We start from the raw sequence: 67258 nt of genomic DNA on the forward strand, positions 1-67258 counted from the left end.
TTCCGATTGCAAGAATCCACCCTCCGAAATACAAAACCTCAAGATGTTTCAATTAATATGCCTTACAAATGCAAAACTTTTTGACCGTAACTGATAAAATGCAAAATAATAACCAATTATTTAAAAAAAATTAACAATGAATTTTTTTCGGATACATGATTTTGCAAAAAACGCAAAAAAAGTGAATTCATTAGTGAAACCTTATTTTCCAAAATGTGTCTACCTTCCATATACTAACGATCAAAAGTCCAAATACGTCGATAAAAAGTACGTTTATTAAAAGGAAATAATGCATTTTAGTGTCTTTCCTCGTAACGTAAAATAAAGTTTGCCTTAATTGTATATTTAAGATTAGGATCTCAAATCTTTAAGATTGACTTCTAGTAAATTCGATCATTTTATCAAAAGTTATTCAGGTTGTTCTCTTTTTTTTAAGACACTAATTGTGTTAGAAAATAATTAACGTTTTCTCCTGATTAAAAAAAATGTCAATAAATTTCATCATAAAATTTCACAGTCATTTGAATGATGAATAACTCTTTCTCTTAGATCTAAAAAAGTGCCAATTAGAAAAATATATTGCTTGGAAACAAGCCTTGTTTGAAAGATTTTACTTCTAACTAAGAAAAAAAAGTTTCATGATAAATATATTTTTCACTTGTTCTAACCTACATTAACACAAAATAATGAAAAATATGTTTAATAAAATAGACAATTTCTGATCTTGCTAAACCACTTCATGTGGGTGAAATATTTCGTAGGTCAGCAATATCTAAAAGATGTTCGTCAAAAATACATGCAAGTCAAAATAAAATAAGGAAGTTAAATTAGAAAAATAACTTAATTTATTGTTAAATATGGATATTTTTCTGAATATATATCATGATATCAAAATTCCGATATCAACCTGCACCAACTTCTGCAGGCGAACTACACTTTAAATCATTGTGTTACTTTTGTCAAGTATAATATTTAGAATATGAATATTATTATTCCTCTTTATTCAATGTGAAGCTTTGAACTTTGTCATTTTTACTTACAAAGTGTAAAAAGCCTTAAATATTAATATGCATTACAGTTTAAAAACGTTTTGACCATAATTGCATAAACTATATAATAGCAACCTGCTATTAAAAAGTTTTTTAACAAAGAATTTTCTTCGAATACAAAAACGTCAAAAAGTAAATTTAGCATTAAAAATTAGCTTCCTGTCAAAAATAATAGAATCTTATTTTCCAGATTGTGTCTACTTCCCATATATTGAGGGCAAAAAGCTCGTCGATAAAAAGTTCGTTTATTGAAAGAAAGTAATGCATTTTTGTGTATTCCTTCGTAACGTAAAATATAGTCTGCCCTTATTGTATATTTAAGATTAGGGTCTCAAATCTTTAAGATTGACTTCCACTAAAGTGTAAATCCGATCATTTAATCAAAAGTTATTCAGTTTTTTCCCTTTCTTGACATGAATACTATTAGGAAATAGTTAACGTTTTTTATTTTTTTAGAAAATAGTCTTATATTGTGGTTACTAAAAAGTATGTTAGATTATGGAATCATATTTGTATTAAAGTATAAAACCCAAAATATGTAGTTCAAATTTTTTTCATTCATTATTCGAAAAATAACTGATTTTGTAAGTTAAAGACATTTCAATGATGAATCACTGTTTCTTTTGGATCTAAATAAGTGCAAATTTGAAAAAAAATATTGCTTAGAAGTGAGCCGTGTTTGAAAGATTTTTCCTTTAGAAAAAAAAGATACCAGTGTCTCATGGTAAACATATTTTCCTCTCATTTTGGCCTAAATTAACACAAAAAGATGAAAGAAGTATGAAAAATATTTTGAATAAAATTCTCTTCATCAAAAGCATAACTTCTGACCCACATCTTGCTGAGCCACTTCATTTGGGCGAAGTATTCCTTAAGTCAGCAGTACTTAAAATGTATTCTCTACAAGGGTTCGATAGATAATATTAATTATTTTTATCCAGCTATAATTTATTTAATGTTTCGGACGATAATTGGAAATAAATTATATAAAAGTCTCATGATCAAAGAAATAAAAAATTAAAGAAATAATCATGATATATTAAATTTAAAAAAAAGATATGCATTTATAAGTATTTCTCAGCTTTTCAAGTCAAAAGAAAATTTTTAAATGCTCAATTATGTTTCTACATCATGAACTAATTTAATCATCTACATCATCTTAATTTAAAATATTTCAATTCATTAAATATATTCAAATTGTTCTAAATGTACCTGTTTTCGTCAGAATATTGTATATTTGATTTCTTAAAAAAAAAAATCCCAATTTCTGCAAACAATTCACCAAAATTTCTAAATAAATAAGAGCTCCGTATCGTAAAATAAAATTTATAAAGAATATAATTTTATACAAGCACTCTAAATTTGAAGTTAATTGCTGATACGTGAAATTGTGAAGTTTGACGATTTGAGAAATCTAACTTTTCAGAAATTGAGGACATGAGGTTTGAATATTATGCTATGTCAAAATAATGCAAATAAGTATAATTAGAAAAATAAAGTGATACATTATCAGAAAGTGATATTTTTCTAAATGTATATCACGATATTAAAATTCAGATATCAACCTGCAATAACTTCTGCTGGCCAACTACACTTTAAATCATTTGTCAAGTATAATAGTATTTAGAATATGAATATTATTATTCTGTTTATTCAATGTGAAATAATTTTGATTCAAATAAAATCTGAAACTATTAAATATGTAGGATAAAATATTGAAAACAATTCATTTGAGTTTTAAGAACACTTACATTATCGCTTTCCAATTGGAATTAGTTTGTTTTGAAAGGGATTCAACGTCATATGAAAGGGTTACCAAAAATTCAAAAATTTACGCCAAATCAAGAAAAATTAGTACCTGAAAAAGTTTTACTCTTATTTAATAACTAATAAAAATAAATAATGAATAGATTTTGTTGTAAATTTAACCGCTACAATTGTGATAGAACTTCTGCGTATTTCCTCACTGGTGTCAATTAAACTTACAATTTTAATAAAAAAGATAGGAAATTTTTTTATATTTTTTTATTTACTTTTTATTAAAATTTAGATCATTGCGATTTATATTATGTGTTAGAATATAACTCAATTTGTAAGTGAAAATGCGATATCTCATATCATTATTATTCTTCCTTATTATTCTTTCATCCATTTTATTTTATTTAATAATCGGCGTTGAATAGATAATCCATTCGTGGCATTCAATGCTTCTAATTTTATTCAGAACGAAGGAAAAAAAAGTTATTATCACAACCGGCTTTCGTGGAAGACTTCCGATATCAGTAATCAGCGTAGTTATGAAGAAAATCAAAGAAAACTTCCATGGTTCGCCCGACGGCAAGAGATGTACAACATTTGCAATGATAAAGAATTTTGTTGTCGAACATTAGATATAATTCTATTTCTGGGGGTTAGGGAAAAATTATAAATCTAGAACAATTTATTGCTGAAAATAAATATTAAATATGATAAAGTTTGAAATGTGTCAATTAAAATTTATTCCTCTTAAAAATATCTTTTGTGAAAGCAAAACGGAATAGAATAAAGAATATTTTTGAGTTTTATCAATTTTATCTTCTTTATTTTAAAAAAAAATCGGACATTAAGAATGAAATTTTTGAAAAAAAAATCACCGGATAAACTAAAGATCTGAAGTTAAAGACATTTTAAATCTTCATAACTTTTACACGAAAGAAAATAAATTGTCACTTAAAACGATGTTCGAAAAATTAAAACGTCGATTTGAATTTTTTTTCTTTTCAAATACCAACGTTGAATAGAAAACTAAAAAGAATACAGCGGATTTTCGATTTTAATGATAAATTCTGTATCCTTTTAAATTTAAACACACTATCGAAAATTAGGAACCTTTCGGATAAAACAATTTCTCGTCAATGAGAAGCTATTTCTGTAGAACCACCTTGTAACGGTGTTACATAGAGAAGAAAACCACGAAAACTTTCACAGCCAGACAAATGATTTGTGAAACATATCCTGACTGGTAGAAAATTGAAATTATGAAACTAACGAATAACAAAACACCACTTTCTGAAGAAAATTCAATTCATATTTACCGCTTAATAGTTTAAATACAAGCATGAATAAACTCAAAATATATTTAAATGTTCTTCGTTTTAAGTCATAAAACTTATACACACCTATAAGGTTTTAACAATTTTATAGGTGCGTTTTTTCGCATAAATAGAAAGATTTTAAGAATTTGATTGAGAGTGTGTTTCTTGTTTACGGAATTCAATTAAGTACTTATTAAATGTTTCAAAAAGTTTCTGGTCTTTGCAAAAAGCACACTGTAAAAAATTGCTATAATATTTGCAGCTACTTTCCATGTTTTTTTGTTCTTACAGTACTACTGTAGTAAATGAAATAACTTTTTCTTTAAAATCGATTGTTTTCATCACGCGTGCCCCAGATAACCATCAGTGTCAACTGAAAAGTTTTGCCGCCATTTGAAAAAGAAAAAAAAACGATATTAGATGTATTTAGCTCGTGTCTTTTTTTTCCTTCTTTTTTTTACATACTATTAAGTAAATTTTATGTTGTTTGCTTTAAAAGATTTAGGACGAAAGTAAAATTAACAATCCAACTCCTCATCAAACTATGGGACCATATTTCTCAGATTGCAGCAATCCCCTTTATTTTGAGGGTCAAGAATCCGTAGAGAAATCATTTAAACTAACTAATTAAGGTCACAATATGCCTTGAACCATTAAGTCCTAGAATTTAAAAATACGATCATTAAATCAAAAGTTATTCAAGGTGTTTCGCTTGTTTATCTTTTTGGTTTCTGTACATTACTTTAGTTCTACTATAACCTTTCACAAAATTCTCAAAAATATATTTAAAAACGTGTAAAACCGATAAATTTAAATAAAATCTTACACACTAGTGCACATCAACTTGTTTCTTCTGCATGGATTTCCACACGAAAAATGCTTCCTCACCATTTTCGTTGGAGCGTTTTGTTTAACCCTTTATAAAGTCGTGGTAAGTATACTTACCACCAATTTTTTAAGTCTATGGTGAACTTTTTTACCACTTTAAATTTAAGTTTCCATTTGTTAATAACTTCAGCTTTCTTGAAGTGAGTTTGAATAAAATTGGCAAACATTAGTTAGTTTAAGAAAACGTATACAATTTATAAAATGCATTATTCCTTTTGAAGATTGTAGCATTTATGAAATTCATTTTATAAATAAAGAAAAATAAAATTCAATAAGTTCCTAATAGGTCGTGTTAAATATACTTACCATCAAAAAAAGGGCATTTTTATAAACTAAATTAGTTTTCTTTTTATTATATCAATTACTATTCTTATAACAATTTCAATTCCAAAAATACTTTAATTCAACTTTGCTAGAAATAAATGGCCCATTAAAGGGTTAAAATACTTCTATCAAAACAGGAAGGAGTACGATCTGGGAGAGATATGATTTGTAGATAAATATTTTATATAATAAAAAATATGTATCTACTTTTACAATAGAAAGCTCCCTAATCAGTGCTCGGTGGTTGTTTTAAAGTTGACAGTTCGGTCCGGCGGGAGTGTTTTCTAACGATGAATTTGGTGTGGATTGGCTTAGAACGGCAAAAATTGTCTTAATTCTCCTAACACTGTTTTGAACCGCGTTGTCTCAGTGGTTAAGGCTGTCATTGAGAAAAGTTGGGGTTCGATTCCCAGTGGAGGTTTGAAGCCCACCCAGCTTCAGATCGATGGGTACCAGCTGGTCTGGAAAGTAAAAGTGGTCCGTGCGTAGTTTATATGACGCTGCGACCACCGGTCTAAGAAGTTCAAAGAACGATATATTTAGAAGATAGTAGAAAACATAGCATAAAATTAAAAAAAATAAGCATTTGACAATATTTGAATTATCGGTGGTTTTAAGTAATGCAGTTGAGGAAATAATTCCCCCCACAAGGTTATGAAAAAAATCCAATTCGAATGTGGTTAAGATCTCAAAAGTATTTGATAAATGGCTCAAAAGTTTGATTTAAGGGGACACTTCAGGTTCAAAATGATTTTTTTAAAATATCAACCAATTTTAATGAAAATTTCATAGATTGTGAATAAAGCATTTAGAAAGATATTCCCAAAATTTGAAGCAAAAATATTAATTTGTTGAAAAGTTATAATTTTTTTAATAATTTATCCGCAAGTTAAATTACTAAATGTTCCAATATTTCAAAATGTTTCCTGCGCATGAGTTTTTATCGTAGCTGTATGAAACTCATTTATATTACAGTTTGAGTAAGTATAAATAAAATTGGATATGTTTGAACAACTTAGCACTTAATTTTAAACATATAAAAAATTAAAATATCATAGTCTTTATATAATTTTTAAAAATTGAAACTTGAATAACAATTTAAAGTAATTTTAAAAATATTCAGTGAGTATTCAGCTTTTATTTATATCACATTGGTTACGGAACATTAGGCCAATCATATATATGAGAAAAAAATAAAGATTTATTCAAAACTCATGCGCAAGGAACTTTTCGAAGTTTGAATATTATCGTAAAAAACAACATTGAGAAAAAACAGTTTAACTATAAAAACAGACAGTTTACATAACCTTGTTTACAAATCTTGAAATGCTTATAACTTTGCAAAAAATGACTGAAATTGAAAAATTTTTCTTTTAAATTGTAGCTAGATATAACTATTATTTTTTGAAACAAAAATTGAAAAAAGTATAATTTGGCCGATTTTTGGGTTTTTCATCGTGAAGTGTCCCCTTAAAAAGTAATTGAAATTGTTAGCTACTAATAACCAATTTTAAAATTATTATTCTCAAAAAGATAATAAAAATCAATTTAATTGCATAAAAATGTTTTTAAATATAATGACAAAAACAAATGTAATGATGAAAACAATTTTCGGAATGGTGACCATCTCAAAACTTTTTCTAACTGATTCAATTTTATTATTTTTGAATTCCTATTTATTTTTACATAATACATAGCCAGATTTTTCAACAAAAAATAAGCATCTTATAAGTACCTTTAAGCACTCAAAAAATATTTTTAATCACTTTCCAAAAAAATAATAATAATTAGGATCTGTACAGTAATAAAAATTATTTTTTTCCCATCGTTTAAAGTTCTTTATTTTATAATCATAAAATCTAAAAACATTTTCAAAAACTTTACATAATCATGATAAAAACAACTAGTTTCTGATAAATATTGCAAAGAAAACTGTTAAAATCCTAGAATTTTTTTGTAATTTATTACGACAATCTACATGACAAAGAAAAAATCTCTTTTCAAAAGGTAGAAAATTAAACACTTTTTACGAACCCCGAATAAAAAAAAGCACATTTAAGGGCTTTTAAAAAACGTAAATCAAAAATAAGCACCTTTAAGTACTTTTTAAAAACGCTATGCACCATGTAATAGGACCCTTAATGTCAAAAAATGAAGCTTAGAAACTAATAAAATATTATTTTTAATAATTTTACATGACGCTACATAAGTGAGATTTATAATTAAAGCGCCAGTATAATTTAATATTTGAATTCTAAATTATGCAATTCGAATTCAAATTGTTTGATAAGGAAACATAATTCTTTTCGTCATTAGTTTTACTACCCATTACTTACTTAATTATTACAATAAAAAATGGGCAAGAAAAAAGTACTAGTGTGGGGTAGATTTGTGAAAACTAATATGGAAAAAAAGCGATGTATGGAAGGAAGAAAACTTTTTGTATACACACGCAATTCCAGATATGAACACGAATATCTTTTAATTTATATCCCACAGTTCTTTTCTTCAATATCTTTTAATTTATTAAAATCTTATATTTAAAGATCTTTTAATTGATTTAAAGTTTACTTATAATTACTTATGATTCATTAAAAGTTTACATAACATTAGAGAATAATAAAGTATTATAAATATAGAAAACCATATTAAATATCCACATCCAAATTACATGATTTCCTATATAGTAAAAAAGTAAACTTCAAGAGTGATTAATTTCACATTTTATTTTTATTACATTGTATCACAGTTTATTTAAAAAACAAACATATAAGTATATGATATTTTAAATGTAAAATTTATTTTTAAAACTGTTCTTTGAAAACTAAAATGTCAGTATTTCTTATGACATTTCTTCAACTTTATGCAACAGTTTCGTTACAGTTCCATCCCAATGAGTCTTTACAGCAGTACTGAAAGAAAATAATATGAGCTTTAAAATATTTTTCAATAATAATAAACAGGTTTCTTTTCTTTCAAAAAATCAATGCTTGAAATTAAGATAAACAGATGTCAAATTAAGGAAGAAATCAAAAGTTAAAATAATACTCCAAAATCCAACAATAAATGCTTTATTGCTAAATCAAAGCATTTCTGCAACAACTTATTGTGGGTTAATGGGTGGTGGAGGTCCCTTAATTTTGTGACCAACAGCATAATGATTTCAGTGTGGTAAGCATTACACACAACTTTTGCCTTTCAATCCTATACAAGCTTTTAACCATCAATCAGCAACTGTGTGTGGGTCTGTCACCGTCTTTCATAATTATAGATCAGTTTGTTTGATCACTCAGACATTGTTGTAAATTTCAGATAATATAAATTAAGACAGATGGATTTAATCATGAAGCTTAAAAAAAATTATTATGTTTCATCAAAAATATTATCCCGATGAATTTGTACAAATTAAAGCAAATTGTAAAAATATTCTGAGAAAGATTAGCTAAAATATATAGTTAATTTACATGTTAACTTTTTAAAACTTTAATACTGATCACAAAAATGATGATAAATTGAAATGGAGAATTAAAAACAGTTAACTATGCTGTATTAAACAAGATAGTCCCCAAAACCACTTGACACTTGGTTTATGATGAAATTTAATGCATAATAATCTGAATTGGCCATACCGAGTTAAATTTAACTATTACATATTCAAAATAGGGAAAAATCACAATGCTATAAGTAATATCTGCCACAAAAAAGTAATAATAAATAAATAACAAGAAAAAGGAAGAGAGATCAATGCAGTATTCTGGTGTTGTGATACCTGAGTAAGTATAAAAATGGGTGTAACAATCAGTATACAAATGAGCTACAGTATGTGTAAAAAATCACATCATAAACCGAAAATGCTCACCAGGTTTTGAGGCAGTATAGTGATAGGTCACAGCATATAAATCAACTTAAATTTTGATTGGTTTGAAATTAGCTCCTAAATAATACGGTAACAATAATATCAATTTTAAATGATCAAAAAATTGGCAATACCTGAATATTTTGAAAGCTTAAGGTCATACAAAAAAAAATTCAATTATGAACAACAATGGGTTGAAATAAATGAACTTCTAATCAGGGTGTAAGATTATTTATATGGGGGAACAAACATCTAGGAAATGAAAATAATTCACAAAAATAATTTTCTCAGTAAAATAAAGATATGTAAAATAAATTCTTTCTCTCAAATAGCTTGACTAAAATTCAATTAGACTTATTTGTTGCCTCAAAATAAGATTTTTCATGAAATATTTAAATAAAAATCAAGTTTAAAGGTCTTACTTTTAAACTTTAAAAGTCATAAGATTTGCACACTAAGGCAGAATGCAGTTTTTGAATTGATAGAGCATCTAACTATTGCTATTGATTGAACATCAAACTCAAGTTAAAATCTTACATTATTGCATACATAAAATAACAAAGTTAAACAGTTCTAGAAACTATGTCTGACAAACACATAGGTAAAAAGAACTTGGATATTTAAGAAACTGTATTTATCTTAACATAATAAAACCCTAGATAGAGTTGATTTTAAAATAAAAATATCTAATTGTGTCTTAACTAACATTAAATAGATATTTAAATAATTATAAAAATAATGCAGATTAATCCCAAATACTTCTACCAGAACTTTACCTTTAGATACCTAAATTATTTTAAAATGATTTAGTTTCATTAATTAGTAAAGAAGGTTTGTCAGAAGATATAAAGCTAGTATAAACATTTTTAACATAATATTATGGCAAAAATTTTGTTCTGCATCACTTTGTGATTAAGTGATGATGCTATACAATAGTGACAAATTTGTAACTGTTAGTTAGAGAATGCATTATGATGCAATATATAATGCAAAAAAGGTATAAAAAATTCATATTTACAGTTAATAAAATATAAAACAATTTAATTTAATATTATAAAAATCTACTAAAGTTGTGAATTATATTTTAATTCAACTTAAACTAGATTTTGAAAAAAATACAATAACAATAATGAAAATTTTAACATCGCTGATCATCAATATTACATTGACATTATGTAACATTAAGTAAATACCACAAATAGTGACAGTAAAGAATGTTAGACATGATTAAGGTCATAACTCTATTTCAATATAGTCAGTAAATAAAATAATTTTTAAAAAAAGAGGTTATTCATTCACACAATATTTTATTTAAATTAAAACTTAGATGTAATGACATAATTTTAAAAGCTTCTTGTATTTGCTGAAAAATAAGCAAATACATTTTTGTGAGAGGAGTTACCTAAATGCCTCTTTTAGTTTAAAAATAAAAATAGATTTTAAAGAAATAAAATAATAATACTCTGTAAATAAAACTAAAATTATAAGTATTACATTTTCTATATATTTGTAACATTTCTTGAATTACAGAATTTATATTCTTAGGGCACATTATATAGGCTTTTTGAGAGATTTTTCAAAGCTATTTTTCAATTTTTTAAGGCTAACTGAAATCAAGACATTATACAAAATTCAGTTGAAAGAGTTGCATGTTTTGTAAACTTAGATTCAATAATTTTACATACACTCAATATATAATTAAGGATCCAGTTCTAATAAGTTAACACAAGGAATTTTTCAAGTAATATGAAGGAAAAAGAAATCTGAGGCTTGACGTTTCATTAAATGAAAAATTTTGTTTTTATAATTATGTAATTTGTATTTAGTAGGGGTCATATAATAATGTTTTTCACTTATAGACCATATAACAAAGAATTCATTGTAAGAATGTAAAAGCACATGAATTTCTTAATTATATTTTAATGATATGTGAATTTTTATGAGGGGAAAATGGGCTTTTTTCATTCACACCTTTTCAAAGTGTTTTAATTAGTGCCTTTTGATTTTATTTAATCTCTTTTCCTCATTAAAAAAGTTTTCATACTTTTCTTTCAATTGCATATTTAAAAGGTATTACATTTCATTGAGTAAAGTTTCACTTCTGTTTCCTATCCCCAAACTTAGAGTCAGATAATTAAAAGAACTTTTCAAGAAAGCACTAAACATGTTAATTATTTATTGTGAAAACTTGGTTGTTAATGTTAAGTTTGCTAGAAATGTTTATTGCAGTTTCTAATAAATTTTTCACATTTGTATAAGTCATTAGAAAAGCGCTCCCCTGGTTTATTTTTGGTTATCCTCTGTTACAATTAATATTAGCAGATTGAGCAGTAACACCCACATATTAAATCACATAGGAATGAATAATTGTATGATTTCATTATTCATTCTGTATAAGTGAAACATTATAAATTTTTGACTATAGATTCAAGAATTTTGAACCCAAATCAGCTTAAAAGTAAAAATACTTGTATTGCACAACAGTGCTGTTCCCATCTTGCTTTTATTTTATCATTGATCAAAATTTTAATACTATTTCTTAAAGGAAAAAAAACACATTATATGTTTCTATAACATAACTATGTCAACTCAAAATATTATTTTTCCATGTCTTGTAACTTACATACTTCTCTCTACTGTGCCACTAATTGTTTCCTTCTTTTAATGATAGGGATAAAACTGTGATTATTAGAGAGTTACAAATTTATTATCATAAATTAATGATTTTTTTAAAAGAAAATAATTTTGAAGAAAAATAAAATTTGAGAAGTAATATTTAAAAAAAATTAAATAAATTATTTATATAATACATATTTTTAATCAAAACACTAAAATCAATGTATCAGAAATATCTGTAATAAGCATAGGTGACCAGTTTGGTTTTTATAAGGAACTTGTCATTTTGCTGTTCCTCACTACATGGTCTGGTGTTGTGGTAATATAATATTTCAACTATAATTCAATAATTTATAGAACAAAACTTCAAATAAGCCTTTATGGATTGTGTGCCCGGTCAGAACATTATATCCAAGGCATGCACACATTTCAGTTATATCATTTTATTTCAATTAGTCAATAATATATAAATAAAAATTTCAAATAGACCTTAGTGGTCTTCATGAATTGTGCATCAGATTTTTTACTGTGCCCAAAGCACACATAACAAAGCTTGAATTCATAGAATATAGCAAAGAGGATGTTTGGAGCTTTTAAAATCTAATTTAAAAAAATTTATTACTTGTTATTTTTAAGCAATTACAGCAAAAAGTATATAAATCATAGCATCCTTCAAGTAGGTAACAAATCAAAGTAAAGAGGAAAGATATTTATAATCAAATTTTAAGTTCAACACAATAACAATAAGCAAATTAATAAAAACAACTACATATAATTCCTTGCATAAAATTAACATGATATTATTTGCAATGAAATTAGAATAAAATCAAAATTATTTTTAAAAGAAATAAATACATATATTTTTTATTGTTTAGTTCTTGTAAAGTAAATCTTTTTAAGTAACTTTTTATGTTAGTCTCAATCATTTTTTTTTCTTTTGAGTAAAAGAATAATTGATTAAATAATGTAAAGACTAACAGAATAAATAATATTGATTTCATTTCATTAGAAAACTGCAAATGTAATTTAAAAGCCACTTTAAAGCACTAGTTTTTATGTATGGTTTAAAAATTTCTTTGATATAATTTTATTCTTTGATGTAATAGTCATAAAATAAGCTACTTGTCCTGATATGAAAATATTTAAATCTTCTATTAATTACAAAATGTCAATCATTAGAAACTGACTATGCAGCTTTGTTATTAATTACAATAGTTGCTATAAACTTGGATAGAGAAAGAAGGAATTTAGTGCAACAAAAGAGAGAGATCTATGTAGATTATATATGAATGTGCTCAGTTATCTGAATTGTTTTCCATATGCAATAACAGAACAATGCATTTCCATGAACAAACAATTCAATTTACAACAAAGGAAACCAATAAAATTCTTTCTACTTATTTTAATACTAATGTAATGAAAGTTGCAGCATGAGATGCGATGATATATAATGAGAAATAATAAGAATAAGATGTATAAGAAATAATAATGAGAAACAATAAGCTAGTTCTAATACTAGATCTGGTAGGAATAGTTTATCCTCATTAAGAGTGAGACAAACACGAATTTTTTAAAAATATAAGTTTATGAAAAATTTGTCGCGCGACCATGGTGAACACTTCAAATTATATCTAGGACATGATATATGACACATTTGAAATAACGAATGTGATGCAAGTGTTCCATAAAGAAATTTTAAATTGTCTTTGCAAATAAATAGTTTTATAGCAAAAAGATAAATTTAATATTTAAGCGGTTTTTACTTTCATATGTCATTCTGGTACCATAACAGTTACTGCTCTTCCATTATCATTGGAGAGTAAAAAACTAAAAATTATCTTTGTTTATCGAACTCAAACAATTAAATTCTGTGTCAAGACATTGAAACAAATGCCCATTGAACGGGAGTATGGGGCCATGCTCCCAAGACATTAAAAAAAAAAATTAAGAGTCTAACAACTGCAGAGCAATCACCCCTCTAAACAAAGCATCTTAAATCCTACCAAACATTTTAATGTTAAAGGCTATAACCATATATTGCATAAGCCATCGAAAATTATCAATGTGGATTAAAAAGAGAAAGATCAAGACCATATCCACACAATCATACAAATCTGGGGAAAAAACAAAAGAAATTAATATTTATACATACCATATATTTTTTGACTTTAAGACAGCATATGATGGCATAGAAAGAACAAAATTATATTGTGCACTACTCGATTTAGAAATATCCATGAAACTTGAGAAATCTTACAAAGACGACTCTTAATAGAGTTAAATGCAAAGGAAAACTATGCAAAGTAAAACCTATACAAATATCTATAAGAGTGAGATTCCATGTCATTGGAAAAAGTTATTAAAGACTCAGTATAACAGTTTAAATATTAGAATAATTGATTAAATATAGCAAACAAATGTTAATATGGATTAAGAAATCACTTTAAATTAAAACACTTAAGAATAAATTAAAGACTTATCAATATAAAACTTCAGTAAACCAAATAATTATGTGTGAAAGCGCATTCTGGACCATGAACAAAACAAAGGAAAACAAGTTCTAAGAGAAAAGAAAATATTTGGCGCTGTCAAAAAATTATGTCCGGAGAGTAATAACCAAATATTGTGAAAACTAAAAAGGTATATCAATTAAGATGACTCGGACATATCTACAGATACAATGATTTAAACCCAAAGAAAAAAATGGCAAACAGGTAAACCAATCATGAGGTGGCTTGATATAGTTGAGAAAATGGCAGATAAAATTGGGATCAACCATTGAAAAACTGTAACAGTAGATCATTCCCAATGAAAGAAACTTAAGTCTTGGCCTGCAATAGGCTGTAAAAATGCAGAAAAAGAAAGAACTGTTTTTTTTTAATAGTCCTATTTTTAAGATGTTAAAAAAGGTTAGAAATAATAAATCAATAAGGTTAATAATTTTCCTTAGAAAAAAACAATTAAAGTGAAATATGCAAATTTTTTCAACAGGTAAAATAAAATTTAGTTAATAAGTAATAAGTTAATGAAAATGAATATTATTTAAAATTATACAGATATTAATGTTTAAAAGGGTCCAGTAATAGACATTTCAGCATGGTCAACATCTATTTTGAAAGAATTTATCCAACAAATAATAAAATATACTGAAGGGGACAGTGACATTTTTTCTGGTCTGAATTAAGAAAAAAACTAGTTATTTCATCAAACAAATTTAAAGAGTGTATCAAAGAGTACTTCACGAAAATCAAAATTAATTTTAACACAATATTTTCTATTTAAAAAAAATTCATAATTCATATTTATTGCTAATAAATGAGAAACTTTCTCATGAATCAGTCATACTTTCCGTTTCAGAAACAAAAGATTGAATGTAACATTTTTAATACTATTTTTTGTATAAAAATAATAATGTTGATTAAAGATTAAAAGAAATACAAAGAAACTTTTTCATTACTGACAGCATATTTCGTTTAGCAGAAGAAAAAAAAATATTACTTTTCACATAGCTGAAACAGCAAGTATGCAAAAATGATGATGGAGTAGCGGCTGTGGGTTCCACTCCTTACGTTTCTGTCACTAAATGAAAAGAAAACAATTAAGGACAGTGAAAAATACACAAAATTAGCATTCTATTTCTGATAACTATGAACTACAATTACTATGAACTAAAAACTACATAAAAAAAATGCATGGAGACAATTTCTTAACATAAAAAAATGGTTACAAGGAAAAAAACACTTTTTATAGAAAAGAAATTAGGTAAAAAGGTTTTTATATAACTTATTGATATATTCAGCTATCTGTAGAAAAACTAACTAGTGAATTAACATTAAAATAATGAAATTTAAACCTCTTTTAGAAAAAATTCTGTTCTACATTTTATATATTATAGAGTAACAAGTATAGGAAAACTTTTATTACAATCATGATTTAAGTAAAAGTGTAAAAACAATAAAAACCTATAAGCAGAAGCCTTAAAGTTTGTTTTAACATGGTTTACATAAACATGACATAACCCCTTAAACATAACCCCTTAAACATGGTTTACATATTAAAAAATATTAGTCAAGATAAGAGTTTTAAGTAGGGGTGCACAACCTATGTCCTGCTGGCCATATGCGGCTCGTGGGAACTTCTAATCGTAGTAGAAATTTCTTTTATTAAATTATTTAATTTAAATTTATATTACTCTATAAAATACGTATTTTTTTTCTTTTTGTTTTCGCACTTTCATTCTGCAAGCTTCCTTTTGGTTAGAATACATATAACATCTCGCAATATATATATATATATATATATAAAAATTAATTATTGTGAAAAATGGAAAAAGTTTTTTTTTAAAAATATATCAGTGTTTTTAGTTTTAAATAAATTCAAATAATTAAAAGTATTTAATTTTCTGCTAATATGTTATTAAGTTTACTTGTAAAAATATCTGGTGCTTAGAACACTAATGTTTGGATAAAAATCATTGCGCACCCCTAGTTTTAAGAATAAAATAGAATCAAGTTTTTCTTAAAATACACAATGAGGTGGCAGTTAAACGTTTTTAGAAACCTCGGTTATTAAGTTATAATTTATAAGAAAATTTTTTAATTTGTTTATTATAGTTCGTTTTTATAAGCTACAATTCAAACGATCTACAATTTAATCCTTTTTATAAGGGACTATTAATTACAAATCAAAGGTGCAGAAAACGACCAATGAGAGTTAACCTAAAATATTTTGGAAATGTATGAAAATTAATACATTTGTAATACATTTAAAACATTTAATTTAAAAAATTATTCAAAATATTTATGCAAAAATATTTACGGTGCAAAGTAAAGAATAAATAAATGCATTAACATGTTTATAATATTTGGAAATTTTGGTTTTCATGTATCTCGGAGAAAACAATAAATATTCAACAGCTGTTACAGATTGTAGCTGTTACACATGTCTGAAAATTCCTGTGAATACAAAAAGCTCCTGATTGGTTTAAAGATTTTCAGGCCTTCTGCAAATATTTGCTCTAATTGTTTGTGTTCACTCTTCATTGGTATTATATTGCACTTCTACGACTACTTTTTGATTCAACTATATTACAAATTTCAATATATTTATCAACTGTTGCATAAACATCAAACCTGTTGCTTGAGGTGTTTTACTCAAACTGTAACATAATTCACTTTTTTTTTTCATTATTAGCATCACCATTCCAGAGATACTGTTCTGCTTCTCAAAACAAATTAATTTCAATATTATGGTTAAATGTTGGTAGAAATTCTAAACAATAAGAAAAGGAATCTGCTAGTTTCAAAAATCATCTAAATGGGTATTTTAAACATTATACAAATAGAATTTGTGACAGAATTGTTAAAACAATACAATATATGTGAGGAAAGAAAAAATGTAGAAATGATGGATCTAGGTTTGACTATATTTAATAATAACTTAATTTATAACCATATTTGCCCATGCAATGAATGAATTGTAAACTTGAAACATTAATATATATCAACAGTGATATATAATTTGATTTATTATGGGCTAAATAGTGTTATATTCATATTATATTACAGTAAAATATACCTTTAAGAAAAGTTACGCAACTATTAACCCTGTAAAAGCTTACTATTGAATATCACTAGAAAAAAAATTTATGTATAAATAGTATATTATACTCATTACATAATTTCATTAATCATGTATGCTGGCCTGGTGGCCGAGCGGTTAGCGTGCTTGACTGCGAAGCCATAGGCTGCAGGTTCGAATCCCGCTCTGGGCATGGATGTTTCTCTCTCTCTTTGTGCTGTCCTCTGTTGTGTGTGTGTATGATGTGTGAATGTGGCCCACCCTATAAGCGGGTTGTGGCAGTGTGGCGTGGGCAATGTTGCTCGCCTCCGTGACTTTGGTTCACAGGTGCCCACTGGGTAACGCGAAATGAGCAACAATTCTGGCATAGTATAGGCAAGAATTCAAATTCAATGCCTGCCATTGGAGAAAAAAAAAATTAATCATGTATAAATATTATGCCAGTTTAAGAAGAAATTAGGAACAATGAATAAATATAAATATTTTGTTACATTCTGTAGAAATACCACAAAAAGCTACAACAGCTACTTTTCATGTTTTGAATTTGAACAATGAGGACAATAATATTAGGAATATGATCCATACACAAATAAGGAAAAATTAATTAATGAGCTTCATATTAAAAAAAGTTGTTTCATTTTAGTACACTTAACATATTAATTTAAAACCAGGTTAGATCTTCATGAAAATAGTCAATCAATGTAAATAAAAATCTCAATAAAATAGAAAGAATTATAAACAAAAGAAGAAAATTATGAACAAAAAAAAGCTTAAAAAACTCTCTTTTTTTTCATTTTGAAGCAGATTATTAGCAGAGCAAGACTATTTTAATAACAAAATAAAATATCATTTGCAAATTACATAGAAATGATAAATATAAAATTACAAAAGATAATTTAAAAAAAACTAATATTTTGGTAAAAAACTGGTATTTACAATAAAATATCCTTTTATATATTTTTAGTTTAAGATAAATCACAATACAAGGCAAAACAATATTAAATATTTTCCCTATTTTAAACAAATATATATAAAAATTTACCTCTGCTCTACCAACTTGAACATCAGAGAATGCTTGGAGTATAAAAAGGAGAGTCAATTTTATGGCATCAGAAATAGTATTATTAAGAAGAGCAGCTCAAAACTGAAATCGAAAAATTTTAAGTGTTAAACATACTTTTAAATGATACATGAGAGATTACTTTCTAAAAAATGTACAAAACTGTACAATGTACAAGAAAGAAAGCTTATGTAAGGAGCATAAATATTTCTTGATTGTGCAAATTTTTTTTAATTGAAATATCATCTTAAAGAAAAATTAATAGAAAGAATGACAAGAAAATTACAAGCCATATTATTTAAAAAAAATAAAAATACCTTCATTTGAAAAGCCTTGACACAGACTTAGATCTTTATTGAGTAAGCGTACATAACTCAACAAATCTACTTGTTATTATTTTTTTAGGATAATGATCTGTGTTAACCTTGAATTTAAATGTTACAAAACACTATAATTAGGCAAGAGTCGAGACTTACTTTTTTACATAGTTTGCCAGTGTTTTAGTATAGTTAAAACATAATTCTTGTAACAGATTCTATATTATATGGTAAGATTGAAAGTCTACAAATTTTTTTAGCATTTCATGATTAATGAAAAATGGAAGAGATTTAAGTTGCCTTATTAAAGTAAAATAATTTTAAATACACTTTTGAACATTATCTGCAATAAATAAGTACACCTATGTGTTTCAAGTTGTTACTATACCTTTTTATAAGTCTTGAAAGTTATGTTTCATATCATCAATGGTTATTTCAATTGATTGTAAAAAGAAAAGTTCAAACTATGAAAATAATTAGTAACCCAAATTTTTTTTTCAAAAAACTAATTAACAAAAACATTTTTCAGGAGAAATTTTGATTGGACCCTAACTTCCCACCCCTTGAGTACAGCCATAAAGAACATTAACTCAGACAACCAGTTCAGGAGCACATTTAATAGTTATCCAATATAACTGCTAGAAATTTCATGCAGAACAATTTATTGCACACTAGTAATTCATATAAAAAAAATTTCATTGTCTACTTCTTAAATTTTATAAAAATTGTGAAAACAGAGTTTATCAGTGCCTCTTTTTAATATTAATATATCTTTTGGTATAAGAGTTATAATCAATTTCATAGAAAAATGTACTGCTTATTGAATTGTGGAACATGCTTAAAAATTCAATAATCAGGATTACATGTAAAGAGCAGGGTAATAACAGAAAATTAAAAGAAATAGCAATGCTCTTTCTATTTTAAGGTAAGAAGTAGCTAATTGAGCAAGTAAAATTAAAGTTTCCAATAATATGTACACTTTGGTTGCGAATAATTTGGCAATTGAATGAAAGAATCGATATAAAGAACTTTATATACTAATTTGTTAATATCAAAAATAAAAACTATATTTGTATACATTAAATAGAGTTACTACTGAAACTGTCAATACATTTTATTACAGTTCAACTCGAATATATTATATTATTAAAAAAAAAAATTTGTTAGAGAAAAAATTAGAAAGAAGATAAAGATTTTTAAAGATTAAAATATTTTTTTCAAATCTGTATTATTTAAATAATGGTATTTTTTTTAAATTAATAACATGACTTAAACATAAACAACAGAAAGATTGCTAAAGACAGAATCCACAGAAAAACTGCTCCAATCGTTATGAGCTCACGCTTGCGCAGCGAAGATGTCATGTGTAATAAATTTGATTTGTAATAATTAAACATAATTTTTTAAACCTTTAAAGTAATAAGTAATACATTTTTTCATGTCTGTAAAAGATTGAAAAAAAAAGATTGAATGTAATGATATAAAATTAGCTTTTCATACACAAGTATTTGTTTACTCCCATTTCTGCCTTTTTTGAAATTAGTTACTAAGCACTTTTTTCATGTTTTCATCTAACTCTCTATAAAATTTGAATTTCAAAAACTAAAATAGACTTTGCAGACAAGTAAGCTACAAGCTTAAAAAAATTTCTCCACGCAAGTGTTCTAAATAAAAGCATACTTCAGCTCAATCAACACCTACTAGAAGGTCAAGGCCTGCTGGCTGAGCGATTTCAACCCCGTGACGTCACGATCAGAAGGTAGCGTCTGTAGGCGGGTAGCTCCTAGGTGAGAACGCCATTCCTGGACGTAAACGTTATTACTTTACTATGAATGTTGTCAACATATAAAGTTTGATTAAAGAGATATCGAAGTAAGTAAAAGATGCTATTTTTATTTTACTAAAGTGTTATGTTTGATAACAATATATTTATCTCTAATATGTTGTAAATTAAGTTTGAATTCAGATTGAAACTACGTATTTAATTTAACTTTAATTGTTGTTATGTTGTGACTCGTTATTTGAGTCTCTAATGTATTTATACGTGTTACCTGATCTAATTGCATTTGAATTATGAAATAACTTAATTTAGTATTCAAATATAAAATTACAAAAGCATTCGATTGTGTTTTTTATTCATACTTCATGAGCTAAAGCATCTTAAATGAAACTAAGCGATTGAAATGGACTTAGAAATTGTTAGTACAATATTTATTGTGCTTCTGCTCAAGATTTTAAATAGCCCTAGAATTGTGATATATCTTAATTTATAAATTATACATTGCAGTATGTTTGAATTATAGATTTATAGAATGCATATTAAAATATATTAATTTTAGTAATTGGTAGTAATTAAATTTAAACACATTTTAGTAAAAAGTACCAGATATGTTTAGCTTATAAATATTGATAGAATTTACATTTGTTGATATTTAGCTACTAAATCTAATATGCCTGAGAAGAATTTTAATATAGAAGAATTTCTAAATGTACCAATATTTGGGGATAAAAATATTAGTTTTTAATACTATATCAAGGTTTGGTGTCATTGTTTACTAATAGTTCTTGCGTGCTGTTAAAATACTTTTAGAAGAAGTATTTGGAATCAAGAAAATTTTAGTAAATAAATTATTTCATTGAACGCTTATTTTAGAGATTGTTAACTATATGTAGCAGAACTTCATTTATGTTAACCAAAACTTAAGAAAATTTATTTAAGAATTCGGATAACTAAGAAAAAAATTTTTACATATTTTTTGGGAAGTAAAACAATTTTTTTTTGATTTTCATTATTCCAATGACAAATTAAGGTAGATGTTGATAAATTAATATTTTAGTTTCAGCCATGAGTCTTAATGTCTGTTTATTTTTCAGGCATCAAGCATGGTTTTAAGTTTGTTGCTTTATCTTGTGCCCAGGGAACTATGATGATAATCTTAAAAAGTCAGTATCTTGGTTTCTACAAGACACACAGCTGCAGCTATTGTTATGTGATTCATTTATGCAAAAAATATTTATAATTTGTTTTTAACTAAGAATATTTGCTTAAATTTCTAAAGATTTATTGTAATGTTTAAATTAACAAGGATTATCACTTTTGCTTTCCAAAAGTAGATTGTTTTTCATCACCCCTTTTAAAAATAAATATATAATTATTATTGTTTATTGTAAAATGATTAATTACGTCAAGACTTTTAAAAATAAATATTTAATTATTATCATAAATTGTAAAATAAATAATAGGAAGGTCATAGGAATTAAAAGCTTCAATTTAATCTAAAATGTTTAAAAGTTTTAAAACTGTATTGTAAATAATAGTCTTTTTTTTCATGAACTTCTTGTTTACTTTTAAAACTTAACTTAGTTTTAATTATTGGGTGATGTAAGGCAACTACTTGCATTATTTACATTATATTTTGTGGTACATCTCATAAGAAAACTACAATTTTGTTTTCGCTAGTATATATTTCTTATCATCCTCTAAATATAGTTCAAAGTTCCATAAGTACGAGATATTTGTGTTTTTTTTTTTCGAAAAGGAAAATTTAGTTGACAATTTATTTAACTCCAGATTTAATTTAAAGTATAGAATGGTATTTAAAAAGTAAGTGGAATATTTTAGATTATGTATAGAAATTTCTGCATTTCATTCAATATTTTATTTAATTTACTATCCTTTTTCATTTTCTTCCTTCGAATAAACAACAAGTTTTTAAAATATGTTGTTACCAGAGCAAAAGTGTCGGGTAATTTGAATGGTTCATTTATGATAAAGTATTTAATAACTACTATACAATCATTAGTAATTTACTGTTATATTTTTACATGTATATTAACAGTTTTATCAACTATCAGCATTTTCAAAAAAGATAGTTTCATTAACATGGACGGTAAAATACAGTATGTAATCAAATATTTTGAATTATCCATGAAATTTTTTTAGCCAATTTTTGTTTGCCTTCTGGGGTTATGTTTTAAAATAAAATGTAGGGCTATACATTTGCCTGCTGTACAATCATTAGTAATTTATTGTTTTGCTTTTACAGTATATTAACAGTTTTATCAACTGTCAGCATTTTCGTAAAAGATTGTTTCATTAGCATACACGGTAAAATACAGTATGTAAGCAGATATTTTGAATTATCCATGAATTTTTTTTACCAAATTTTTGATTGCTTTCTGGGGTTATATTTTAAAATAAAATGCTTGGAAATTCGGTCATTTAAAAGTATATGACATTTGCCATATATTTTCTTCAGAAGTATAGATACTGGTGATAATCTTGAAATTGCAAGTAATGATATAATTTAATAAGTAAAAATTTCATTCATTATTTATATTGGTGTACTTTTTATGCTCCTGTTATTTTATTGAGGGAAGAGATTAATAGATAATGGTCAGTATATAAATTTGATGTATTATGGTAGAGTTTTCTAGATATTTTGCTGTCTTGTATGTCGAGATGGTATACTGGGAATTTTAGTCAGAAAAAATTTACAGTCTTGACCTTTTTCCCAATTTGCACCCATGACTATAATGAAATTATATTGATAAAGTAAAATGTTAGGATATTTGGTCATTTAAAAATATATGACAATTACAGTATGTTTTCTTCAGAAGTGTGGTAATCTTGAAATCGCAAGTAATGATATAATTTAATAAGTAAAAATTGCTTTCATTATTTATACTGGTGTACTTTTTATGTTTCTGTTATTTTATTAAAGGAAGAGGTTGACAAATATTTTTTGTTCAGTATATAAATTGGATATATTATGGTAAAGCTTTCTAGATATTTTGCATATGTCTTGTATGTCGAGGTGGTAAGTTGGAAATTTTATTCAGAAAAAAATTTCAATCTTGGCTTTTTTCCTCAACTTGCAAGCATGATTATAATGAAATTATATTAATAAAATAAAAAATTTTCAAGGTTCCAAATTTTTGTTTGCCATATGGCGTTATGTTTTAAAATAAAATGTTTGGAAATTTGGTCATTTAAAAATATATGACAATTACAATGTTTTCTTCAGAAGTATAGTAATCTTGAAATTGCAAGTAATGATATAATAATTGATATATGTTTGAAAATAAAATTTTTAAAAATTTTATTTGCTTTTGTATACATATTTTCTCTTCACTGATTTAAATAAAGATTTTGTTCTATATATATGTTTGTGTCATTATTTTAAAGCATACTTATACTTTATGATAAAATTAATCTTCATATACTTAATTACCTCATTCATAATGTTCTAGTCTATATCATCAAAGTAATGATTCAGCTTATTTAATAACTCACATAAAATCATTTTTAACACATGTATGTAAAACAGAAGAACATAGAAAGAAATTAGACCGACAGATGCTAATTTGTCAATTTACTGCAGTAAGTAAAAAAATTTCAGAATAATTATATAAATTGGCTATAAATATTTCAAAGGTTTATAAAGGATAAACATTTGCTTTTATTTTCTTAAGTGTTCTTTTCAATAACATTTTGTTTCCATCAATGAATGTTAAGTAATAATTTTCAATTCTTAGGAAAATATTTTTATTTTTAATCAATTGATATTTATTTAATATGATTGATTACTCTTAAAATAGTTTAAAATAGGAATTTATTCGTAAAAAAAGGTTTGGATTAAATCTTATGAAAGTAATCCAAAAAAATTTTTAAAAACTAATCTAAGATTTATTACCGAGTTAATTTATTTATTTTTCATCATGATTTTTTCCGTCTTTTGGCTCATTTTAAATTTATTATTTTAAGGCAAGGATTATATATACACAATTATTTAGATCATAAAAAATTTTGATTCTTATTTTTAACTTATAAAAATGAAAGAAAAAACAATAAATCGAATAAAACTAATAAGGAATCGACTATCCTCATATCTTCACAACCTCCTCTGATCACTTTGAAGGTAGAAAACAGCAACGCTCTTTTCTGCCTTCTGATCGTGACGTCACAAACAAGCTCCCAGGCCTTCTACTCTAGGTGGTTGTGGCTCAATACGTAAGTTAGAGAAAATAACTTTTAAACTAACACATTTAAAAAAAACATGTAGATGTTTGCCCGGGGGTGGCTATGTGGCCTGGACTGTAACTAATAAAAAATTGTCAAGACTAATTTTTTTTTTACAGCACTTTATGTAAACAGTTATTGTTCAAACTAAAGAATATATTTTAGAAATGCAATACGAAGAAGACAGTTTGTCACATTTTATCTTATGCTTTTTATGTTTATGATAAATATTTTTGTCACAATGAATTATCTTAATATGATATTTTTCTAAACTATTTACATCATTCATCACAAGGAGTAAGAATTTTTGTCTTCTGGTTTTACATTTTTGAGAGTATCTGAAAAGAAATAAGTTACTATTCATATTTTTACTGTTCATTGGTTTTATCCCTTTGTAGCTTAATGAGAATTTTTTGTTTTAAGGGATCACCACTCAAGGATCTTTTCTAGTAAGTGCCCCTCTGACTGTCATGTTTTTTACATATATTAGTGCCAAAAAAGCAGCTATTAGAGAAAATTAATCTTCTTTAGAAGGAAGTGCTGTACACTATAGCAAAACTAGTGGAAAAGCGAAATCATATAAATGTAATTACCTTTTTTTTATAAAATACCTCTTTTAATAACCTGGGGAATTATAAGTAGAAAAGTTTCTAAATAACAAGTTTGTAGGAGTTATTTTTTTAGACTTTTACTACCCTATCCTGTTATTATTATAACCATTCAGATGAATTGATCCCAAACAATATCTGGACCAAATTAACAATTAGGTTAAAAGTTATTTCATGATGAGAAACAAAATTTATTAAAAGCTTATTGGTTTAAAGAAAACGAAAAACAAAAGTTTTATCTTAACTCTAAGAGCACTTTTAATACCTGTTTGCAAAAGATAATTGAACAGAAATGTTTCATTACAAAATGAAAAAATATGAAATGAAGCACCACCTTCACAAGAAAAAAAAACAATTAACAATTACTAATAGCTTCTTGCTAACTGTCATGCAATTTTTTTATTTAAAATAAGTTAACAACTAGCTGTGATTTCACCTTAGTTCCTTGTTCAGGGTTGCCACAGGCGACTAAAATGCAACTATTTTCAGCATGATTCGACTATGGCAACCTTTTTTGCCTAAAAAGGCTAAAAAAGCAACTATTTTCAGGAAAAGGAGACTTTTCTGTACTCCTAGCAATTTTTTAAGCATAAATTGGGTAGAAAACCTGCAGCCCGCGAAATCTTCTGAACACACTGAATTTCTTTTCTTAAAAAATAAAAAAATGTAAAATAAAATTTTAAAAAATTTAATAAATAAGTAAAAAATGAAACATTTTAGATTTCAAATTTGAGTCATCACTTTTTAATGCGCTCAATTTGAACAGATTCTATCGTAAGTCTATTTCGTTTCTCGATCGCCTTTTCAACTGTTTTTGTTACGAAATTCTGCACGATTTCAAAAAACGCAATTTTTATTACGATATTACAATGCATGAATTTTCAATTTGAGTAATCACTTTTCTCAATTATTGATAAAAGGGAAAATTTCTTAGAATAAGTGTGTTTTTTTTTAATGAAAAAGTATTTTTTGAATGAATTCTAGTAGTTAAAAGTATTTAATTTTCTGCAAAGATGCTAATTTTTTAAAATAAAAATTTAGTGCTAGAACACTAACTTTTTTTATAAAAATTATCATATTTGCCACCAACTTGACTAAATGGATTATGGTATATGGCAATTAAGTCATTTAATAAAATTTTTGTTCTTATTTTGGCAACTATTTTCATGCTCTAAGCTTTTCAAAGTAACTATTTTGTTCATTTTCATTCTGTGGCAACCCTGTTTGTTCCATAAGCTTGAGGCAACTTGAATTATGTGATACCAATTTTTATTTCAATGTCAAATAGCATTTCATATTCGATAATTAAAAGTTGAAGTAGCATAAATCTTTCATTGTTTCACTTGTTAAAGATTTATTTTGTAATGAGAGATTTATTTTGTAATGTATATGTTTTGTTAAAACATACTTATATAATTAAAAATTATTATTATTTCAGAGATGTTTCTTCCTCTAAGGAGAGAAGCTCAAAGCCATAAGAAATCTATATTCTGCTTCAGCAAAGGAAAGTAGATTAGTTGTGAGTTGAAAATATAACTAGTGTCATCAAACGATTCTAGGTAATTACAGAATTTTTTTTATGTGAGAATACCAATAATTTTTTTAAATTAAAAATTTTATCTGTATAGCTTTTATCATAGTAAAATAACCAATTATACTTTTTACTATGTTAATGTTTTCTTCTTGTGACTTAAAAAAAAAAGTTCAATTACTGCAGTAATATTAACCTCCAAAAAGACCAGTGGTGTTGCAATTTACATTTCCGAAAGTATTTTTATGAGATAAAATACTGTTTATTTAAAAAAAAGTGATGACAGATACTTACAGGCAATTTTCAATGTTTTAACTTTTAGCATTTTAGTTTTCTTTGCACATGGACATGATTTGCCTTCTAAAATTTCCCTCTTACCATAAATTGCTTCCTTTAATTTTTTATTGTAGTTTATGCTTTTTCTTGTTTCATCATTTTGCCTTGTAAGTTTTCACCATTTACATGTTGTATTGTTGTCCTAAACTACATTTGTGTGTATTGAAAATTTTCAGAATATATATTAATTCTTATGTAATGTAAAGCTATGTAAATTTTTTCCTATTAATTATTAAGCACAAAAACATGAGTCCCTATTCTAAAATATGAAATTTTCATATGACAATATAGGAAAGGATTGACAACAATGGCTTACTTTTCATTTATTTATTTATCATTATATTATCATTATCTTATAATTTATCTTTGTGTTTCTTAACATAATTTATGGTTTGTTTTTTCAAGAAGAGAAGTTTTTACATATGCCTTTTTAATAAAAATCAATTGATTAAGAAAATTGTTCTTTTTATTAACCCTTTTTACAATCATCAAAGGAAATTACTATAATCATTTTATATATTCATTTAATGATACACATTGATGTTTGTTTAATTGAAAATAATTAAACATAGTTCAAATTGAATATTTTAATAATTTGATTTAAATCTGCTCCTTTTGCAATGTTTTACTATTTTATGACATGGGCCAACTGGATGAAACCTTTCACGTAGTCTTTATGTATAGGTTCAAAAAATAAAGTTTGTGAAAACTGGGTGAAACTATCAAAATCTTAGGGTGGAATCTGAGATTTAATCTATAATAGAAATTAAACATAAAATATTTTTAGCAGGATCATTTCTTGTTTTGATTAGCTCAACATGTTGAAGGTTTGAGTATAGGCTTCTTCTATGCAAATATTAAACTTTTAATAAGATTTCCAAGCTTAGAAACTGCCATGTTCAGCTTTTCAGTTATGCTTTTTAGCCTTGGTGCAATCATTTTTTACTTTATTGGCTTTATAGGCGATAGTACTAACATAACTTATGTTATTTAAACTGTGTACTCCAATTTGGTTCTTGATCATTTTGATTACTCGCTAATTTAATCTAGATCCTTAATTATACTTAGTTTCGCTTGAATGATTTTACAAGAATTATCTCTCTTTTCTTTTTAAGTATAACAATGTGTAAGATTTCCTTTATCTTTAAAAAAGGGTCAAAAATGCTTGAAACTAAAATTACCTATTTATTCTTTAATTTCTGAAACTAATACTTGTTTTTAAATAACTTAATTTTGATTAAAAAAAATTATTCAGGAATATTTCCATTTTTTTGTATGAAGACGTAGGATGTAAAACAAAACGAAGAATTTCAACTAAAATTCCACCACCTTTTCATAACACAATGAACGCAATATTCCAAGACCTTTTCATAAGATTGTTTCTGAATCTTTTCTTTCTGCCTAATCTAGGCATAGAAAACTTGTGCTCAACTCTCTCTTATACCGATTTTTTACTATGCATTTTTATCATTTACATTTTTATCATTCAATTTTCAACATAGGTTTAATTAAACAATAGTAATTATAAAAACTAGTTAGATTCTTGATAAATTTGAGAACTAAATGATTTTCTTTTTACCCTTTCACTTGTCATTTTTTTTCTCTAAGTTTCTAATTCTGTGATAAAATTTCTCCCAATATTACAGAATTAGAACATGTTTTGTATACTACATAATTAATGTGAAATACACATTACCTGCTACAAATATTTTTAGTAATTCATATAAATATTTATAAGATCAGTTCCACTAACTGGAAAGTGTTGTTAAGAATATTATTTGTTTTAGTGTTTTAAATAGATGTTTTTAATTTTTCATATTAAAAAGATTTTTAACTTGCCTTAACTGATGCTAATTTGTTTTACTTAAGATTAATTCACTACTTTATTTTATCTAACTGTAAAATTTATGTAATACATTCAATAAATTATTTATTAAGTTGGTGTGAAGTTATATTTTTTAAATATGTGTTTTTACTATGTTGATTAGAAGTTAATAAATATAGCTTTTATCAGTAAAAATACTTTCAGTGTATCTTTATTAATTATTTCTTAATATACTTAAGTATGGGTCTCAGGAACTTAAGACACTTTAGTAATCTTTCTCTTTTTAATTTTTCTTTCTTTTAATTTTTGTAATAAACAACAAAACTGGTTTGATTACAGGAGGAATCTCAAAGGAGTTGAAAGATGATTGTTATAAATAAACCTGCAAATTTCAACCTCAAATTAGACCTGTTGTGGTGTTTATAACTCACACCTTCCTTTGTGTAGTTTCTCAGATTTGATAGCATTTTTTATTCATTTAAATATCAATTTGCAACCCCGGTCTGTGTTGTATACATATTTTAATTTCACTTTGATAAGAATTCTAAAAGTACATGTCAATTAGGCCTTATAAACACTGAATGGACGTGTGAAATATTTAAAAAAAAAAGAAATAATATCTCTGTAATACTTAAATTCATTCAACTAAAAATTAGTTCTTTAGGAAAAATTAGTTAGCTGTAGGAAACAGCTAGTTAGGCAGTTTTGGGTATAAATGAAATCAATCATAGCATCTAACTTGAAAAAAAAAGTTTTAATGTGTTTTCAACAATTTTCAGTTAAATTATATTCTTTAGTCAGGCTACCAACCTTTATGTTTTTGAAATGTATTTTATTGAGTGTTAGACAGTTAAAAATAGAAAGTTTCAGAATCTTGATTAATTTTGCCAACATTGCTTAATATTGCATGTCTTGCCATAAAAAATTAGAGCAAAATGGCTTTTCATATTAACTTTTGAATTATTCATGTGTAGTGAGTTAAAAATAATTTTAAATTAAATTTACATGAACGAAGAATCTTACATTAAAACATAAAGTTTGCTACCACTATAAGAAATTTTTCCAAAATTATGGAAAGTTGGCTACCCTGCTTTAATTATGCATCATTTTGCTTTTTTTTTGCAAAAGAAATAGGGTTTTTTAAAATTATATCAATTAAAAATGTACTTTTAATCCTATTTATTAGAAACTGCATGGAGAAATTGTTTTGTTGCTGTTTATTTTTGTGAAATATTTTCATGCATGACTTAATTAACCTGTTTTTATCGCAAAGATGTGGGAGTACCAATTACAGCTAAATTAGCCCTCGGGTACAATATCTTAGAGTATTGGCTTCAATTTTTATGGATTTTAATGTGAACCACTTACATATGCATGTCTGCATGATGCTCAATGTTTTATTTATTTTTTTGAAAAATGATTTCCTCATTTTGCAGGTGCGATATTTAAATGACATAATCATATTTAACTGACTTAATTGAATCATAAAAACTGAGTGAGCTGTATTTTTCATGTTAGGTAGCAATATTTAAATAGTTATATAGTTATTCTATAAAAAAAATTAAATTGATAACATTTTTTTTTTTGCTTGTGTAAGAAATATTCAAAGTTTTCGTTGTCTGTGCGACTAGTATTACCAATGATGATGTACGCTAACATTTGAAAACCAGATCTTTTTAATTAATATATTAATGAATGATATAGTTATAATATCAGAAGGTAATGATATCAATATACTTTGCTTTTCATTCTGTTTTTGTCAATGTAATTGTTTTTTCATCTTGGCATCAATTGTTTATATATATACATAAATAAATATGCTACTGTGAATTACCGAAATCGGTGACTGCTGACTTTCACCAGTGAATATTGATAATCACATAGTTGGTAAATGTTCCAAATACATACTAGATCTAGTTAAGTGCTACTGTCTGTTATACTTTTGCCTGATACTCTGAATACTGATGTTTCTACTAATCGTTCCTTAGCAGACATTATAATATTGAATAAATATAATAATATCAAAGAATAAATTAATATCAAATTGGATATAGAAAAATATTTCAGACATTCTCCAAAGTGACTATGTGATTGTTGATATCCACAGATAAAAGTCGACATTCTCTCGATTTCGGTCATTCACTGTATCATAGTTTTGCTTTTCTTCTTGCTTTTGTCCCTTTCCCTCTCTTCTTGTAAATATTCTGCCTACTTACATTTTTTTCTTCAATATTTTTCCAATGATTTTATGATCATTCATTTCTATTTATTCTTCTGCATAAGAAAAATGTATTTAACAAGAGTCCTGCAACCGAAACATGTCACTCCCACAATACTTAATAACTATTATTAAAATATTGAATTATTTTTTTGTGTGTCAGTAATTCACTGAATCTTAATGAACTATTTTTGAATACAAAACTTCATAACTTACAGTCATATTTAATTAAAATTTTTCTGTTGAGGTATAAATGTAACTTTTTGTTGTGGGTGTAACTATAAAAGTAAAGTTAAATAAATTTACCTTTTGTAACGAAGATTAATGAACACTTTTCTGCGTAGCTGTAAGATTATTTATATAAGTTCAGATATTTGCTGAATAATTTAATCAGTTGCACAAGTCCATGAAACTTAAAGATTTCTGACACAGTCTTTTTCACACTGATATAGTGTCTCTTTATAAATTGAAATAAACAAGTTGATGACAAAAATTTCATTAAAATATGGAACAGTATGCACAGTTAACATGCTAAATTTCTACCATATTGAAGGAAATTTAAATTTACATGCTTATATCCTCTATCTTGTGGATAGAGCAACTTATGATATTTTTTAATGTTATATTTTTTTATAATATATAATGATTTAAAGCATATTAACTGTACAAATATAAAGATACTATACATATATAAAGATTAAAGTGCTATATAGGTCTATCTTACAATCTCAAGTGTTTTCTGATAATTTTTTTTGTTTCAGAAATATGATTATGAGAGCTCATCATCTGAAGGTAAAATCGAATGAAGGTAGTTTTTAAAAATGATTCATAATTATGATTCTTTTTTTACTGACCTTTTATTTATTTTCATTTAAAAATTTTCTTTTTGTATTTAAAAACTTGTTTTATTTTCTTTTTTAAACAAAAGCTTATTTTTTTAATATACATCATTAGCAGTTATTTTTTTCCCCAGTGCAATTGCTTGACCAATAGCATTAAAAATTGTTCAAAACCCAAAATAATTTTTTTTTTCTTACAGAATATTAAGATATATGTCATTTACAAATCTGGTAATACTTAATATTCACCATGTAAACTTAACTGAACCAGCTGTTGTTATAAATCTTAAAATGAAATAAAAATTATTATAATTGTTTTCCAATAAATATTATTCATTTTTTGTAATGTGTAATATCAGCGCATTAGCAGTTTTTGCTTAGATGAACTTTTTTTTTAAAGATAGGAAAGAGAGATTTTTAAATTGTAAAAATTTTCAATTTTTAACTATATAACATTTAAAATTTTTGTCAGTCCACTACCTACTTTCTGTTAAAGGTTATATATATATATTTTAATCTTTTAATGAGATACTCTCAGCTAAATTACCTTTCTTTAAATGATATTATTTGTCATAACCAATAAATAGTTGCTTACTTTTTACTGATTTAAAGCAACATTTTTTTATATTTTAGTTTTTATATATTTCAGTTTATTTTTGATACCTTTTAAATCTTTAATATTCTTTTGTAACTTACTTATATTTTTAGGTATATTTTGCATGACAAACTTTTTTCTTCTATTTTTGTATTAAATAAACTGACGATTGATTATATTTCTATCCATATCAACACTATTACTCAATATACTTGAACACTTTTGTCCAAAAAAAACCCCTCCAGTCACCGTTTTTCACAATATATTATTTAGGTAACATTTTTCCTGTAAAGAAAAACTATCATATCCTACTAAAACTTGATTCAAATAATAATTCAAGGACCCATATTGACAAAACTTATTTAAAAAGCGCTAGTGAGACAGATTTTGGAAGATCCAAAAAGTCCATCTACTCCCCAACTTCTTTTGACACCAAGTATGGAAAATATGTGTTCCTTTCAAATGGTAACTATATATGGTGATAAATTTAATTATTATCCTGTTTTTTAAGCTACTTGTAAACAACCTTGGACTGATTGAGCATTTGTGATGCCTAAAGGTTTTTTTTTAAATCCATTTTACTCTCTCTCTTAAACTCTTTTTCTTCTTTATTACTCAATGTGAAAGATGTATATTGAGGAGAAATGTCAATACAAATTGGCTCAGAAGCAAAATGCTCTACCTGTATGCATTATATAAATTGTGAACAAAGAATTGTAAGTTATTAATTTGTAACATAAGACCAAAAGAGTATATTGCATAGCTGTCAACTCTATTGGATTTAACATAGTACTAGCATAACTTGCGTTAATTTAAACTATGTAGGGTAAACCAACCAGTGAAGGAACACTACCCAGTGAAGGAACATTTCATATATATTGATTAAAAATAAGAATTGGAAAGTTTTTCTTTAGATTGATTGGTAACAATAGCTTACTGCCAAACAATAGGAAGTCATCTAGCAATGTTTTGGATTACCTGGTCAAATAGGCTTCTCTGGAAAAATTTTTGAATTTGTTATTATCTCTGCAACACCTTGTTTTGTTGTAAAAATTATAAGGTGAGTGTTTGTATTTATATATTTGAAGTGGAATTAATTGCATGTAATAGTCTTATTTTTCTCACTGTGAAAAAGAGAATTCAAAATATAATTATTGAAGTTACATTTTATTTTTTTAAAGCACCATAACATAATCAAGTACTGAGATAAGGGAGTGTTTATTCACTGGATCACCAAACAATGAAAAACCAGTGAAGGAACAAGTGTTCCTTTATTGGGTTTTTCCCCAGTTGATGAAAATAAAAGAAATTTTTTAATTTTCTTGTACTTTTTAGTTATATTATACATCAAAATTCTGTTTAAAGACAAAAAACAACTTCTAACCAGTGAAGAAACAGGCATGTTCCTTCACTGGGAATACTTCCAGTGAATGAACAGTAATGTGTGAAATATGATTTTACATGACTCTAGGATAAGTAATTCTGCTATATAGAGGACAACCGAAATTTTGTTAAAAATTGTATGAATAATTTCTGAAATAATTTTAGTTCAAAATGTTAATTTAATAGCTTAATTTATGAAAAAATATATAATTTATGTTTATTAATAGGGTGTGTAGTTACATCAAATGTTAGGCAACTTAATAAACTATGTTTACAAATCGAAAACTAATTAAATATAATCATAAAAATTTGAATAGAACATTTTTTCGCTGGCTTTTGCACCAAGAACTCCTAATAAGTTATCATTATAGAATAGCAACGTGATTATATGATTTATAAAAACTACTTTACTATGTTAGAATTTAGAAGCAAGCTCCTCAACGAAAAACAGAGTTAAACAGAAACGATACCCAATTTCTTCAGAAGCTTGAGAGGGAAATCCCTCAAGATATGTTGCAAATTTTTAACGCTGCATTGACTGAAGAGTCTAATATCGAAAATGTCCAAGAGCCTGTACTTTTTTTTAATATGGAAGAAGTACCTATTAAAAGAAGACCACTTGGTTCAGTCAAACTTAGGAACTGAAGCTAGTATTGATAATGAATGCATCTTAGATATCGAATTTGAAATGAGTCCTCATGCTGATCCTCTCTTAGTTGAAAAAAGAAATGATTCTATAAGTAAAATCAGTACTTCTAAAGATCCTCTAGATATAAGTCAACATGAGATGGATTTCCCTCAAACTTCAAGACACCTTTCCCCCGTCTATTTTCGAGAAAGGCATTCTAGAATTGTTGCTGAAAAATCAGAAGTTTGGAAGAACCATTCACATTAGCTAAATATTGATGATAAAAAGAAAGGTCAAACAAGAAGAAAAACGAATAAATTACCTTTTGCACTAACTTCAGAGAAATGGCAAACATTTCAAGAGGCTGTAAGATCTAAAAAAAAGTTAAAACGAAAGAATATGGAGAAGAAAAAGAAAGAAAAAATACTTAAAAAGGAAAAAAAACTTCAAGAAATAAGAGGAAAAAGAGTAAACAAAAAGGTGATAAAAAACAGCATCGGATGACACAATGATTTAGATGACACTGATTTTATTGACTGTCAAATTATAGGAAAGAATGTTTTTTTTTTATTTATTTTGTATTTAACATCACTTTAATTTCTAGCTCATGATTACAGAAAAATGTTAGCATTTCACAAGCACTTGTATGTTATAATTTCATAAATAGTCTTGTTTTTATGTATTTGTATGGCTAATAAATTCATAAAAGAGCATTAAAAAATAACCAGACCTAACCAAAGAGCATTAAAAAATAACAAAATTAAGTGTTCCTTTACTGGGCAATTTTGTGTTCCTTCACTTGGTCTTCTTACTACTTGTTGTTTGAACCTCCAAAACTTTTAAACAATATTATGTAAGTTCTCTAAATTTTTTTTACATAATTTGCAATTAGTAACAAATATGTTGACACTGTCATTTAACTAAAATTACGAATTTTGAAATTAATATGATTTTTTAAAAGGCAAGCGAAGCTTAAGTGTTCCTTCACTGGTTAGTTTACCCTACCCTAAATTGGTTCTTGATCATTTTTATTACTGGCTAAATTAATCTAGATGGTAATATAATAAATATCAGGATGTTCCAAAATTGTTTCTCCCTTTCTATTTGCACATTTTTGAGAATAATGAAATCAATTTTAAGATAATCTTATCATTTGTGTGTATGTGAGCATCAGATAGCAGAAAGAAATACTGTTGTTATTTACTTTGTATAACAAAATAACTGTAAATCAAATAAATAAGGATTTAAAAAGATTTTTATTTAACCATATAGCCTACCGAGTAATGACAGATTTACTTATCCAGGGCTGAATGTGCTCCGGAAGAAATCTGGATTTCCGGATTTTTCGCTAACGGTGATCCGGAAGTTTCCGGAGATTGAAGGTCCAGACGTTTTAAAAAATCATTGATCACAGAAGTTTCCGGAAATCAAATTTTCAAAGGTGGAACTTAAAAACACAGTTTATTTTATTTGTTTGTAAGGGAGAGTCAGAGAGATACTTTATAAGCTTATATTCATGATTATTTATCAAATGATTTTTTATAAGTAAATAGTTATTATAATCATTAACTCAAGAAAGAAAGACATATTTGTAAATTTTAATTACTTTTACAGGTCATCATAGGTATGTGTAAATGTATAGGTATGTGTAAAATTTTAAATATATGTTAAGTAAACTAAGAAATATTGAGAAAGAGGAAGAAAAAAAAACCTTGTTTAAATTTTTTTCTAACTTTTCAATTGAAACTTTTTTTTTCTTCTTTTTTTTCTAACTCAAGAAATTTTTCCGGAATTTTGACTTGGTCTCACAATCTTATCTGAAAGTAAACAAATAATTTTTTAAATAAATAAAAGTTTACTTCTTGCTTGTTACTTTTGATCAAACTGCCAGACTCTACACAAAATAAAAATTAAAAGTAGGAGCTCGCAATAATTTTTGATTAACTAGCCATAAAAACTTAAGAATACCATGTTGATGTTAATACGAAGCTATAATTCTAAGAAGGAGGCTTGTTTTTAAATTCCATTTGAAAGTAAGATGAAGGTATTACTAATAAATATTTTTTTTTCACTCAGCAGCAGGTCTAATAGATATTAAAATATTAAAAAAATAGAAAGAATTTAATGTGAATATGTTATAACAGACTTAATTTCAAAAAGTACAAAATAGTTGTTGTACCAAATTTATATCTTTTAAAGAAGGGTTAAAAAAAAATATTTAAAATTTCAGAACCCAAGAATTCATTTTAGTTTTACAAAGTTTGTAAATATCACAGATACTACTAAATAAAATTAATGTTTTAATGTAGTAGGCTGTTTGAAAAAACTTTTTAAATAATTGAGCACTAGAGATTAGATGCTATTTACAAATTAGCATTTATTTAACATTGTAAAAATTTGATTTTGATATTGCTTACTTTTAATAAGTAACAATAGATTAAATAATCAGTTTTATGACATCTATTCTCACTAGCTGCTAATATGAACCAGAAGAACACCTTTAAAAAAAAAAATAATTAATAATTATTTGTAATGAAACCTAAGCTAGTTTGGATAAAAATAAAAGTTCAAACTAAACATTTTACATATATATATTTTGAAAAATATATCTTGTCCCATCACAGCTTCTAAGAATAGATAGGCGTTGATTGTTAAGAATATAATTTTTCTTTTAAAAGCATTATTAAATTTTTTTGTATAAATTTTTAAGTTTCTTTATATTCTTACTAACTTTTGTATATATTTTACAGTGGCAGCTGTTTTGCAATAGCAACATAGCAAAGAGTTCTTTAGGGCCCATTATTCTGAATAATATGCTCGTGGACAATATTGGAGTATTCAATTTTTACTTTTTAAGATCTTGTCTTCATTTTTATTATCTCTGTTATTTATGTACTCTCTCTATTACGTCATCTCTGTTATTATGTCATCGTTTTGAACAAATAAATAACACATCCATTCTTTTTTTTAGGAATTTTTTGTTTTGGCAATCAATTTAAACATATCTAAATTTAAACTAACTGACAAAATTTTAAAAACTTTGGTTTAAACAGAGAACAGATTTTGAAAATCATCAATAAAAAAGCGAATTTTCATATATAAGCATAGTGGTATATGATATTTAAATCAATATTTTTTTTCAAAAACTTATAAACTGACTAACTTTTCATTATTTAAGTCAAATATCATGCATTGTAATTTGTAAGATAATTTTCAATTTCAAATCAATCATAACTCTTATTGTGACGGAACAGAAAAACTTTTCTTTTTTGTAAAAGTATTCTGTCTTCATTCTAAAAATAATTTTTTGAATAAATCTTCATAAAATTCTGTTAGAAAAAATTGTGCCTTATTTGAAATCATGTAAATTTTAAAAAAGGGGACATTTTAATAAATATAAATTTCAAATGATACTGGATTTCCAATATAGCATTTTTTACTGTTTTTGAAATTGCTAATTTGTGATTTTGATTAGGTGTATTCTACAAGATTCTTCCATTATTCTTAAGCATTTCTGGAATGCTATTAGTTAAATTCTGGAGTGTTGTTAAGGTGCCTTAAAAGTATTAAAATTCTGCCCTAAGAGTATTTACATGTTAGGTTTTTCTTTGTATCCACTTTTGTTTCTCGTTCTTCTTGATATTTTATGACAAATTGTTTTATAATTTCTTACGAGACTTTAATTGTTAAGAACAAAACATTTTTTGTCAGCTGCTTTGATATCTTTTATGAAGCCATATATTTTAACTGAATAAATTTCAATTCTTCAGAGGCACAGTTTCATTTGCAAGTTTTGCCTTGTGTTTCCTTTTTCAATCATATTTCTGACACTTCATTATTCTTCATCAGAGTTGACATAATTTAAATCACCTGATTTTTTTAAATAAAAATAATTTGTAATTGCTTACTTAAAATTTTAATTAAACTTATAATTTTGAGTTGCGATTTTATTATAATTTTAATTTATAGTTTTATCAAATTTAAATTTTTTTGAATTTTTTCAGAAAAAGAAATCCTGGATTTGTATAAAAATCTGCTTGAAAAAGTCAGGAGAAAATATTTTCTGAGTATGAACTCTGTGTGCTACTTCTAATTAGAAATGCTTAAATGTTCTCAGAATATAATAATATACTCTTCATTTTAAAAGGATATTTCGATTTTTATTAAATTATTTATGAATTTTCTTATTTAAATATAATTTTTTATCTAACAGAATGTAACTCTCCTGAACTATTTGAAATTGAACATCCCACTGTAGAAGTTCTCTTGAACTAGCCGAGCTACAAGATCAAGAAGAACTACATTTGTTGTACGTAAAATTTATTTTCCCTAGCTATTTGCACTTTCCCTAACTACTTGTATTCCCTCTCTTTATGTTTAGTTGTAATTTCTTTTCTTTGTTATATTTCATGCATGATATTACTTGTATGTAATTTTTTAGTAACAATTTGGTAAAAATACATCACTCTAATAAAATTTAAAAAAAAAAAAAAAAAAAAAAAAAACGGATTATGAAGCAAGTTTAAAGTAGTATGGAATGTTTGTATTAATGATTGAATTTTAAAATGCTTTTCGATAAATAAGTCCGTTTTATTAAATCAAGCTTTAAAGGAGCTTAAATGTTTTAAAGATTAAAAAATTTGTTTTCTTGTTAAGGCATTTAGATTTTTTATTGTTGCATTTAGAAAGATGTGTAACAAATTGCTATCTGCCACTCACTAACAAACAGAACAAAGCTACAGTTATGGATTACACTTCTTGAAAAAATGAGTTACAGTTAAAAGAGGGAGAGGAGAAATTCAAATGAAAACTGTTTCTGAATTAAGGGAAGTAACTGAATGCCCATAATTCAATACACTCAATCGTCACTCACTTTTTAATTATCACAGTTAAGAAAGTATGAAGATGCCTCAGAAGAGGTCAAAAGAAGTTCATATGAAAGAACATATTTAAAATAATATATTTTGTTATTTTATTAAACAAATATTAGGAGAGAATATTGTTGAACAATTTAAAAATCAGTCATGTTCTGCTTTGATTCAGAAATGATTGAAGATGCATCTTTAGATTTGTTTTGAGTTAAATTTGTTGGCCAATAACAAGCTGAAATGTCTGGATGAAGCATTCTCGTAGCATTGAAAGTTTTGCAAACTTTTATTAACTTCCAAACATTATTGTATCTTTGTTTTCAAATTTTGCTCATGAAACTACAATATGCTAATATTTAAAGATATTCTGAAAATTTAAAAAGTGTAGAGTATGTTTAATCAAAATGTCAAGTGTAAATTGTGCTACTAGATTTCAAGACAGAACATCACTCAGTAAGATATAGTTAGCAAAACCCAACTAAAAATTTAGTCAGGGGAACTACCCACCTGGAAAGCCTGGAATTATCAGGGACTTTTTTTATACTGGAAAATGCAGGGAATTTTAAAGAAAAGCTGGAATTTTCTCTTATATATATTTTTTTAATTTTACTAATTTAAATCATTTTACCATCCATCATAAACTCACTCTTTTAGACAGTGTTGCTAAATGAATGAATAAACCTTTGACCTCATTGGAGACTATGGAAATGTACATTTTAGAATGGTCAAAGATTTTGGAAGAAGAGGTTAGGATATTTGCTTCTAATTATAAAAAGTAGGTTTTCTTTTTTCTTCTAGTCTGTGGGCTGAATTCATTTATTGTTCTTGTTTGTTCCAATGCTTTTGGGTAGTTTTTTTTTTTTTTTTTTTTTTGACAAAATGTTTTAATATTTTTTCCTAATAAAATTCTCCAAATATTCCTTGGTTATAACTTAGTAGCAAAAGATTTTAGATTGCACTAGCTTTTGTACTCTCATCCAATGAAATCGGTGAATTATTTTTTCTCAGCAAATCCGACCAATCACACATTTTCTTGCTATCACTAACAGCAATGTTTGACGATAGATCGTTTCAATTGTTGCATTAATTCTCATTTTCTTAATTTCATTTTAGCCTCTTATATTTTAATTATAAAAAGGTTCTTTTCAGTAGCAACTATATGGTAAATATTTGATTTTTGATTCAAAATACGAAATGTGTAGTAATTACAATGTTGAACGCTTGTAAATGTTGTTTGCAATCTGGAGATATTTCTGAAACTGTTTTTCTTTTTACCTTAAAAATCTGGCAAAGACTGAGAAATGTATAAAAGGTATGTTCAATGATGTATAAACATAAAATCTAAAAAGTTTTTATTCATGTGCACATGACGTTGCTTTTTTTTACCATTATTAATTATAGTTAGTTTTTTCTTTTAATGTCATGTTATCATGCACCTAGTTCTTTTCAAATATGCTTTATTGGGTTTAAGTTTGGCAATTGAGGTGGTGCGCTGAAAGCTTGTGGTCAATTATTGAGACATTGGGCACAAATGATGAGAGACGTTTGCCTATGATAGCAATTTTAATTAAAAACAAAGTTTCCAATATCCAAATTTTTGGCTGATTATTGTAAATGTGATTTAAAATATTTAAATAAATAGGTTGATTCATTATGTCATCAATAAATAACTAATTACCTTATCCTTATGTTGATATGCATCAACATACAAAGACACCACCACCATGCTTAACTGTTCCAACTGAGTTCTTTGGATAAAGTTCCTCATTTTTTCTGCTTCATAATGCACATCAAAACCCAATGTGTTAGATTTGTTTCCATTAGCTGATAAAACATTATTACTATATTAGGATCTATTTATCATTGATTTTGCAAAAGTAAAGCCTCATCGAAAATGAAGTTTAAGCAGAATATTTTTATAAAATTTTGCAGAGATTTTTACAACTTTCATATGGGAATTTATGAATTTTTTCACAAATTTTATAATTTTAATCTCAGATCATGTTGATATGAAGTACGTCTTTTAAGCATTTTATCACATATTGCACAATGGAATGGGACAAAATAGTCTAATTCAACAATATTCATTGCTGATTTACCTCTTATGATGACAAATAATCATATTTCAAATGTTGTCTGTTGTATAATTATGACTACGAGCCATTTTTAAATGATAGAAGAAAATATTATGGAATTAGCCAGCAAAAATTAAAATATTTTTGTTATTTTTCTATTGATTTCTTAAAAATAAACTTTTACTTTATTTTTAAAATATTCCATGAGGTTTTGCTAAAAAAAGATTATACATCTTATAATTAAATACCTATTCTGAAATATTCATTTTAATATTTCAATAAAAGTCATAAGTGTATGACACTTTTGGAAGCCACTGTAAAAATAATTTTTTTTTGATGTATAATCACCTAGAATCTTTTTCTTTTGCTTAATGAAAATATATTTATATTATTTTGCTTATTAAACAATACTTATTCAAGGTTTTTTTTTTTTTTTGGTCGCTCTTTATTTGACATTTGATACACTTTGTAAAAAAACTACTTAATGTATCACATTAAAACATTTTTTATTCAATAAAAACACTATATTCTACTAGCTAAAGATATTTTCTCCACATCAGTCTTAATTTTTTTTAAAATTTATCCAAACATTAAAGAATTAAAAACTAATATTTTACTAAGTTGTTAAAATCAATTTAGTCTGATTATTTTTCAGGGTGATATATTAAAAGAATAACATTTTAAATGAAATATTTTGTAATATTGACACTTTTCTTGTACCTATTCTACACTTTATGAGAAAAAAACATGATGACCTGGAAATTTTAGTATGTTTACCTGGAAAACATGAAAAAATCAGGGAAATTTAAAACCTGATTAAAGTGGCATTTTTTACAATAAAAAATTTTAAAAGATGAAAATATTTTATTTAAGATTTATTATAGTTTGTATAATATTATTAGTTTTAAATCTAAAAGATATTTTAATAAAATTTGTTAGTTTATTAATATTTTTTGTTACTTTATACAGTATTTTTCTGAAAAATCTACTCTAAGCTCTAAGCTTTTCAACTTATTATGAATGTTTTGGGAATGTATTATTTAATATTTGGCCTTGGTTTTTCACACTACTGTAGTGTTGCTACAGCATACTTGTTATGCAACCTGTTCTCTCTTTTTAAAAGTCTCTAATCTCTCCTTTTTATAGTTTCTAATTTCAGATTGATTTTTTTTTCTATTTTTATTTTTCATGTTTTTGAATGTTTGCATTCTTAAGTGCATGGGGAAATTTATAATTTTAAGTGAAAAAATTTGAAGTTCTATAGATTAAGAATGGTATTTATTGGTAAAAAGTCTATTATCAAGAAAAATAAACAAATCACTTTGAATCTGACAAAGAGTAAATATAATCTATAAAAATCTTTTTTTTTAAAAATTCATTTAATTGAAAAGTAGGCCTACAACGATTTATGTGCAGCTAATTGTGTGTTAATTTTTTTGTCATTTTTACAATAGTGTATTTTTTATAATTCTTATTTATATATATTGATTGTATATTAAGATAATAAATTTTATTCTTTTCATGTGAATTGTGCTTTTAACATAGGGAAAGTATTGTAAATAGAGAATAATTTTTTATATATTTTTGGATTGTAATAAAAAGTTTTCAGGGAAGTGGGCTGCAACATAAAAAGCTTTAATCTTTTTGTTATTTCATTATCTAAATCTTATTCTTAATTTATTATTCAAAACTAAACGCTTTCTCAGACTTAATTATTCACCCATAATTTTATTCACACATATAAAATTTATTCTTTTTATGTTCATTGTGCTTCTAACATACGGAAAATATTGTATATAGAGAATACTTTTTTATGAATTTGCCTGGAACTTTTTTTTTTGCCATTCATGTTTGAAGTACTACTTATTGATTTTAATTTTATAGCTTGTGTGGTCTTTGAAGGTGAAAAAAAAATTTCTATATGGTTTTTTGATTATTTTTCTGACATTTGTCCAGAATTTTTATATTTAATATTTTTTGCTTTCCTTAAATTTTCATGTTTCAATTATTTATTAATTTTAATTTACAGCTGGTATTCTCTACAGACGAAGAAGAAATTGTAGTTTGATCTGTTGACCTGATGTTCTCTTTGCTTCTATAATTTCTTTTTAGCATTTGTCTGGAACTTTTATATTTCATATTTTTCTGCCTATTATAAATTCCATGTTTAAGGTATTAGTTGATTTTAATTTATAGCTTGTGGTCTCGAGATAAAGAAGAAATTGTTATATAATTGTTATATTTGGACCTACAGTTTTCCTAGCTTGTTGTAAAAAAATTCATCTGCCTGAATTTATTACATTTTTTTTCTTAATTTATATTTCCTTGTGCTAGAATTTTTCTTATATTTTTATGACTTTCATTAATGGTGATATTTCTATAATTTAGTTATTCATTAATCTTAATTTAATCTTAGAAATCTAAAGAATCCCAACCTGCTGTTTTCCTTGCTCCTGAAAGTTTTCTATAGAACCTGTACTTGTTGAGTTGCTATTTTGAAACTAATGTATTTCTGTTTGTAATAAAAGATGTTCATAATGCATTTACAGCCATCTTAATATAATGGTATATGCGTTGTTCACTCTTAAGTTTCTATTCTTTGTTTTTATTTGTGCTATGAAATCTTTTACTAAGAACTTAATCTAGTGTTCTTGATCTCTTCTTTCAAATTTAGCACTTGGTTTTAATATTTTCTTGGTTTTATTCTTAGTTTTCTTTTCCTGGAATATTTTCTCTAATTTTTGCATAGAAACATTTCTTCAATTAGTACTTTTACTATACTATACTTAAAAGTAGTGGGCAGTACTGTTTTTGTTATTTCATTTTATTTATTATAGTTTGCTCACACAGCTGTTACCTTTTCAGCTTATGAAAATATATATACTAATACATATGTATATATTTTTCCATCTTTCAGCTTTCTCTTGGGTTTAGTTAATGCACATAATCACATTTTTATATCAGATTAGTTTAAATGTTTCATGCTGTATCATTCGGGATAAGTGTATGAAGTATCATCTATGTGACACCATATGTGTATTTGGCTAAATAACTAACTCCATTGAAGTTGATATTAGTAAACTATGCAACTTCCTTGGAGTTGATGATATTTAGTCATTAGTTAATGAAAAAGAAGCCAGAATGTTCTGATATTAAAAGCTTTGAAGGGTATACTTTTTATTTTACTTTTTTTTTCTGTTGATTTGAAAAGAAGAAAAAAACATTGTAAAAACTTACAAAGATTAGATATTTGACTTTAATGTTTTCTTGCTATAGGATTATTATCATGAACTATTTTCTTTTGGATATGTTAGCTTTTTTATTCATTTCGGCATTAATTTTTTTTATAAATTATTTATTTAAGCAACTATATTTAAATTTCCGTTCTCAAAATTCGTTTTATAGTACAGTTAATCTTGAAATTCAATTTCATAATAATGTGAGTTGTTAAACATGATGAAGTTTTCTTCCAGATTACTTTTAATGTTCTAAGCATGAAAGTACTATTTTCCATCCCTGTGTTGGATGGAATTATTGTTCCTAAATGATTTATTATGTGTATGTGTTGCTAAATATCCGTTTCCATTAGAAAAAACTACATAAAAAAACTTTACATAAACCAATTTAGTGCTTAGAAATAAAGTTTCTTATAATATAAGGTTTCTTTATAATATGAATCCAATTATTAAATTATTCTCTCCTTGCGAACTTTTAATTTTGCAACTGGCCTTGCACCTTTTTTCCTGCTCTTTTAATATTTCTTCTTGCATTTGTATTTCTACATATTTTTTTGGCAAGGATTTTTACTATTACTTAGTTCTGATGGTTATTTATTTTAAGTTCTCAGCTTGCTCTTTGACTTAGTTAAAACACAAAATTATGCTTATTTCAAATTACTTTAAATGTTTTGGGTCCTAGAGGGGTGTTTTCCTTATGATTAGTGTGTGAAGTGTCATCCCTTGAGTCATCAGAAAAGCTAAATAATTGACTCCATTGAAGTTGATGTTAGCAAAACTATGCAACTCTTTGGAGTCAGTGATATTTGGCAAAGAGGTAAATGAAGCAGAAGCAAGAGAGTTCTTATGATGAAAATTGCCTGGGTATGACTTTTTTTTCTTCCTATTAATATGAAAAAATAGCATAAAGTGTTCCAAATAGCGTAAAGCTCCAAATTTTAGAAACTCGATTTTTTTAGAAGGATACAAAAAATGACGTCGAACTTGTTATTAAAAAAAATCAGATTTTTCTGTTGATTTTTCTTTATTGATTCTTGTTTTTTGTGAAGCTTGATACTTTTTTCCGTTTCCTGAGGCAGATGTTATTGGTTTGCTGGCTTTATACAAATTCCATCCGTCTGGAAAAGGACAATAATTGTCCTATTTAGAAGCATACAAATAAAATACTAGCATTCATTTAGTTTTTCTTTCCTTTTTTTTCAAAAAAAAAAAGTAATTTAACTGCAGAAATTCAACTTATACATCGTAAAATCAAATCCCTATATATTTTTATTTATCAATCTCTCATCACGCATAACCAAAAATTAAAGACAAAAACAAAACATTAAAACTCTTTTTTTTCAAGTTCCTTCAATTAATATTAATATGATTTATAAATCCTAGGTCAGAATGTTCAGACACATTGTCGGTTTTATTTCTGAGGATGACAAATCGTGTTTATACAGATCTTGTGTCGCGTGTAGATTGCAATTTCCTCGATTCCAAAAATATCAAAGCATTTTTCTTCTGTTGTTGTTGTTGTTCATTTACGTCGCACTAGAGCTGCACAATGGGCTATTGGCGACGGTCTGGGAAACATCCCTGAGGATGATCCGAAGACATGCCATCACAATTTTGATCCTCTGCAGAGGGGATGGCACCCCCGCTTCGGTAGCCCGACGACCTGCACGCGAAGTCGAGCACTTTACGGTAGAACAGTTTAACGAGGACCCATACCGCACACCCTCGGTCCCTACGCAGACTGATCCAAGTGGTCACCCTACCGCACACTGACCGCAGCCAGTGATGCTTGACTTCGGTGATCTGCTGGGAACCGTGTCTTAACGATCAGTTCACTGCGGTGCCATTTTTCTTCTGAGAAAGGTTTTATTTATTTATTTTTGTTTGTTTTTGTCGTAACTTAAAATACTAACAATATGGCCTCTCCACTCATACACGATGGTCTGGTCAGTACAGCCCAAATTTAAACTGGATTCGTCGCTGAAGACGACCGTTTTTCGGTTGATTGAAGTCCAATCTTGCTCAGAACGGCACCACCCCAGACGGAGGTTGCACCGACCTCTTCTAGAGTTTGTGTAATGGTATGGGATGCACGAATATTGATTCCCTGACATTCTTCTGCCATTCTTTTCAATGTCTTTAAAGCAACTGTGGGTGCTTCACTGTCCTGTTGAGCATAAACATTTATTCTGGCTTATTTCGATATTTGGGTTAACGGAAACTTTTGTTGAGCTAAGAATTCCTTAGGCACTGTGAAATATTTACATACTTAAGTGCCACATTTTGAATCCCTTAATTTGTCTTTAGTAATTTCCCTTACTATTGCACTGCAGTAACTTGTAATCTAATACCTGACAGAGGTCGAAACATCCCCGAGAATGGCCGGAAGACATGCCATCGCAATTTTTATCCTCTGCAGGGGGAGCTCCCCTGCTTTGGTTGCGAGCACTTTACGGTAGAACAGTTTAGCAAGGACCGATAACTAGCATCCTCGGCCCCTACGCAGACTGATCAAAGTGGTCACCCACCCGCTTACTGACAGCAGGCAGTGGTGCTTAATTGCGGTGTTCAACTGGGAACACTGTCTTTACCATCAGTCCACTGCAGGACTAAATAGTAGTAAATTTGAGAACTAATCAAATCATGGTATGACTTAATACCAATAAAAGAATTATGTTTGATTACTGATCAAATGATAGCGGCTTTCATAACTGATTGAAAGAGATCGAGTGCTCATCAAAAGACAGTGAGTTGGATAATTAATCAAATGTAAGTGGATTTGAGACTAATAATAAAATTTTTTAAAAAAAATTTCGCTTACTGATTAAATGATATCGGATTCCGATAAAAGGTTAGCGTGTTCGAATAATATTCAAAGGAGTATGCAAGTAGGCTTTGATCGTTAACAACAGTGCCAAGATATTCGAATGCATTAACCCCTACATATAGAATATTGTAACATTAATACATATAGAAGCATTGTAGTTGAGGATGAAAATTCCTTTCTTATATCTTCGTTAATAGAAAGGCCCGTCCCGCAGTTACGTTAAGACACGGTTCTCAGCAGATCACCGAAGTCAAGCATCTCTGGCTGAGGTCAGTGAGCGGATGGGTGACCACTTGGATTAGTCTGCGTAGGGACCGAGGGTTTGTAGTATGGGTCCTCGTTAAAATGTTCCACCGTAAAGGGCTCGATTTCGCGAGCAGGTCGTCGGACTACCGAAGTGGGGGTGCCATCCCCTCTGCAGGAGATCAAAATGGTGATGATCATCCTTCAAATCATCCTCAGGGATGTTTCCCAGACCATCGCTAATAGCCCATTGTGCAGCTGTAGTGCGACGTAAATGAACTACAACAACAACATAGAAAGACCCATATATGTGGCAGCAGCTTCGAGAGCTCGAAAAGCCTGTTTGCTGACCTCCCTTTCTGACCTTCCAATTATATCGATATCATCAGAGTAGGCCAAAACTTGGAAGTGACCTATTCCAGAGAGTGCCTCTTCGGTCCCATCCACTATCTCGGATACACTTCTCCAAAGCAATGTTAAAAAGCAAGGGAATGACGCAAGCCTCTTTCAAGGGTTCAGAAAGATGGTTTTGAATCCTGCATCTCACATTATTGAGTCGCTATGCTATACAATTATTTAATATCTAAAGTACTAAACTTTCAAGAATATGTACTGATTAATTCTCTATTTTTTATTATTTTACTAATCAATACAATACGCTTAGCAATGGGGCTCGTTCTGAGGAACGCAGACTGTATATTTTATTGAAAATACATTTAAAAGAATTTTTTTGACCGCTTTAAATCAGTTGCTGGTTGATAAGGTGACTGACTCTCCATGTCTAATTTGTCGCTGTTTTTTTTTCTTCTTTTTTTTCCTCCTTCATAGCATAGGAAGTGCGAAATGAAAAGTTTTACAATGTTTTTAACTGTTTCGGAATTTTTACGACTATTTTTGCTTTATTTTGCTTGAATTAAAAAATCACGCTTTAGCCATGAAGGTGAATATTCTTAAAATCTACGTCATTTTATCAAAAAACAAAGCCTATAAAAAGCAAAATGCATTGAAATGAATGACCATAAAAAAGGTAATGGAATGATAAAAATAAGATAATGCAGACAAAACAGCATTAGCCATCGCGTATTATTTTACGATCATAATTATCTAAAAAGTGTAATACATTGTCCATATCAAGGTTTTCGTATAAAAGAAATTGTCACGCAAAACACCGATATGCAAAAAGTTTAATAATTCTGCTCACCTATAGCACATAAATATCGGGTAAGTCATTGTGCATTATGTTAGTGCTTTTTAACTATTTTATTTATTATCTAAAGAAACTAGAAAAAAATATCGCTTTGAATAACTTTTGATTTAATGATCGGAGTTGCACTCTTTTTTTTACCGACTAGTTTTTGATCGGATGATCAGACTTCCACGTTTTTGGCGAATAACTTTAAATTTCTAGACAATTTTGACTAAGATCATTGAGTCACATAAAAGTTTTTTTAGCAATATTTTTTTGAAGCTAAATTTCATGAGCATAATGAATTTAATGCTTTTAGATATATTGATGATTTGATTTTGTTCAATTGTGATAATTATAAGTATTTATCCTGGAAATTTAGTCTTGAAGAAAACTAATGAGGATTGTTTTAATGTTGAATATTTAGATTTTAAAATTGATATTGTTAACAGCTTTATTAAAATTGGTGTCTTTGATAAAAGAAAAGCTTTTAAATTTAAAGTTATTTTTTTCTGCAACTTTAATTCTAATTTGTGTAATAAAATATTTAAAAATTTAGTTTTTTCACAATTGGTAAGAATCAAAAGTATTTGCAATAATGTTGAAAGTTTTCAGGAAGCTGTGAATTGTTTTTTAAATAATTTGAGTAATAATGATTTTCCTTTTAATTTTTGTAATGTTAATTTTTTAATTAAAAAAATGATTGAAGAATTCTAGGTTTTTATACTTTTTTTCTTTTAACAGGGCGCAATTCATGTCTTAACTGAGCAGCCCCAGTTAAGCATTCTATTAATTTATTACGTATTTCTTTCTCTTGACATTTTTTACTTTTTTTCTTCATTTGCGCATTGTAATAGAGGGCGTTGTTTTCTTTAGGTTTTAGTTTTTTCTTTTCATTCGACTTGCTTGAGAAATTGATGTCTGACCTGTGAATATGTGAGTTTTTATTTTTCTGATGATTTTGTTTGAGTTTCTTTTCTTAATTTGTTATTTATATTGCATGTTTTTTTTTCCTGAACTTCTATGCAAAACCATCGGAGTACTGAGGGAGTCGATTTAAGCATTTGCCTCTCCCTCAATTAGAAATGGTTTTGTTTTTATGGCTACCGGGGCCGGTACCCCCTGAAGACGTCGGCTTCGGTGGTCATATTTTCATTTTTATTTCCTTCATTTTCTTTTTCTTTATTGCTACTTTTTTCTGAAATTTCTGCTGATTTTTAGCGCATTTTTTTCAAAGAAGTTTTTTCTATTTAGAATTAAAAATATTTGTGTTTTCTTTTAGTATCATTGAGTCACTGTTGATCTGATCTGCAGAGCCTGACTAAGGCAGGGGCATACGGGGCAGTTTCCCCGGGGATCCACATAAGAGGGCCCCCCAAATCGAATAGAAAGCTTATTTTACGTTTCCTTCTTTATTGAACTTTTTTTAAACAAAATATCAGTACAGTGTAAAACTCATAAGTTTTATGTCAGCTTCTTCATTAATCTATCGCACGAACGCAAAAAACCTAGATTTCGTAAATCCATGGTTTTCTATTGTGGAATTCAACTAAATTTTCGCATTGACGATGGACACATTTGGTCAATAAAAAAACCTGAATTTTTACATACCCAAAAACATGACGTGTTTACAAAAATACGGGTTTTTCATTGACTTAATTGAGCTATCGTAATTGCGAAAATTTAGCTGAATTTCGTCCTCATGTCAGTAATTATATGAATTTTTCGCTGTTAGATGACGAAATTAACAATCAAGAAAACTGCATTCGACATGATGGACATAGAATTGACAGAAAATCAATAAAATGGACAGAACGGACGATGGGAAGGACTTTATAGCTATTTTAGGTTCTAGTCAATTTTGTTGTTAAATATTTATAATGAGGTGAAAAATTTAAATACCTCCATAAAGTCCGGTTCTTCATTACTGAAGTGGCGAAGCAAAGGGGACTGCAAAAGAAGTTTTTGCCCCAATTAGGCTAAGTCGGACCATGCTGATCTGATCCTAATAACTTTTTATTTCTAAATAACTTTGTTTTTAATAACTTCTGAACGTGCTCAGTTATAATTTCTGTTTGAATGACCGTTAAATAGGTGTAACTTTGATTAGGATCCAACGAACAGATGTTCAGAGTTTGTCATCTTTTGAATTTTGTTTTGCATTGTTCTATCATTTAGTAACTAACTGTACTCTGAATAGAACACTCTTAATAACTTTTGATCGGATTTTCGACTGCAAAGACTCACAAATGATTCTTAAATATGTTAATTAATTAGACAGTTCGCTTACGTACTAGAGATCCCAATTATATGTACAACAGGGTGCGTAGCGTTTGTAAAAAGTACTTAAAGGTGCTTTTTTGGGGATTTCGCTGGTGTTTTTAAAAAGTGCTTTTTTTTCCACAAGTAATTTTTTTTTCTTCAGTGATATCTGGTGGATCCCATGCATTTCACGAAAAATGGGGTGTTTGCTACGTAATCATTCACGAGGACTTCATGTCTTATGTCGTACCCACGACATAGGATACGACTATTGTCGACATAGGACTTAGCGATGTCGTACCCACGTTATGACTTGCGCATGCGCGCACACTTAAAACCGAAACCCGAGTGCTCCAATTCGGATAGAGAATATCAGATCCTTATGAAATGTTTCTCTTTTTAATTTAATTTTATTCTTATTTATTTTACATTACTTCTAACACTTTTTTGACGTAGGGGGTAAGGGTACTTTTGTTCTGAGTTCAGGGTCAAGTTGAATTCACTCGGGGATGTGGGGAAGTACTGATTGTTTTGATTTACGTCCGTTTCTTTTTGGGGGGTTTTTAACGCTAAAACTGTTTATAAAAAGTTTTTGTTTTTCAATAATGTCATTGATTGAATATGAGTTTTTTGAGTGCTTGAAAATTTTTGTAAAGTGCTTGAAAAGATTTTAAAAAGTGCTTATTTTTGATTGAAAGATTTGGCTACGCACCCTGTACAAACAACTTTAACAAAATTTGATGACTTGATAGCGAATAAAAGAGATGTTTATGTGAAATTGAAGTTGAACGATTGAAATCTGCCTCGATATCAATCCTCCTCGCTTAAGCGTTGGTAACTGCTTTTAACACTAAAGATACCATAACCGATCAAATGACCATTTAAGAACTCTTTCGAAATGAAAATCTTACCGCATTTGACTTCATCACTTACAATTATATACAGTTAATATTCTATTATTTTTTGTATTTTGTTTGTTTCGAATAATATCTGTCGCATACCTACCACAACCGGTCATTTAACCGGGAGGACAATTTATTGCTTTATAAGGTTCAGAAATGACAATGTAATGCGTATTGCATTCGATGAGTTTCTGCAAAGACTGTTGCGTAGTGATTTCAATCAGAATTCAAATTTCAAGAAAGTACCAAACATTTTAGATTGGTATTTTTGAGTCAGAAAAAGTGATAAAAACTAAACATTTTGGTAAGTAGCTTATGTTTTATTTTGATAGCTTTACTTCATTTCTAACTAACTCTGTTAGTTCTTACCGAAAAAAATGTCGAAACAATTGAGATAGCGCAAGTTCTTAGAAAGAAATAATATTAACTATAGGAATAATTATATGAATTATAATTATAAGAATTATGGAAATAATAAATAATAATTAGACGAAATATGTTTGCGGAAAATGCACAACACCTTGCATATATATAAAAAATGCTTGTAGCAATGAATTAAAAATTCTTATTCTTTGTATTTGTAATACATAAAAATGGGCAATATACAATTTTTTTTTACTATAATAATATTTAATTATAACGTTTAGTTATAATAATATAATTTTGTTTCATTCTAATGCCCCGACATTTGAAATTCTATGGTAGAAATAGATATATATTAAGTGTTGGTAACTTTAGTGTCAAGTAGGTTTTCACATAATTTTCAACAAAAAATATATATTTAGAACAGTACTGAAAATAATTATCATATACATAATCATTGTCTTCTGATGTGTGAATGTGGCCCACCCTATGAACGGGTATCTATGTCAGTGTGGCGTGGGTAATGTTGCTCGCCTCTGTGACTTAGGTTCACAGGTGCCCACTGGGTAACGTTAAATGAGTAACACTTCCGGTATCCTCTAGGGCGAAGAACGAAAGTTAAGTGCCTGCTGTTATTAAAAAATAAATAAATAAATAAAAGTATCACGTGATAATTAATATTTTACATAGAATCTTATAGTGCGTCTAATAATTTGGCCAGGGGCTGTATATTAGTGGTGCAGATGCAATTTTTTTTTAAGTATCTTAAATTGTATATCTTTTATAGGTAATTACAAGGAATTCGGTAATGAATGACCAAAACAACGAAAAAGGGGTGACGACGCACCGGGAGGAAACCACACATGCCATGAGCAAGAAGCGCATCGTAAAAAACATAGCAGCGGTATGCACTGGTGTATTTACTCTCTTCACCGCCTATGATGGGCCTACCATGCTACAAAGTACCATGAACAAAGAACAGGGGATCGGTGTGGCCAGCCAAGCCATCATGTATGGCGCATTTAGCATATCGGCACTCCTGTTACCAAAGTACGTTATCAAGAAATTTGGAAGCAAACGGACTTATATGTTTTCTATGATGGCTTATGTTCCGTATATTGCGGCAAACTTTTATCCTCATTGGGATGTTGAGGTACCGGCCTCCATTTTGATTGGTCTAGGCGCTGCCCTGTTGTGGGGTGCCCAAGCCACTTATTTAAACGACGTATCTGTCATGTACGCCGAACTTTGTGTATCGGAAAAGTTCCACAGCATTTTTACCATTAGTCGTTCGAAAATGGGTAGTTACTTTGATGTGATGGTGCAAGGTACGAACAACATCCTGTTTCCTCGTTACTCTATGCCGGATTTTAAAATCTCAAACGATGAGCGTCTGAAAGGTAAAAAATATTCATTGGACAGCGACGAGAGGAAAGTGAACTTTATTGAAAAATATTTAACCGATGTTTCTGTCGTTGCTATTCCAGAGGCCAGTAAGTCTACTAAAAGAAAATCGATCGATTTCGATTCGCCATTAGAGAGCCGCCATTTTGAAGAATCGTTGAAAAAGAAATCAGTTGTTCACGGAGAGACCCATAACTTGGTGGTAAGAAAAGTCGAAACCATCACGGCTCGCGTGTTTGGTATACATGGCATGTCTTACCTCGTTTGCCATTTGTCCGGTAATTTGTTGTCCTATTTAATTCTCAGCACTGGGGAACTGCCTCGTAACTATTTAAATAGCACCACAAGTTGCGGTTGTGGTGCTCGTTACTGCAATGGAAAATCTACGTGCTTCATAGACAACGTAGAAGAAGTGTCGACCGACACAAGAAACCTGTTGTCGAGTGTCTGTGTTTCTCTGGCGATAGTTGCTGTCTTGGTTGTTGCTTTGTTCGTGGACCCTTTGGAATCTAAAACGGAGGCGGAGCCATTCAATTTGAAATTTTTAATGGCTACCTATAAACTGGCTAAACGCACTGATTTGATATTACTTATTCCATCATCTTTTTACATTGGACAAGTACAAGGTTTTTACACGGGAGAGTTTACAAAGGTAAGATATGGTATATTACATTGACCACACTTGAAGAGGGTGGTCACAGAACAGAGAAAAATTAAAGAAATGTTCCGGAATATAATTTAAAAACTCCAAAAAGTTAGCAAAAATGAAATATTTTGAGTTTGAGGTACTAAAAAAATTGCTCTCGCAATTTTTACCGATTTGCAAAATGGGTCTTGCTTTAGATTTCATGACGTTTCCTCACTTTTCAACTAAAATAATCAAAAGTAATAGTAAACAGTGCGCATGCGTTGCTATGGCGACCGCTGCTGTTTGATAATTTCTTTAGAATTCTTTTTTTTTTCACATTTGATTTTGTTGTGCATTAAGTTGATGAGTTTAGTTTTGAGACATGGGACCAGAGAGATCCCATAAATATTTTTTGAGTTGTGAATAAAAAAGAATTTCATCATTTGAACGATATTTTTGTTTTTATTGTTCGAATTAAGGATCAGAAATTCTAAACTACCGTTCAAACTGGATCGTTTTCAATACTAATTCAGGTAAATATCATAAATATGGAGGGCAAAAAAGAAACTAGACAGTAACTATTTTGTCAGTGGGTAACCTGGAATTGCCTTTTGGCTTTCACAAATTTTTTTTATTTATTTTAAAATTATGTTCAAGTAACTAGCATAAGCTAGTATAAGATTTACATGGTTAATCTAAGTGTAACAAATTAACAAATGAAATGTTATGCACGGTGAGAAAAAAAAAGATCCATCATGAATAACTTTTGATCTAATAATTGGTTCTCCACTTTCTGGACTCAATCTTAATGGTTTGAGGGGGTAACCTCAAATATGCAGATTAATGAGTGCAGTACTTTAAGTAACGAAATCAGACACAAAAATGTACTTTCTCTGAAAAAAAAATTTTTTTCGACATATTTGAATTTTTGGCCCACAAAATACAGGGGAAAGGCTGGGAAAGATTGTCCTGATTGTTTGGCCCCCTTAATATTAATTTTATTTTTATCTTAATAATTTATTACTTTTATCTTAATAATTAATCTTTTATCTTAATAATTATTTAAGAGAATCTAAAATTTTTTGCACACTCTTTTAAAATTCGTTTGTTTTTCAAACGTAATTCTATGCAAAAAAATAACTGTTAGTAAATATTTATTATTTTGTTTAACAGTAGTCGGAAGAATTTTGATTTGTTAGGTATATCATTTCTTACATCATTTTAAAGAATGTAAATTTATTAGGCAAAATACAAAATTTGAACGCAATCAGTTGAATGGCTCCTGAGAAATCGAATTTTATAGAAGTATTCAATTACAACTTCAGACTGAAATGTGAAGAAAAAGATTTAACGTTACATAGATTGGGATCATGTCTTTGTGACTTCTATTTGTAATCCTCGTCATGTTTTATAATTCCATTCGGAAATTCATACAGGGTATCTGCTACATTTTAGATTTTCAAATTCATGACTTTTCATGACTAATTCCAAGAATTTTTCTTGACTTACCGAAGTAACTATTTTCTCCGAGAAAAACATAACTCTAAATTTAAAAAAGCATTATAATAACATTCATTGAAATGATGGGTAGAACCAAAACTGTTACACTGTGCATCTTCATATATATATATATTTTAAAAACAGAGTAAAGAAAGAGTTGAAACCGTTATAGTTTCAAGAGTTATAAAATAGCCGAAAAAAATACAGAAGCAAATAATTTTTTTTCCTGCAGAATTATAGTCTAAAGCTATTTTTCTTGTTCATCGGAAAAGAACGAAATGCTCCTGATTTTTCTGTTCTCATTTCGGAATTGAAAAAAAAAATAGCCAATGACTGTCTTGCTTCAGCTAGAATTTGAAATTGATGAAATAAAAAAAATTATAATAATAAAAATTCTAAAATCACAGAAGTTTAAAAAATAATTCGCTCTTGAAATGATGTTTTTTCTTTCATTTTTTGAAAGAACACCATGACTCTTAAATATAACATGATAAAAACATTATGTATTTTAATAAAATATGACTCTGAGAGGGGATTTTGTTACAAATTAAGATATTCGGAACACCGTAAAATTGAAGTAAATTCCATTTCAAAAATTGGATTTTTCGGCGACCTAAGTCCATAAATTTCCATGAATTTTTTTTGAAAAAAAAATAGTTAAAATCATGACAAATTTTGTTCAAGACCGAAATTCATGACTTTCCACTCGCGCAGAGAATAGGGTATATTCATATGAAGGGATGTCATTACGAAATACCACAAACCACATCCATTCAAGCCTTACTAATCAGTTCTCTTTTTTTCTCTTTCTCCTTTAGGCTTACATTGGGTGTGCTTGGGGTACTTACCACGTGGCACTTGTTTCCATCTGCTACGGATTGTTCTGCGCGCTGTTCGCATCCACATCGGGGTGGATGGTGAAGGTGGTGGGGAGAGAGTGTGTATTCTCATTGGCTGCTCTGTTGAATGTCGCGTCTATCGCTCTGCTTCTTCTGTGGGAGCCAAATTCTGTCAACACACACGTCTTCTTCGTATTCGGTGGAATGTGGGGAGCATACATTGGAATCATCTGGTCACAACTTCGTGGTAAGTTCTATTTTATATATATATATATATATATAACCGTCCTTGAACAGCCGACCCAATTTTTGGGTTTATGACTATTAATGTTCAACTCCGTAGCCTTGTCATTTTTGTACCAATCCAGAAGACAAGGAAACTCCTGGATCAGTACCCCCAGAGGTATTGATTTGTCATTGGAGCATGGAGGATTTTGCGACTCGACAGATTTAACGTGCACCAGCCACCATTTACAACACGGAGAGTCTTCGGCAGGCGGGGATCGAACCCACGAACATGGGTCCAGTGCCCTACCAACCAGGCTATCCCGGCCTGAATCAAACATTTGGACAAATTAGCCTACATGTGGGGATATTTGGAGAGAAATTAACGGAGAGGGAAAACACATTCATCTTGAATTTCATCTATACGATGTTAAAAACTATATTGTAGTTGCGAAAGAGTAAGAACAAAAAGTATTCGTTAAATGTAAAGTTATCGTACGGCAAGCAAAATCTAGAGTTCTGAATTAAAAGTTTGTTGACGGTTAGGGTGAAAAACACAGTAAAACAGCTTATTATTATCAAATATACGGCGAAAATCGAAAATAAAAGAGGAATTTTTTTAATGTACGCCACCAAATTATACGACTAAGAACTACAATCGTACGTAAGCTTCCCTATTATTAACTTCGTGTACTTCTAAACAGGTATATTAATTTATTCATCTAAGTTATCTTAATTTTAAGTATTCTAGTGATTTTAGTAAGAAATTAAATTTGTTAAGAATTAAATTCGTTATTTAACGATTTGGCAACTGATTTGGCAAGCTTGCCAAATCGTTAAATTAGTATAAAACAATTATTTTTGCATCGATTTGAGTCCCGCAGTGAACTGATCGTTAAGACACGGTTCCCAGCAGATCACCGAAGTCAAGCATCACTGGCTGGGGTCAGTGAGCGGGTGGGTGAAAAATTTGATCAGTCAGCGTAGGGACCGAGGGTGTGCGATATGGGTCCTCGTTAAACTGTTCAACCGTAAAGTGCTCGACTTCGCGTGCAGATCGTCGGGCTACCGAAGCGGGGTTGCCATCCCCTCTGCAGAGATTCAAGAATGTGATGCCCTGTCTTTGGATCATCTTCAGAGATGTTTCCCAGACCGTCGCCAATAGCCCATTGTGCAGCTCTAGTGCGACGTAAATTAACAACAGCAACAACATCGATTTGAATGCGATTTCTGGCTATAACTATTTTGTTTTATAATCGTCGTTGAACAGCCGATCCAATTTTTGGATTTACTACTACTAATGTTCAACTCCGTAGCCTTGTAATTTTGAACCTAATCTGGAAGACAAGGGAACTCCTGGATCAAGTATTGGGAAAAATTTGCCTTCGTGGAGGACTTTTTGTTGGAATTAACCCGCATTTGCGTTGCATGGAGAGGAAGACCACAAGAGCCTCCCACGGTTAGCCTGACTGCAAGGGGACTCTAACCCATCATTCGTCTACCACTGAGGATATTTCACATCAGCACTTTGGTCGGTGCAAGCTGGATGCGAAACTCGTATCGACCCACAATCGCTGGGATTCGAACCCGGTTCACCCCATTGGAAGGCGGACCCTCTATCCCCCGAGCCTTATCGACTGTAACTGTTGGAATAGATGAGATAATTTAGATAAATGAAAATACCTTCTCAAAGGCACACGTAGAAACAATTTGTAATAAGGGAAGCGCCCCTAGCGTCGTATGATGACATGTACGATCATGGGCATTACGATGACATTTAAAGTTAGTTTGTTCTCATCTAGTTTCCAGTTTCGAAAGTTGTCAACTGATGGCGCTGCTGACTGCAAAACTCTCAATGAGCAGCACCATCTCCTTTACAGCTTTGTAACTCATTTGAAGGTAGGTAAAAATAAATCGCGTTGTTTACGAACACAACAAATTTTTCTCCATTGTCGTTTTTCTTTGGAAATGATATGATATTTAAACGATACGATATTTAAACGATATGATATTTAAACTACAATTTTTAATTTTTGCAGCCTTTTACGGCGTCCTATTCAAAGCTGAAGAAGAAGCGGCTTTCGCTGCCTTTCATGTGTGGTATGCTCTTGGTTTCTGTTTGTCATTCGCCTACAGCAATTACTTTTGTACCTACATCAAAATATATGTATTATTAGCGATATCTAGTCTTGGTTACATCGGTTACTTTATTGTGGAAAAGAAGTTTTCAAAAGCTAAAATTAAAGAATGAATTATTTTTCTTACTTAACATGATCTGCACTTGTAGAAGGTTTTTGACTCACTAAGAACCATTGTTACGCTGACGAATTACGTTTCGTTGTTGCTAAATATGTTCGACTTCATATAATTAAAGTGTTTTTCACTGATTCAAACCAGGAATGTTTGGATGTGGTTCGTAAAGAGAGAAAAAAATTAAAACGATCCTCATACTGTTACAATTATAGAATAAAACTTGTTTTCTTCTGGAATCATTAAAATTCTTTTTACTATATAATTTTTTTTAAAAAAAAAAGGGGGGAGGAGCTTACTGTACATAAAAGAAAATTTGATAGCAATAGATTAAAAACTTTACGGAACTATAGCAACTGACGCCACCCTTTATTAATAATTATAAAATGTAAACGATGTACGTCAAATATATGCTCTATAGCTTTTTATGTAACCGACATATTTTTTATTACTTCTTTACTTTTTGGGGGGTATGAAGTATAAAGAATTTTTTTTTTCAATGAAGTTAAGTTTTTCCAACATAACTACAGACACGGACAGGAAAAAATCCAGTAGGTTTTATGAATTAATATAAATTTTCATGATAATTGTTGCAAAATATGCGAAATATTTTACACATGGGGAATTCTTATAGTCATCAAAATAGAGAAACTGCAATATTTTCGTATTACAATGCAATATTACATTGCAATTTCTTTTTCATGTTCAGAGACCACTTGCTATAAATTAAAATCAGTAAATACTTCAAACACGAAAATCGTGAATGGCAGAGAAACAAAACTACAGAAGCAAAATGACAATTGAATAACAATTTCTCTTTCATTTTTAAAAATTACTTGCAAGTTAAATAATTAAAAAACAAAATTTCATTTTCATTTAAAGGCATAATAACAAGAAGTTGCACACTTTGCATTATTTAGTTCAAATACAATACGTGAATTGGAAGCAAAATTACAATGAAAAAGTAATTACGGAGAAAATTTACCGGAGGAAAAGAGACTGAAAGTTACAAAACCATATTACACTTTTATCTTCAGGGATTATAAGCTTTAAATTAAAATCAATAATACTTCCAACACAAAATTTTTGAGAGAAAAAAAAATTATAAAAGTTCCAGACAGATGATTATTAAATTTTACAAAAGCAAATATTGCTGCAAGACAACAAAAATAACAATTTCTACTTTGATTTTAAGAAAACACTTGCGAATAAAAATAAAAATTAAAAAAATGTCAACATTGAAAGCTATAATAATAAGTGATACAATTCGCACTTTCTAACTCAAATAAAATACATAAATTGAGGGAAAAAATTTAGTAGATAACAGAAAACATTTACAGGAACAAATGAGACTGCAAGTCAACAGACCATATTACAATTTCATTTTTAGAAATCACAAGCTTTAAGCTAAAATAAAACTTCAAGCACAAAAATTTTCAAAGGCAAAAAAATATGAGTTATGAAAGTTTTAGCCATATGATAATTAAAATTTACAGAAGCAAATAGAGCTTCAAGACAACAAACTAAATAACAATTTCTACTTCGATTTTTAGGAAACATTTGCGAATAAAACTATATCTCAAAAACGAAATTTCAACATTGAAAGCCATAATAATAAAGAGTGCTGCATTTTCTAACTGAAACACTGTATAAATAAATTGAGAGAAATCTAGAGAAAATTTACAGGAGCGAATGAGGATGCAAATTAATAGACCATATCATATTTCTTTTTTTCTTCACTCATATTAAATTGAAATCAACTCTCTAAACAAAATTTTTGAGAATAGAAACGTAAAAGGGCCAGGCCAGTACCAGATAACATTTACAGAAGCAACGATGGCAGTAGGTCAAAAAACCATAGAACAATTTTCTGTTTCTTCTTTTTTAATTTCTTAGAAATTACTGTAACGAATATGAAACCAATGATGGTTCAAAATGAAACCAATAAGTAATTCATAACTAATTGTAAAAGCCAAAAAAAAAAAAAAAATAACAGAATGTTTGTATTCTTACAGAAACAGGAAACATGAATTATAATAAATTTGGGAAATATTGGATAGCAGCTGGTTAATAAATGCAGTAAATAAAATGCACAAATCAATGAAATGAGTTACAGGGTGCAGAAAAAAAACCTGGCAAACTATTTACAATATTAGTATAAATGGTTGCAATTGCAATAATATTAGCATTATTTCAAAATAATATTAATATTCGTATTAAGGGTGAATAAATTAACAAAATATAAGTGGCAGAAGAAAAAAAATATGAAAACACAGATTTAAAAAAACAAAAAGTAAATTTCTATTCCGTGATGCAAGAACTTAGTTTTTTTCCTCCATCCTGTATAATAAATGCAGGGAGATGCCATAGAAAAGATGGAAACATGTTAGTGTGATCATTTTTTTTCTTACAAAAGCTCAATATACCAAATTTATTTATAAATGAAATTAATATGAATTCCAACAGATGACAGGAAAAAAAAATTATTTTTTTAAGAATCAATAAACAAAATACATAAATTGCTTATACTGGCAAAAATTTGCTTATACTTAAGACAAAGATGAACCCAATAAATTAATTTACAATTTTGATTTAAGAAAATAATAACATAAAAAAAAATCAGATACAAAGAAATGAAAGATATCCTCGTCATTTGTTGCATTTTTATGAACATAAAATTATTTAATTATGTTGTAATATTAAATGTGAGATAGTCATATATTTTTTTTAAATTATATATATGGCTATTTTACAATTTTAACAACTTAGATAATTTTCTATATATTTTTTTTTTTGCTTCGTTAACTTTGTGAACATAAATGCGATTGGAGCGAACACAAAAAAATTCATTGTGATTAAAAAGAAATTAACAATTGTAATTCAATACGTTAAAAATAAATACAAATAGAAAGTCTATAAAAAAATCTCCTGAATAAAAAAGCATTTTATGTATGTTTAAATATAAAAGTATTTAATATATATTAAATATAAAAATATAAAAGTATTTCCAATAAACTCGGGCAAATCGTGTCATTATTAAAACACTACAGTGCGTCTATATATCGTCTAATTTATCGTCTAATTTAATATATCGTCGAATTTATACTATACATCGTCTCATTTAAATCATTGATACATGAACGTTAAGTCTCGTAAAAACAATAAAGCTGTATTATAGTATTACCCGATAATTAAGATTTTACATAGAATCTTAGAGAGCGTCTTATAATGTGTCCAGGGTGTATATAGACTACAAATACACTGTTGTTCAATGATATCACCCTTCAGATACTATCACTGGGGGGGGGGGGATAGATAAATCGTATCTTTATTATCTATTCCTTATACATTTCTAAATTCCCTTATCAAGCACCTTGAAGAGAAGAAAGAAGAGGATGTGGTAAAAAGGATATAAATAAAATCTATTGAAAGTTCTGTTAGATAATAGATTTCAATAAGAGAAGGAAGGTAATGTCAATAGTTATATTACTTGCTCTGACAATAGAGCACGTAATACAATACGGACGTGACACTTCCTTTCCGCTTTTTATTCTTTCTTCTTTTATAAATGCAAATACTTTTTTCCGAGAGAATACAGTAAAAGTTCGAAGTAACGAGAGTTTATTACGAGAAGTCCGTTATAACGACAAGTTTCGGAATCTCCGCCAAAATGCTAACATTAAATATACAAATAGTGTATCTTTGTAACGAGTTAAAATTTAGTGAACTTCCGCTACTGACGACAAATTGTTTCGTTTGTTTTTTCGTGCTGTTTAAGGGAACTATATAACACAAATTAGAAATAGTAAATGAAAAATATTCTTATTTATTCAATTCCTAATTTCCTAATTTTCAGTCGTTCATAAAATTCTTTTTATTCATCCACTCAATTTCAAATACATTTTTTTTAAACTTGTAGTTGGTGATACTTGATGTTAATACAGATTTTTCAAATACTAATTCAATTTTTAAATTTAATTAATTTTAGTTCCATGCGGAAGAAAAATTTTTGACTAAAATAAAAATTTTCTTCATTGATCTAAATAGGAAGAAACTTTTTTTAAAAAAAAATTTATTACTTGTTTCTGCTACTATTAAAGAAAAGTGAAAAACGGACGCTTTATTATAACAATCTGAAACACTAGCTAAATTATCTTCTTTTTTTTAAAAAAAAAAATTCTTCTGATGTTTCTCTCCCGGAAACTTCAAAAGAGTTTTTGTTGACAAATTCATCTTGATAATTTATTTCTGAATTCGGTACTGCACTTCATTTCATTGGGTTGTTTGGTACTTTACTACTGATAACAAGGAAGTGGGATCGAGTATTAAACACATAAGAATAGGTCAGAAAACTGCTCAAACGATAGTGGACTCGAGAGTGAGTTTAAGTACCGTTGACTACTGATCAAAAAACAGTGGGTTTGAGTCTGGCGCAAATGAGAGTGGGTTCGAGAACCAATTAAATAATAGAAGGTAGGTAGGTACTTTATTTACGTCGCACTAGACCTGCACAATGGACAATAGACCGCACTAGATTGACTACGGTTTGGGAAACATCCCTGACGATGATCCGAAGACATGCCATCACAATTTTGATTCTTTGTAGAGGGGATGGCACCCCTGCTTTGATAGCCCGAAGACCTGTGAGTGAAGTCTATCCCTCTACGGTAGCACAGTTTAACAAGGACCGCACACCCTCGGCCTACGCAGACTAATCCAAGTCGTCACCCACCCGCACACTGACCGCAGCCAGTGATGCTTGATTTCGGTGATCTGCCGAGAACCTTGTTTATTTGGTTAAAGAAGGTATTTTACCGAGCAATGAGCATTTTCACTGCTTGCGATTTCTTTGCTTGCGAATAATCTCCTCTGCAGCCCGACGGTAACCCGACGACCTGCGGGTGAAGTCGAGCACTTTACGGTAGAACAGTTTAACGAGGACCGATATCACGCACCCTCTGTTCCTACGCAGGCTGATCAAAGTGGTCACCCACCCGCCTACTGACCCCAGTTAGTGATCCTTGATTTTGGTGTTCTACTGGAAATCGTGTCCTTGCGATCAGTCCACTTTACCATGCTCGTTGTAAATTGTCGTTAACTCATGCGTCGTTTATTAACTCGTTCGGTTTTGAATGCAAGTTGAAGTTTAGTGTATGAAAGAGGATATAATGAAGACGTTTTAGCATTAAACTGGTATATTTGCATAAAACGACAATTCGATTTGTTAGAAAATGGTGAATCTCGCTCTCGATTAAAAAAAAAATGAATCTTAAAGCAGCTATGTCATGACAAATTGTACAGTTGAAGTTTTGGGATCTAATAAAAATTTAAAAAAAAATTCTTTTTGCTTCGAGCTGGTAATAACAATGCATTTTTCTTCTTTTTATTCATTCCCCGAAAAAATGAGCGGTGACTTCGAATCTTGGCCCTTCATATACAGGGAATCCATAATTAAATGACCTTATTTTTAATCTATCTATAGTCGTAACCAGTGGTCAGAAATACGAGTAGTCGCTACTTTTTTTAGTAGTTTGTTGTGTAATGTGCTACTTAAAAAAAAAAAAAGTAGTGTAGTGAGTGAATAGTGCGATATAAAAAAAAAGCAGTTAGTAGTGATTCCTGGCAACTAATTTTAACGTTAGTTCAGTATATGAACAGAGTTCTAACGTAACTCATTATTTGAATTTGATGGATACAAATCTTCACGGGTTCGTCAAAGGAAGTCATTTTAAATGCCCCTGTGACTGTGAGCTAACAAGAATTGCGTATTTAGAGTTACGTAACTAATATTTAAGCTAACCATTATGAATGAGAGATAATTTAACTCTTTGGTCAAGCTTTCAAATGCGAATCTAGGATCGTAAAATATGGATCATATTTGAAAGGAAGGAAACATGTTTTCGTTGTTCTTAGAGGAAATAAAAGAGTATTAAACACTGAACGAAATTACAAGTATTTGATAATTTTCAAGCATCTCTTAAATCACAAAGATTTCAATTCTTTCACTATACATTTATTACCTAACACAAAGCCATGTAGAACATAAACTAATTATCCATCGAAGTTATATATATATATATATATATATATATATATATATATATATATATATATATATATATATATATATATATATATATATATATATATATATATATATATATATATATATATATATATATATATATATATATATATATATATATATATATATATATATATATATATATATATATATCACGGAAAGAAAAAAATACATAAAAAAATAATAAATCTAAATTAATTAAAAGACGTACTCGAAAAATAATTATATTTCAAAACATTCCACGTGTCATACGGAATTGTATTTAATTAACTTCACGTTGTTTAACATTCTAGCTCATGAGGAGAAACTCAGCTGAACTTTAACTCGCCATTTTGCTTAAAAACAATCAGCTGGCTCTGACGTCATAGATCACATGTGTGGGTATCATGAACTTCTGAAATGCAAGTACCCAATTGGAAAACTTTTGCTTTGACGAGGTTCGTAGGCATGTAGTAGGTAGATACTTTATTTTACGTCGCACAATGGGCTATTTACTGGCGACAGTCTGGGAAACATCTCTGAGGATTATCCGAAGACATGCCGTCGCAATTTTAATCATCTGCAGAGGGGATGGCTCCCCTGCTTTGATATCCCGAGGACCTGCGAGCGAAGTCGATCACTTTGCGGTAGAAAGGTTTAACGAGGAGCAATACCGAGCATCCTCGGTCTCTACGCATACTGATCCAAGTGGTCACCCACCCGCTTACTGACCGCAGACAGTTAGGCTTGACTTCGATGTTCTACTGGGAACCGTGTCTTTGCTTTCAGTCCACTGCGGGACGAAGAGCTACGTAGATCAAGAGTTTTGAGCAGAAAATAGGAGCAAAAAAGATTCCTAAAGAATATTCGACTTAAAATTTTATAAAATGAATTAAAACAACGTAAATTTTGCTGTATGTAAAGTTACATATTTTAATTGAGTTTAATTTTAAAATCAGATTACAACAATAAAAATTAAAGCAAGAGGGGTTCAGGAATAGCATTTTTTTATGTGAGCATGAGAGGGGTTCGTAATTTACTTATTTTTGCGGACAGGAGGAGAATCCAAAATTGGCAATAAATGTTTATGTAATAATTCTCTGATAGACTCGTGATAATTACGTAATAATCTTTTACATGAAAAATATTGATATTGGTCTAGAATATTTTGTTTATACTTGTAAATATTGCTTTTTAATTAATTACAATAAGATATGAAGGCAAATGTGTATTCACTATTTTGTTTAAAAAAATAATAATAATACATAAATGTTCTTAATCTAAGAAATTAAAATGGTGGAACGTTTGATAAAGATGTAAGAATTTACACGTTAACATAATTTTGTTAATTTAAATATTTCTTTTGTAGAGTAAATTACAAAAGAATAAAAAATCTTCTTTTGTAAAGACAAAAAACAATTATCATAATTAAATGTGTACTGATTTTAATGAAATAAATGTAAAACAAATAATATAGGAAACGCATGTTAAACTTCGATTTCAAATTTTATTTTTAATTTTTAACTCGGTTATTTTAATGGACTTTGCGAACATAACTATAATTATAATAAGATATGTACTGATTTTAATGAAATAAATATAAAACAAATAATATACAAAGCATGTGTTAAATCCTA

The 67258-nt window shown here is 28.2% G+C and overlaps 2 protein-coding genes and 2 long non-coding RNA genes across 13 annotated transcripts; 3 read left to right on the forward strand and 1 right to left on the reverse strand.

Moving 5' to 3' along the window:
• Positions 1-8041: 8041 nt before the first annotated feature.
• Positions 8042-20279, reverse strand: LOC147810010 (uncharacterized). 9 transcript variants are annotated; one of them, XM_087164818.1, is made up of 5 exons: positions 20195-20215; positions 18430-18531; positions 17484-17783; positions 15306-15386; positions 8042-8247 (listed from the first exon to the last, which is right to left on the reverse strand). In XM_087164818.1, the coding sequence occupies exons 3-5, from the start codon at positions 17753-17755 to the stop codon at positions 8178-8180; spliced, it is 423 nt and encodes a 140-aa protein (XP_087020944.1). In that variant the 5' UTR covers positions 17756-17783; positions 18430-18531; positions 20195-20215; the 3' UTR covers positions 8042-8177. The 9 variants fall into 9 exon arrangements, with proteins under 9 accessions (XP_087020944.1, XP_087020943.1, XP_087020942.1 ...); XM_087164817.1 differs by having other exon boundaries at positions 20174-20215; XM_087164816.1 differs by lacking the exon at positions 20195-20215 and adding an exon at positions 19153-20146.
• A 172-nt stretch (positions 20280-20451) lies between these two features.
• LOC147810011 (uncharacterized) lies at positions 20452-23928 on the forward strand. The gene is made up of 2 exons (XR_015434056.1): positions 20452-20636; positions 21639-23928. It is a non-coding gene; the product is annotated as an uncharacterized LOC147810011 (long non-coding RNA).
• A 1163-nt stretch (positions 23929-25091) lies between these two features.
• LOC147810012 (uncharacterized) lies at positions 25092-37583 on the forward strand. Its single transcript, XR_015434057.1, has 4 exons — positions 25092-25371; positions 26833-26953; positions 32066-33203; positions 37500-37583. It is a non-coding gene; the product is annotated as an uncharacterized LOC147810012 (long non-coding RNA).
• Positions 37584-48935: 11352 nt separating this feature from the next.
• Positions 48936-59796, forward strand: LOC107449591 (N-acetylglucosamine transporter UNC93A). Of its 2 annotated transcripts, none has more exons than XM_016065171.4 (4): positions 48936-49219; positions 53499-54767; positions 57062-57329; positions 59347-59796. In XM_016065171.4, the coding sequence occupies exons 2-4, from the start codon at positions 53520-53522 to the stop codon at positions 59556-59558; spliced, it is 1728 nt and encodes a 575-aa protein (XP_015920657.3). In that variant the 5' UTR covers positions 48936-49219; positions 53499-53519; the 3' UTR covers positions 59559-59796. The 2 variants fall into 2 exon arrangements, with proteins under 2 accessions (XP_015920657.3, XP_087020949.1); XM_087164823.1 differs by lacking the exon at positions 48936-49219 and adding an exon at positions 49834-50120.
• Positions 59797-67258: the final 7462 nt, after the last annotated feature.

The sequence above is a fragment of the Parasteatoda tepidariorum genome, chromosome 5 (genome assembly GCF_982258835.1).
Source record: "Parasteatoda tepidariorum strain Cologne lab strain chromosome 5, Ptep-v5.0, whole genome shotgun sequence".
In the NCBI taxonomy this organism is placed as follows: Eukaryota; Metazoa; Arthropoda; class Arachnida; order Araneae; family Theridiidae; genus Parasteatoda; species Parasteatoda tepidariorum.

Bases quoted from the DNA above. Each gene is read 5' to 3' on its own strand.
- LOC147810010 (XM_087164818.1), bottom strand. From the start codon at position 17,755: ATGCCAGAATTGTTGCTCATTTCGCGTTACCCAGTGGGCACCTGTGAA. The intron at 15,387-17,483 runs GTAATGAGTATA...CTTTTCATTTAG, and splicing joins TACATGATTAATGAAATTAT to TGACAGAAACGTAAGGAGTG. The intron at 8,248-15,305 runs GTAATATTTTTT...ATTTTCTTTCAG, and splicing joins CTGTTTCAGCTATGTGAAAA to TACTGCTGTAAAGACTCATT.
- LOC107449591 (XM_016065171.4), top strand. From the start codon at position 53,520: ATGAATGACCAAAACAACGAAAAAGGGGTGACGACGCACCGGGAGGAA. The intron at 54,768-57,061 runs GTAAGATATGGT...TTTCTCCTTTAG, and splicing joins ACACGGGAGAGTTTACAAAG to GCTTACATTGGGTGTGCTTG. The intron at 57,330-59,346 runs GTAAGTTCTATT...TAATTTTTGCAG, and splicing joins CATCTGGTCACAACTTCGTG to CCTTTTACGGCGTCCTATTC.